This window comes from Diabrotica virgifera, chromosome 1 (assembly GCF_917563875.1).
Source record: "Diabrotica virgifera virgifera chromosome 1, PGI_DIABVI_V3a".
NCBI classification, from domain to species: Eukaryota; Metazoa; Arthropoda; class Insecta; order Coleoptera; family Chrysomelidae; genus Diabrotica; species Diabrotica virgifera.
Genome location: NC_065443.1, coordinates 174,035,503 through 174,107,591, shown reverse-complemented (window position 1 = coordinate 174,107,591; position 72,089 = coordinate 174,035,503). Strand labels below are relative to the sequence as shown.

General features: G+C 35.9%; 1 long non-coding RNA gene across 1 annotated transcript; it reads left to right on the top strand.

Annotated features, from left to right (window-relative positions):
- Positions 1-34,897: 34,897 nt before the first annotated feature.
- Positions 34,898-36,958, top strand: LOC126878886 (uncharacterized). Its single transcript, XR_007695856.1, has 2 exons — positions 34,898-35,088; positions 35,801-36,958. It is a non-coding gene; the product is annotated as an uncharacterized LOC126878886 (long non-coding RNA).
- The last annotated feature ends 35,131 nt before the right edge of the window (positions 36,959-72,089 follow it).

The following is a 72,089-nucleotide window of genomic DNA, read 5'->3' as shown; positions in this document are numbered from 1 at the left end:
TTTAATTGATACTATTTTACTTAAGCTTCGGAATGCTAGATTTATCTCGTCCATAGATTTAAAACATGCCTTCTATCAGATTCATTTAGAGGAAAGCTCTCGTGAAAAAACCGCTTTTGCTGTTCATGGAAAAGGGTTATTTCAATTTTGTGTCATGCCTTTTGGTCTCGTTTCTGCACCTCAAACAATGTGTAGACTTATGGATCTTGTTTTGGGACCTGAATTTGATGAATATGTGTTTTGTTATCTTGATTATATAGTTATTGTTACCCAAACTTTCGAGAAACATATAGAGATTTTGAGTAAAGTCGCTGATCGGTTAGAATACGCAAATCTCATGGTCAATTTTGCTAAGTGTAAATTTTGTCGTCCCTCAGTGAAATATCTTGGGTATGTTGTTGACGAATATGGACTTCGTACTGATCCCCTGAAGGTTTCCGTTATTTGTGATTTCCCGGTACCGAAAACTACGACTCAAGTTCGTAGGTTTATTGGATTGGTAGGTTATTACCGCAGGTTTATTAACCCGGCAACTGCCACGTGGGGTGCTACCAGCACCCAATAACACATTTTTATCAAATATTTGGTATTTCAAGTTTGGTAACCGAGCTGTGCGTCACAGTAGCTTTCTATAATAATAAGTATATAGCATATATGTGTTAGTGTTTGAAGTGGTTATTTAGTGTCATTCTGAACTTATAGCGCTAAAGTCGAATTGGGGTGTCATCATCTGGCACTTTAAGTTTTAAATTTTTTTTGTATTTTTGATAAACAGGTCAAATTTACATTTTTTATTGAAATAACTGATTTAAATTATTAATATAGACTCTATACTCACTAAATCTTAATTTTTTTAGATATTTTACTTGTCTTCATTTATTATGGCTTGGTACTTGCTAATTTGCTTATAACACCTTTTTCATTTTATTTTTTAACTTTTATAACATATGAGTGGCTAATGAGTTAATAAAACATGTTTATTTATATTCTTGTGTTACTCAACACATTATTTTGTTTTCTAAACAAGTAGATCACAGAAAATTTTTAAGGGGTGCTGTGAGCACCCCACGTGGCAGTTGGCGCCTTGCAAAGTCACGTGGCAGGTGACGGGTTCATCTTTAGCCGCTCCTATTACCAATCTTCTTAAGGATCGTAAAAAGGGTTAAGGCATTGTTTGGAATTCTGATGCTCAGGATGCTTTTGATCGTATTAAAGTAGTTTTAACTACTTCTCCCGTGCTTAGTGGTCCTGATTTTTCAAAACCATTCTCTCTGATGTGTAATGCTAGTGATGTAGGAACAGGTTGTGTCCTATTTCAAGTAGAAGATGGTTTGGAACACCCTATCGCATATGTAAGAAGTTTAACAAATGCGAGCGAAAATATACAACAGAAAAGGAACTACTTGCAGTACTTCATAGTGTTGAGCATTTCCGTTATTATCTAGAATGAAAACATTTCACTGTCATTACTGATCACTCTTCTCTTACCTGGTTACATAATATGAAGAATCCGTCAGCTCGATTATCTCGATGGATTGTTCGTTTAAGTCCCTTTGATTTTACTATTGTACATCGTAAGGCTACGGGTACTGTCGTCGCTGATGCTCTTTCTAGGATACGTGATTTGAATCTGTTAGACTTATCGCTAATAAAACCTGATTATTGGTACCGTAGATAAGATGATTGAGAATATTACGACAAACCCCGATAAATATCCAACTTTTAAGGTAGAAAATGGTCTTCTTTACAAACATCTCTTTAACAAATTTGATCCTCTCTCTGCGCCTTCTAATTGGAAAATTGTTGTTTCGTCTCCAAATCGTCAAGAAATTTTATGTCAGTTCTACGACGAACCTAATTCTGGTCATTTTGGAGTATATAAGACGTTAGCTAGAGTTAGTGAACGTTATTATTGACCCAAGATGAGGAAAACCGTTTATAATTATGTTAGGAAATGTAAGGTGTGTGCCGCTTGTAAGCCAAGTAACACAGTCGAGGCAGGTTTGATGGGTTCATATCGTAATATTAATCATCCGTTTCAAATGTTTTCGTGTGATTTACTAGGTCCTTATCCTCGTTTTCGGAAAGGAAATTCATATCTCTTTGTTGTAGTGGATTGGTTTACAAAATTTACTTTGGTCCAAGCTTTAGCCAAGGCTACCGCTCAATCCATTGTTAGGTTTTTAGAAAATAATGTTTTTCTAATCTTTGGGGTGCCGCAGATTATGTCCTGTGATAATGGAAAACAGTTCACTTCTAAGATTTTTAAGGATTTGATGTCTAAATATTCCGTACAGAAATTCTTCTATAACGCTAATTTCCATCCCGAAATAAACCATACTGAACGGGTAAACAAGTCTATTGTGACCGCTATTCGTTCTTACTGTCATGAAAATCATCGTACATGGGATGAAACCGTCTATCAGATTGCTCAAGCAATTCGCTTATAGAAACATTAGGTTACAGGATATTCCCCTGCGTTTTTAGCCTTTGGAAGACAAATCCCTGTTAGTGGTGATTTTTATGTAAAAATTTGCGAAAATGCAAATAATCTGTTTTCTATAGGAGATAAAATAAATCGTATAGATGATATTCAGGTGTTACCAAAAATTTTTGAAGATGTTAGAAAACGCTTTCGTAACTCTTACGTAAAGTCTAAGGGTAGATATGATCTCAGAAGCAGATCTCTTCAATTTCATGTTAGAGATTCCGTTTGGAAAAAGAATTACAAGTTGGAAAAATGAAAGAATACCCATGAACGAACATATAAAACACGCTGTATTTTCCTGTCACCGTGTCACACAAAAAATTGGCCAGCGCAAGTACATGTAATAATTATTGCTACATGTACTTGCACTGGACAATTTTCTTTGTGACACGGTGACAGGAAAATACAGCGTGTTTTATATGTTCGTTCATGGGTATTCTTTTATTTTTCCGACTGTATGTGAAGTCTGATAAAGCAAATTACCGTGCAGCTAAATTGTATCCTAAATATATCTCTTGTGTCGTTACGAAAGTTATTTCGCCTTTGGTCTATGAATTGAAGTTCCGTGATAAACAAAAATTAGGACGGTGGCATATCGGATATAAAAGGAGATGACACAATTTCTGATGATGGAAAGGAAGGGAGTCCTTCGTCAGGCGACTCTAGTGATTCGTCTGATTTAGAAGATAATTAATTTGCATTCTACTTCTATTTTTCTGTTCTTTTTAGCTCTCAAATTCTGTACTATGCACTGTTATTTGGAACCGTTTGTCTGTACCTCTAATCGGAAATTTTAGATTGAAGTACCTAACGCGATCTAAGGCAAGCCGCACACCAAAAAACATGAAACATGAAACGAAAAACAGGTTTCATGAAAAGAAAACACTGCTAAACAAATCTCAAAGTCCGCCTATCAATGAAACGAGTGTGATTCATGCTCATGACACATTTTTATTTACGGAGAGTCTCATAAATGGCCGGACGTATATTTGTTTAGCAGTGGTTTATTTCCATGAAACGTAATTTACGTTTCATGTTTCTTTGAATGTTTCTTTGCCTTATTGGGTATTATCTTATGTTCTGTTTTGCCTATTAAGTGCTAAGCTAATTGTTTCAGATTTTCGTAGATATAAATATCTATCAACGTATAAAACGTGTTTTTATTTACCTATATGATAAACAATTTTAATTTGGTAATAATTATCTTTGGTTTTTTACAAATATGGATTTTGGATATTTTATTGTTGCGAGCATCTAAATTTTTTAACACTGCTTGGAATGTTTTCGTTTATCGTTTTCTTTGATCATTAGAATAGGAATTGCTTTTATTATGAGCTCTGGGTTGTAGTCTTCAGCGTCATCCTATTTGATCATGAAAATGTTTGGAGATAATTCTATATCTTGGACCTCAGGTCTTATATATGAAGCTTTATTTATTAGCTGGGAGCCTGATCCTTGTTTAATATCAATTTCTTTTGCTAAATTGAATTGTAACTAGGTTTGATTCGTACCAATGTCGTATCTTGTTTGATTTCGGAATAATTGGTTGAAACTTTATCTTGTTCGTTTTGTTTATTACCAATCTAGGGTAGGTGTGGTATGGTTTGTCGTTGAGTGATATTTGGTCTACAGATAAATGCTGTTGTCGTTAAATGATAAAAACCTCTGTATAATGTAGATATTTCTTGAATAGTGTTGAGTTTCCTTTAAGAAAAAAAATTATTAAGGTCTCTCATGTTTTTGTTTTGTGGTTTCGCTCTGCCAAGTGAAACGATTTTGAGTATCGGCTACAAGGCACTGTGGGTTCGATGCGTTGGAAATGGATATCTAAACTTTGTTTTTTTCGTTGATAAAACCGAATCCTTTCGCTAGGTCTTAAGTGTCATGATACAACAACCCACTCTGTTATTGTATCATGCTTAAGTGTTATTGTAGTATGGAATTTTGAGGTACCTATAACGGTTGAGTTTTAAGTCATTGCCGTTGTTGTCGGACTTACGAAACTCATGTTTTTGAATGTACCTATCGTTTGAGTTTTCAGTCATTGCCATTGTTGTCGGATTTATGAGGCTCATGTTTTGGAGTGTATCGTTAAGTTATAAGTCATTGCCATTGTTGTCGGACTTATGAAACTCATGTTTTGAAGTGTATCGTTTGAGTTTTAAGTCATTTGCCGTTGTTGCCGGACTTACGAAACACATAATGTGATGTAATTTCATTATCTGTATTGCAAGGGACATTGCAGTATATATATATATATATATATATATATATATATATATATATATATATATATATATATATGTATATATACATATATATATATATATAGTGATTTTTTGAATAACGGCAATTCGGTCAGATGAAATAAAACTCTATTTGTTCTAGGTCTCAATATTTCGTCACTATTTGGTGACTTCTTCAGGAGAAAACTGTAAATTTATTAAGATTAGATATGGACAAAAGACAAAACATTTCATTACTTACAACTATAAGAGTGATAATTTAAATTCGTTTAACATATTATATTGAACATTGACTTGAGAAATGACTGATGTTGTTTTGACATATATTTGGGAGTTATGGTAACTGCAATATATTTTATGTTAATAGAATGGTGTCTAATATTGAAAAAAATTTTTAGTGAATACGTCAAAGTAAACAAGAGAAAGTATTTGCGAAATTTTAAGGTGGAAAGGTAATAGTAGACAAATCAAAAAGGACTTAAAGTATTTTAAATTGACTATAAAATGTAATTGATGGTATGTAATGAGTTAGTGTAAGACTGGTATTCAGAACTTGAATAAAAATAAGATAGCTTCATTGTTAGTAGATTAATTGAGTAATTTGTAAATATACGGTCGAAAATATTTGTACAAATATATATATATATATATATATATATATATATATATATATATATATATATATATATATATATATATATATATATATATATATATATATATATATATATATATGTATATATATATATACAGCGTGTCTACTTAAGTTGGAAACATATGGGAAACTTTTTTGTTATTCATTTTACGAAAAAAAGTTATTCTTTATAAAAAGTTCTGCATGCTCTAAAACCTAAGATTCAATCATCAGATATCAAATTTTGTCAATATTAAACGAGGTATGTCAAAAAATATGAACTTCGTTCAAGAGGAAAATACCTTTATTTCTCTCAATATCGAAAATTCTTATTAAGAAAAGTTGTTTGGAAATAAAAACTAAGATCAAATATGCAATTACATGCTTCTAATTGGAAAAAAATATTTTCCAAATTTTTCTCAAATTTATTGATACTAACTTCGTTTTTATTTATTACACATACGATAACTCTTTTATTATTACTTCTACGGAAAAAAAGGTATTCTTTATAAAAAGCTCTGTATGTCCTAAGACTAAAGATGCAACCATCAGATATCACATTTTATTAATTTTATACGAGGTATGTAAAAAAATATGAATTTCACTCAAGAGTAAAGTACCTTTATTTTTCACAATATTGAAAACGGTTATTAAAAAAGTTGTTTAGAATTAAAAACTATGTTTTTCTAAACAACTTTTTTAATAACCGTTTTCAATATTGTGAAAAATAAAGGTACTTTACTCTTGAGTGAAATTCATATTTTTTGACATACCTCGTATAAAATTAATAAAAGTTGATATCTGATGTTGCTCTTAGTCTTAGACATAGCAAGCTTTTTATAAAGAATACCTTTTTTTCCGTAAAATGAATAATAAAAGAGTTATCGTATGTGTAAATAATTAAAAACGATATTGGGTATCCATAAATTTGAGAAAAAATTTTTTTTTCAATTAGAAGCATGTAATTGCGTATTTAATCTTAGTTTTTGATTCCAAACAACTTTTTATCATAAGAATTTTCGATATTGAGAGAAATAAAGGTACTTTACCCTTGACCGAAATTCATATTTTTTGATATACCTCGTATAATATTGAGAAAATTTGATATCTGATGATTGCATCTTAGGTTTTGGGACATGCAGAACTTTTTATAAAGAATAACTTTTTTTCGTAAAATTAATAATAAAAAAGTTTCCCATATGTCTCCAACTTAAGTAGACACGCTGTATATATATATATATATATATATATATATATATATATATATATATATATATATTTGCAATAATTGCTTTCCAGGATGTTGTCCTGAAGCGTGCAGAAATATATTTTGAGTTGTGTTATCGTGGAATCGCTTTTGAATTACGTTCAACTCTTTGCATGAAGTGGAGTCGATTCCCCTTTTTGAGTATTTATGGCTTGTTGTTTTACTTGCCGGACAACAAGTTCATTTCCGTGCATCGAAGTTCTGAGTTTTTTTAATGGAAGATTTGTGTTTGAGATAAGTCATTTTTAGTTTTAGTGCATTTTTATGATTGTATTTTTTTCTTCTTCCTTTGGATCTCAGGTACTGTTTGAAATACAAATTATGCTATTCCAGAATAGACAAGTATAGTTATAGGTATGTTGGTATTCTGTTGGTTCATGCGCTGAGTGATATATTGAATAAATGGGTGAAAACTTGAGGACTTGACTGTATGCATATTTGGGAATTGAATGAAAGTGGCAACGAAAGACCCATTAAATGATTGTTAGAATGAATGTCAGATTGTTTGAGTGCTAAATTAAATCGGGGTATATGATATTTATTGTGTGTTATGGCTATGATTAAGTTATTTAGTTTTGGGTTAAATTATCGTTTATGTGGTGATTATCTATAGAGTTGATATTAAGTTTGCTGTACGTTATGCATATCAAAATGGACCTGTGCTTTACGCCTGCGTCGGTTTTATTTTTTTTACTACTTTGATTCTATTGATAACTAAGAGTCAAGTTGGGATGTACAATCAGTACATCTATAGTTCTTGTTTCTGATAGGCATATCGAGTTTGTCAGGGTTTATATAAATCTTTTTAGTTGATTAATGTACATTTGTTTTTTCGGTATTGATTTTTCTCGTGGTCTTCAAAAGGAAAAAAAATCATCACGAGTTGGGTCTTGTTTTTTTATGATGTTCTATTAGTCGGAAAGGTATAATTAATTTCATCTAATCCAAATGTCATTTCTTTGTAAGGTTTCTATTTCATTGTTTTATTTATATATATATATATATATATATATATATATATATATATATATATATATATATATATATATATATATATATATATATATATATATGTTCGGAAAGGTTTCCGCGGTTAATACAATGAAACTTAAAGCTAAAATCAATATCAACAAAAGAATTAATATTAAAATTAAACTCACCAGGCTTCCGGGTTGAACCGCGTCGTTGGTTTCTAGGCCGAGCTTTCGACGTCCTCTCTGACGTCATCTTCAGGGCTTCCGGGGTCTCAGTCTCCTGAGGCTCCAGACACTACACTCACTACTCACTACTTCACTAGTCACATCAGTCCACGGTATAAATGACCGCCCCAGCCTCAGCAACAACAGATTGCAGTGAGTAGTGAAGTAGTGAGTAGTGAGTGTAGTGTCTGGAGCCTCAGGAGACTGAGACCCCGGAAGCCCTGAAGATGACGTCAGAGAGGACGTCGAAAGCTCGGCCTAGAAACCAACGACGCGGTTCAACCCGGAAGCCTGGTGAGTTTAATTTTAATATTAATTCTTTTGTTGATATTGATTTTAGCTTTAAGTTTCATATATATATATATATATATATATATATATATATATATATATATATATATATATATATATATATATACATCCTACTATCAATTTGGCATCGATACATTATGCATTTACCATCGATTTGGCATCGTCTTGCAAAGTGGCATCTGTATATCGATGCCACTTTACACTACCTTAATAACTTTATTCCTGTACTTGCTACCAGAAGTCTAATCAGCTCGGTAGTTAGAGATTTGATTCCTTGATGTTACTTTAATATATCAGCTTTCCTTGTTTACCTCTTACTAAGTTATATAAGTTTATTCCATAAAATGTTTGAGTCCAAAATGATCGTACAGTGAAAATATTATATACATTTAGTTCAGTGTTTTACCGTTTTGTCGCTGCCGTTATATACATGAAAACGTATATCCCACTTTCATTATCAATCATTTTGGCATCAGAAATTTGGCATCACTGTTGAATACAATATTATTCACAACGAAAAATAGACAATTTGAGAATGTATATATTATTTTCATAAAGAAATCAGTCTGGCATCATGTTTTATTGTTTTCACCCAATTTTGAAAAAATGTGAAAACTTTGTATTATCCACGTCCGTCTGTCCGTCTGTCTGTAACCACAACAACTCCTCCGTCAATATACCAGCTAGAATGACAAATGAGGTATCAAATGAAAGCTGATAATCCAAGGATGGTACTAAAGGTGAGATATTTGACCTTGGCGGTCTGTCCGTCGGTCTTTACGACCGCGAATATAACTCCTCCATCATTATACCAGGTAGAATGACAAATGAGGTGTCAAATGAAAGCATATAATCCAAGGATGGTACTAACGGTGAGATATTTGACCTAGGCTGTCTTTCCGTCGGTCCCTCCGACCGCAAATATAACTCCTCCGTCATTATACCAGGTAGAATGACAAATGAGGTGTCAAAAGAAAGCTTATAATACAAGGATGGTACTAAAGGTGAGATATTTGACTTAGGCGGTCTGTGACTCGGTCCCTCCGACCGCGAATATAACTTATCCGTCATTATACCAGGTAGAATGACAAATGAGGTGTCAAATGAAAGCTGATAATCCTAGGATGGTACTAAAGGTGAGATATTTGACCTAGGCTGTCTTTCCGTCGGTCCCTCCGACCGCGAATATAACTCCTCCGTCATTATACCAGGTAGAATGACAAATGAGGTGTCAAAAGAAAGCTTATAATACAAGGATGGTACTAAAGGTGAGATATTTAACTTAGGCGATCTGTGCGCCGGTCCCTCCGACCGCCAATATAACTCCTCCATCATTATACCAGGTAGAATGACAAATGAGGTGTCAAATGAAAGCTTATATTCCAAGGATGGTAATAAAGGTGAGATATTTGACCTAGGCTGTCTTTCCGACGGTCCGTACGACCGGGAATATAACTCCTCCGTCATTATACCATGTAGAATGAGAAATGAGGTGTCAAATGAAGGCTGATATTCCAAGGATGGTGAGATAATTTGATGAGACTAAAGGTGAGATATTTGACCTACATGGTCTGTCCGTCGGTCCGTCCGACCGCGAGTATAACTCCTCAATCATTATACCAGGTAGAATGATAAATGAGGTGTCAAATGAAAGCTTATAATCCAAGGATGGTACTAAAGGTGAGATATTTGGCCTAGGCAATCTTTCTGTCGGTCCGTACGACCGCGAATATAACTTCTCCGTCATTATACCAGGTAGAATGACAAATGAGGTGTCAAATGAAAGCTTATATTCCAAGGATGGTACTAAAGGTGAGATATTTGACCCAGGCTGTCTTTCCGTCGGTCCGTACGACCGCGCATATAACCCCTCCGTCGTTATACCAGGTAGAATGACAAATGAGGTGTCAAATGAAAGCTGATAATCCAATGATAGTACTACAGGTGAGCGATTTGACCTAGGCTGTCTTTCCGCCGGTCCGTACGACCGCGACTATAACTTCTGCGTCTTTATACCAAGTAGAATGACAAATGAGGTGTCAAATGAAAGCTGATAATCCAATGATGGTACTACAGGTGAGCGATTTGACCTAAGCTGTCTTTCCGCCGGTCCGTACGACCGCGACTATAACTTCTGCGTCTTTATACCAAGTAGAATGATAAATAAGGTGTCAAATGAAAGCTTATAATCCAAGGATGGTACTAAAAGTGAGATATTTGGCCTAGACAATCTTTCTGTCGGTCCGTACGACCGCGAATATAACTTCTCCGTCATTATACCAGGTAGAACGACAAATAAGGTGTCAAATGTAAGCTGTTAATACAAGGATGGTACTAAAGGTGAGATATTTGAGCTGGGTACTCTTTCTGTCGGTCCGTACGACCGCCAATATAACTCCTCCGCCATTATACCGGGTAGAATGACAAATGAGGTATCAAATAAAAGCTTGTGGGTGAAAACCTAGGACTTACGAAGTCCAATTTAAAAATAGGGCATATCAGAGATATGCCTTAGACATCATAGAAGACAATGACACAGAAAAATCAAACAAGCAATATGTCAAAAGGGCCTTAGTTATGTATCTTCGGTCCTGTTGGTCCAATCGTGATGTATAGCACCTCAAATGATAGGATTTGACAAACAGAATACAATGAGAGAAAAATCAAATACAACCTCATGTCAAAAGGGCCTTAGTCGCGTATCTTCGGTCCTATAAGACCAATCGTGACGTACGGCATCTCAAATAATAGGACTTGACAAATAAAATACAATGACACAGAAAAATCAAATACAGCAACAAGTCAAAAGGGCCCTAGTTATGTATATCTAGTCCTATTGGTCCAATTGTGACGTACAGCAGCTCAAATGGTAGGGTTTAATGAACAGAATACAATGACATAGAAAAATCAAATACAGCAATATGTCAAAAGGGCCTTATTTACGTATCTTCGCTCCTATTGGTCCAATCGTGGCGTACAGCACCTAAAATAACTGGATTTGACTAATATAATACAATGACGTATGAAAATCAATTACAGCATCATGTCAAAAGGGCCTTAGTTTTGTATCTACGGTTCTATTGGTTCAATCGTGACGTACAGCGTCTGAAATGATGGGATTTAACTGGCAGAATAAGATGGTGTAGACAAATGAAAATGACGGCATGTAATAACACTTTAAAATTGTAGAAATAAAATGGATTAACACACATGGCATGACATAATAGGTGAGAGTATTTAACAAATAGAATACGATTACATACGTCCAGTTTTTGACAAGCGACTTCTCTACATATGATAAACGCGAAAGGGCCCCAACGTTCACTGCTCGACATAGGCCTCCCGTTCACTGCATATACCCACTGCTTTCTGACGCTGTGACTTGAGAGGATAGGATTTAACGAATAGAACGACAAAGAAGACTAAACAAGGCAGCTCACGGGAAAAACACAACTGTCCGTTTTATACTCTACAGGGAAGCATCAAATATTCAACGTAAGAATATATTAGAGTATAACGGTATGATAAATCTTTTTCTTCTTTTTTTCATTTAGTGCATTCCGTACGTTTTTTAAACATAATCAGGAGAAGTTGTTGAATTTCTGAAGTCTATAAAAGAATTTCTTAACAAACCTTTTTTTAATTGTGTTATGGATTATTTTTAAGAATGTGTTTAAAAGGCAGTTCGCAGGCTTATTGTTCAATGGTCTTATCACTTTCAAGCGCCTGTCTTTTTTGTAGGACTATTAATTGTTACTTGTGATTTCAACCATTCTAGCGGGGCAATGCCTTTTCTATAACTGAAATGAATATTGTTATCCATTTAATTTTTTTCCTCAATTAATTGAATGCCTCCTACTGGTGTTTGGTCTAAGCTTACCGCTTTTCCCCATTTAAGCTAAACTGCTCGTCAAAAGTTAGGGATATAGAAAATTATGCTCATTTTCATAGCTAATTTTTTCGAGAACAGATTAACGGATTCCACTATTTTTTTTTTTAATATTTTAGATTTTTCTTTAGTATTTACACAGTTGTGCAAAGGTTTACACAAACTTCTTTTTTGTACTTATACCGAGTGGTAGGTATAAGTACAGAAAAGAAGTTTGAGTAAACCTCTTGATAGGTATTAGTTACGTATCTTCACTCCCATTGGTCCCAACGTGTCGTACGGCGGCTCAAATCATTGGAATCAGCCAACAGAATACAATGACTAGGGAGCGGATTTATATGCGATCAATTTTGATGAAATATTCGCATATATATGCGGTAAAAAATTACGAAATATGCGCAAGATATGCACAAAAATTCAAAAAATGCGCATTTCGGGAAACCACAAATTTTCTGTCTTATTTAGTAATCTTATTTATTATTTTTCAAATAAAATCATTTTTTATATATGCAATTTATTCACAGTTTTTACAAAAACTGCTACCAATAGTTACCTATTTAAAATAAAACAACAATATCACTATAAATATATCTTCGATTATAATTCACTACAATGTGTTTTTCCAAATTCTTTACGAGGAAACATATTCTTTGATCAGACAAAATATTTTTATAACTTGAAAAACTCCTTTCAACATCGATAATTGGTGCGTATTTAAAATAACTTGTTAATTTCCGTTAGAAAATCGTAAAACTTTGGCTAAAGGTGTAAATTCTCTTAACAATAGAGGATTTAAAAAATCACCAGAATTATAGGTAGGTAACTACCCTAATAGCACAAGGACGTCCAATGGACGTCCTTCACGGACTTTAGGGCGTCCATTGGACGTCCGTTTTCGTCCGAGGAACGTCCTTTATACGTCCTATTTTGGTCCAAATGTCGCGCTACCGAACGTCCATTGGACGTCCATCTAATGTCCGAGGGGACATATATTGGATCTTAATCGGACGTAAATTGGACCTTAATCGGACGTCCTAGGGGACGTAAATTGGACCCTAATCGGACGTAAATTGGACCTTAATCGGACGTAAATTGAACCTTAATCGGACGTAAATTGGACCTTAATCGGACGTAAATTGAACCTTAATCGGACGTAAATTGGACTTTAATCGGACGTAAATTGGACCTTAATCGGACGTAAATGGGACCTTAATTTGACGTAAATTGGACCTTAATCGGAGTAAATTGGATCTTAATCGGACGTCTTAGGGGACGTGAATTGGACCTTAACAGGACGTCCAATTTTGGTTCAAATTCCACGTTGCCAAACGCCCAATGGAAGTCCACCTAACGTCCGAAGGGACGTTCGGTGGACGTCAATTGGGCCTTCATAGGACGTCCCAGTTTGGTCCAATGTATTGCTGCCGATCATCCATCTAACGTCCTGGGAGGACGTTCGGTGGACGTCTAGAGACGATATTTATACCTGTGGAGAATGTATTGTGGGAAATAAAAAATATATTTTTTAAGGAACTTATATTACATCTTATATTAATTTACAATTATTGGATATTAGATTATTTACATTAAATTATAATTACATTTCTCCAAGAAATTAACGCACCACCTTAAAAATGGGCCATTTTTGATGTCTCGAATTTCCTAAAGCCATTGTCCCATCTAAGTGATTTTTTTAATAATATTATAGCCTAGGCTATATGGGCTACCTCCATAAGCTTGTCATGCACGGGGAGCTATACTGTAATAATATTATATCACATCGCTGAGGGAACTCTACATTACATATATACTTTTCGAATCAAAACTTTTATTCTCTTAATATTATTACTTAAAAAATATATACTACATTCGTCTCGCTAAACTCGAAAAATAACTTATAAACCATAAAAATCTCCAAAAATATAAATGACATAAATGAGAATTGGCACAATTATTATTATGGTTTTAAGTTGATTTTTCGGATTTAACTACAATATTATGCAAAAAATTATGTTATATCGCAGATTTAAAATGGGTTTATCTCGAAAACAGTTATATTAAGTTTAGCGAGATGATTGTAGTACACTTTTTTTAAGTAAAAATATTAAGAGAATAAAAGTAGACTGGTACGCAGTCTGATTTTTGCATAAGAGTTTAATGAAATGGTAACAAATCAATTGGAAGTTCTGTCTGGAACGAAAATACATGGAACGTTTTCGGTAGTCTGATGTTCCACGTTTTTAACCTGTTCCACAATTAAAACTTCCCCGGTTCCAGTATTCCCGTACATCAAAGTTTGTCCGACTAGACACCGTGAAGCTATTAACAAATTTTCAGCTTGCTGTTAATCAACTTTTTTTATTACGCAGGATCCAGGTCTATAAATGAATACAATAAATAAGTAGGTAGGTACATATTATACACTTATTTATACGAGTACAATTAATAGTAGAGCTGGTTTTTGGGATGTTACAAGCAGCATTTGCATTTCCACAGACATACTTATGACAGAAATAATAAAATACCGAGACGGACTATTATTATAATAATTTACAATAGGACCCGACGGCCGACGCTATAGGGACAGGTAAAATTTATGACTGAACAATGCACCGAGCATCGATACAAGCAATATGTACCGGTCGAAGGTTATTTTTTATTGTGCCAAATGGACGTATATAGTACCTACCTTTAAAAATCGAATACACAAATTAAAAGATATTTAACAACCATAAAGATTTGTCAAACTCTATCACCGACTTCATGAAAACAAGTATTACTACATTCTTTGATGGTTTTTGCTGTAAATTTTAAAGGATTGACATGAAATTTGGCATACGCATAGCTAACATGCCAAAGAAAAAAAGTGATATTGTGCCAATGTGTGCTATTGCCCTGGGGTGAGTTTCACTCTTTCTCTGGGGTGAAAAACGTTCAAAATAAGTCCGGACTTCGATAAACTGATTAATATTAAGCAACCTTTATTCCATACTTACAAAGTATGTGTACTTACAAATTAGTATGTGAATTTGGGGGGTGAGTTTCACCCCGAGGAGGGGTGATATACAAAATATAGATAGATACACAAAAGATATACAAAAATGTTTCAAAACATCGAAAAAATGTGGTAAAATGCAAATATACATATCATATTATGATAAAATTGCGATTTTGGCGATTTGCCTTTTTGGATAGAATGATGATGATGTTGATTAGGATAAAACTGCGAAGAATTTTTTTATCGAAATATAGTAAAAAATATGAAAAATATACCAAAAAGCTTGAAAAAATATGTAAGTATGTAAGGAAAAACATAAATAATTAAATAAACTTTTGACAACACAACACAAAAGTTTGAAACACTCACTATTTGGATTGGTTGTCCTGGCTTGTGATTTTCTTCTTTGCAGATGACGCTCACGGATCGATGTCAATGTCCAACGGACGTCCGAGCACGGACGTCCAATGGACGTCCAAAGGACGTTCATATTTATTCAACACGTAAGTACGTCCAACGTCGGACGTCCGAAGGACGTTCATTTATAGTCCATCCGCATTAGGACTAAAACTGGACCTATTTTGGGTACACGTACGCTCAACTTCAAAAAGATGCTCTCAATATTCATCTGTAGTAAGGATACATTGATAAAAATTATATTTTTGCTTATTAGAATTAACCACCAAACTTCTATCATCTTGGTAACGGGAATAATAAAACATTATAAAGTCCACTTTACATCAACAATAATTGAACAAGAAATTGACGACAAGTTATTCAAGGTCAAATTTGGCTTATACAAAACACAATTCTACTTCCAATTTTGCCGTGAATAAACAGAAAATAAAGAAATTTGACAAAATAAAACATATCCAATTGTTCTATTTCATCAAATTCCTTTATTTTCTTTTACAAATCATACATTTTGTACTCGTCAAATTTGGCCTTGAATAACTTAGTCAATTTCTTGTTCAATTTATTGTTGATGTAGAGTGGACATAACGAATAATTTACCGATGAGATTTTCACACTTTACATAAAAACAAAAACATGTATTAGATATTAAACTACATATATACAGTTTTGAATTAAATATGATTTATAATCTTTTCCATTTAAACTATTTTATTAACATAATTAAGTTAATATTTTATTAAATAATTTTGCTGTTTAATCCCCTTATTGGTAGAATATGTCCAATATGGACGATTGGAAAAGGTCCGTATTTCGTCCGAGTACGGACGTCCAAAGGACGTTCATATTTATTCCACCCGAAGGACGTCCAACACCGGACGTCCGAAGGACGTACATATTTAGTCTACCCGAAGGACGTCCAACGCCGGACGTCCAAAGGACGTACATATTTAGTCCACCTGAAGGACGTCCAACGCCGGACGTCCAACGCCGGACGTCCAAAGGACGTACATATTTAGTACACCCGAAGTACGTCCAGCGTCGGACGTCCAAAGGACGTCCGTTTATGGTCCATGGACGTTAGGACCAAAAATTGACCTATTTTGGACGTCCAAAGGACGTCGTGTGCTATTAGGGTATTAAATATAACAAAAGTATATAAAATTCGGATTTCCGGGTAAAACATCCTTCGTCATTTTAACATCCTACAATCATTTCATAACGGCGGCGTATTATCCTATAAGTACTTTGTGTAGAGATCGTTTATTATCTAAGAAAAAATGAAAGGCGGTTAATGAGCTGTCTCTCTTGGTTCTCGAATTAATGCAGACCACAGCCTGTGCGTGGAAATATTTTGTCGAATTAAAAAATTTAAATTTTGTTTTGGACTAATGAAATAAAACATTTTAGTAGTTCCAAAATGACACAAAATCTAGGCATCGGATAAAAAAGTTTATTTGAAGAAAGTGTATTTTTTTGTTCTTCTTAATGGCGGTACAGGCTCGTTTTTTTAATATTGTATTTAATTACAGAATAATTTTCAAATATTACCTAATATATTTTTCAAATTGGGCTCTGTACCGCCATTCTTTATTATATTACGGATACGTGTGCCAAATATCTTGAAAAAATATTCAAAATTACAGCCGCAATCTTGGAACGCGTTTTGGCTACCTGTTGATCGCTACTGTATCACCTTAAACAATTTTTTAAACAAATTCACAAAAATAATTTTTTCATTACGAACGATTTTTTAGATAAGTTGGGTTATTCTGAGCAAAAAAGGTATCTTGAGATTTTTCTCTAAAATTGATTTTTGTCGAGTTATATGGCCATTTTCGCATTTTTCAGGTTTTAAATCGCGTATAACTCATATACGTCAAAAAAATTGTCAAAGTTAATTTAAATTTGGAAATCTCTCCGAAAAATATTAATTTTTGGCGGATTATTTGATTTATACCGTTCTAATTTAGTTTGTTTAGTTTTGTTAAACTTTTCCTTATTTAGTTTACATTTTGAAAGTGTTCATAAGTTAAACGTTACTTGAAAACTCCTCTATGGAGTCATCTAGTGGAGGCGAACCGCCTGATATTGAGAATTCGATGGATAGTAGCTGTGATTTACAAGATTTAAATGGATTTCTACCCAACCAGCCTCAAAATAAGATAAGTAGTAGTATTAATCTTAACAATATTAATGAAAAACAAAATACTTTAGTAAACTCAGATCAACCAGAAAAAACCAGGCCTGTTTATTTATACGAAAAAATTGATTTAGGACCTTTTTACATTTTCATTGAAAACTCCAGTTTAAATTTTACAGGAAAATTAAACGCTGTTAAAATAGGCGAGATCCTATTTACGTTACATCCAGAAATTGACAATTATATAAAAAAAATTGACTCAATCGGACGCAACCGAGTTAGGGTCTCATTTAAAAATTATAGTAGCGCAAATGCTTTAGTTACTTCCAAATTCCTTATTCAAAAAAATCTGACCGCATACATTCCAAAATTTCAATTGTTTAAACTAGGTGTAGTAAGGGATATAGATTCAGTTATATCGGAAGAATATCTTAAAAATAGAATAAAGGAATTTGATCACCATTGCAAATTCTCGGTTGAGTATGTGAAACGAATAACAAGAAAAATAGTAGCAGATGACAAAGTAATATTTAATCCAACAAAATCAGTTATTGTGTCTTTTAAATGCCAGAATATACCAAAGTATGTAGTAATTAATCATGTCTTACACACTGTTGAAAAATACCAGCAAAAGGTAATTATCTGTTACCACTGCTATAGGTATGGGCACATGAGTAAGCAGTGTAAAAGTAATCCTCGCTGTTTTAAGTGTCATGAATCTCACCTTTCCGATTCTTGTTCTTTATCATCGTTTAACAAAAAATGTCTATCCTGTGAAGGTGAACACTTCACTAATGAATGGGAGATATGCCCAGAATTTGATCGCCAAAAGAAAATAAAACATTATATGTCTGAAAACAGCTTATCTTTTAAGGAAACAATTAAACTCTTTCCTAAGATAACTTATGCATCTATAGCAGCCAATAATTCCTCAATAAATTCTCATCAAACTCCAAATATGAATGCACCATCCTCTTCATATTCCTTTACTCAATTGTCCACGTCTCAAACATCTTCCAATCAGTTCGCTCTACCTTCAGTTTCAAATAGATATACAATAATAAAACCACCAAAATACAAACGACCTATCTCTTCCTCACCAGACCAAGTAACAATGGAACATCAAAAAATAATAAAGTTAAACCCCATGTCCAACAGACCTGGTGGTATTATCACCTCTTCTTCGTATCAATCTACATTTAATCCAGAACAAGGATCTAAAATACATGAACCATCAAAAGAATTAACAGAATTAATATCAAATATAGTTACAAGTATTATCTCTAATATAAATCACAAAAATTTTGAAATTCCAGAAAAATCAGTTCTAGTAAATTCAATTCAATCAGTTTTAAGTTCTCTCTTATATAATAATGAATAGATTGGTAATTTGTCAATGGAATTGTAGATCGGCTAACTCTAATAGAGAAAACCTTATCCACCTATTAGAAGACCAGAAAGTTGATATCGCATTATTATCAGAAACTAGATTTAAACCAGAAAAGTATTATAACTTTCACGGGTACAATATTGTCAGAGACGACCGCTTTTCAGTAACTGTTGGCGGTGGCTCAGCAATTTTAATAAATTCAAACCTATATTACGAGGAAGTCACCATGAAAGTAGATTTAATAAACGTCAATAAAGTAGCAATAAAAATAAAGTTTAAGTCATATACTGTCACATTTATATCTATGTATGTTCCCCCAGGAACCAAGTTATTGTTACAACAATGGAACAATTTCATAACATCTATAGAAAGACCATTTATAATAGGAGGTGACCTTAATGCTCACCACATTGCCTGGGGCCTAGACAACCAAACAGATATGAAAGGTAAAATCTTGATGGACTGTATAGACGATAATAATTTAATATTCAAAAATGATGGCTCTCCTACTTTCTTTAGGAACTTCTCGAAATCGGCAATAGACCTGACCATTTGTACTCCTGACTTAAACCACCTGATCACTTGGAAAACACTTCAAGACCTATTTGGTTCAGACCATACACCTATAAGAGTAGAGTTAGAGGATCAACCAACTCATACATATAATCCATATTCACAAAAGTGGAATTTAAAGAATGCCGACTGGAAATTATATGAACAGTATTCGGAAGATGTATTCTCTCAATTTAAAGATATAAATTCTTATGAACAAATTTTGCACAATATAAATACAACTGCATCCTACTGCATCCCCAAATTTAAAATAAAAAAACCGACTTCCAGAGGAAAATACTGGTGGGATTTAGAATGTGAAGAAGCAGTCAGAAGAAGACAGGAAAGTTTTTGTATATTCAAAGAAAATCCAAACCATGAAAACCTACTTAAGTATAAAAAAGATGATGCACATGTCAAGAAGATCACTAAACAAACTAAAAGAAATAGCTGGAGAGATTATGTCGGATCCCTAAATAGGTCAGTCCCTATTAAAGATGTATGGTCAAAAGTTAACCGAATAAAAAATAGAAAAACAAAGAACAAAGTCCCTGTTATTCTGTCGGAAGCTTCGTGGATAGAAGAGTTCCATCAAAATATCACACCGCCGTCTGCAGAATTAGTAATTCCTGATTTACAACTAAATGCTCTGTACGACTATCCAGAACCAATCCGTTTCCTAGTCAAACCATTTTCTGCCACTGAACTAAACTTTGCGTTGAAGAAAAACTCAAATTCAGCACCAGGTGCCGATAATATCCATTACTCGATGCTATCAAATCTTTCAAGAATTGGTAAGGCTGCACTACTAAATATATATAATGAAATTTGGATGCGCCGCATAAAGATTCCTGACGATTGGCACGTTTACACTATTATCCCGGTTTTAAAACCAGGAAAATCATCAAAGAATTGGGATTCTTACCGTCCAATCGGTCTGGCTTCCTGTATACTAAAAACATATGAGAGACTTATTAAAAACCGTCTGGAATTTTGGCTAGAAAAGAACGACCTATTACCAAGAAGTCAGTTTGGTTTTAGAAAAGGTAAATCCACACAAGATAGCCTCTGCCACTTTTTAATAGACATTTATAGTTCCTTTACTTATAAGAAAGCAGTTAGTGCTTTGTTCTTAGATATAAAAGGGGCTTACGACAACGTTAATCTTCACATACTATACGCGAAAATGTTGGAAATAGGAATACCCGAGATAGTAACATGGAACATCATTAACTTATACATTAATCGAGCAGTTCACGTTAGATTAAATGGAGATCAATCTAACTCCCGATACACATCTTTGGGACTACCTCAGGGTAGCATTCTAAGTCCTATATTATATATACTGTATACTGCTGACTTAGAAACTAAACTTCCTCAACACATAAAAATCCTACAGTACGCTGATGATGTTGCGATATATGCAGAAAATAAGTCAATAGATAGATGTAATAACTACCTTAAATCGACATTGAATATTATAAAAAAATGGGCTACCGATAATAACTTAACAATATCAGAGAGTAAATCAACCATTGTTACCTTCACTAAAAAACGATATGTTCCTCAAAGCCATCTACAATTTGATAATACTAGTATTCCTTATAAAACTTCAATAAAATTTCTTGGCGTATTTTTAGACTCCAAATTAAATTGGAAAGAACACACAAATTACATATTACGAAGAATGGAAAATGCAATGAATATCATGAAGACTGTAAGTGTCAGTAACTGGGGAGCTGATCCAAACATATCAATATTACTATACAGAAATTTGATAAGATCAATCTTAGACTATGGATCTATTTTTTATGGCTCAGCATCAAACTCTGTACTCCAAAAAATCGAGAGGATCAAAAATAAGGCACTTAGGTTATGCACTGGTTATCTTCGTAGCACACCTATATTGGTCATGGAATGTGAGCTTAATGAACCTCCACTTTCATTACGCAGGGAATACCTAAGTGAGAAATTTATAGTTAAAACAGCGGTTAACGATAAACTGCTATTAAATAAAATTGTTCATTTAACCACCTCATACCTAACTCATTATTACTGGGAAAAAAAGAAACTGCTTTTAGTTGTGGAAAGCTTCCTCAACGTTTCTAATTCCATTGGCGACATACACCAAATTGAACAAAGCTCGTCTCGAAAGCTAAATTATGAAGATTATTTATCTCCAGTTAACTGTCATTTAAGTAATATTCGTGCGACAGACTTCCTTACTAAAATAGACCACCTTCAGTGTGTACAAAAAAACTGGGGGAGTTATCAGAAATTATATACGGATGGTTCAAAAATGGAAGGAAAAGTTGGATATGCTATATATTACCCACAAAAAAGTATAAAAATAAACAACAGATTACCTGATAAAATGACAATTTTCACAGCTGAACTCATTGCAATCAAAGAAGCATACAAAATATGTATTAATCAAAAAGAACTCAATTATGTTATATTTACAGACTGCCAAAGCATTGTAAAGACATTGAAATACAATGTACATAATTTTGCAGAAAATTATATCATCAGTGACATCATAGCAATGAACAGTGAAGCTTTGAAATCGGGCAAAAATATAATATTGTGTTGGATAAAAGCACACATTGGTATAAAAAACAACGAAATAGTAGATGATCTGGCTAAAAAAGCAACAACGAAGGAATCCACTCTGCATACTTATCAACTTCCTATGGGAGACATAATTTCTATTATGAGATCTATCAAACGGACGAAATGGCAGGAACAATACAATAATTCAGACAAAGGAAATTATTACAAAAAAATCCAGCCTACACTTCCCATCAAGACATGGTTTAATCAAGTTTCCAACAAAGGCTTTATCAAAACTATTTGTCGAATAAGAAGTAATCACTGTCTGACTCCAGTCTACAAAAGAGAAATAGGACTTGTAGATAATGATGAATGTTTATGTGGAGAGCTAGCTGATCTACAACATATGCTATTAGAATGTTCTTTACATTTTATTGAAATATCAAACTTTTTTGCCAATCTAGTTCAAATTAATGTACAATTTCCTTTTAATCTTATATACCTTTTACAATCAAACAATCTAGATGTTTATAAAATTTTGTACAACCATGTTAATTGTTTAAAATTAAAGCTCTGAGAAAAAAAGAAAAAAAAATTAAAAAAAAAAAAAATAATTAAATAAAATAAAAAGTTACTAAGATCTAAACCTCCGCGAGGTTGAATCGGGTTTAGGTCTTAGCGCGATAAAAAAATAAAAAAAAAAAAAAAAAAAAAAAAAAAAAAAAAAAAAAAAAAAAAAAAAACTAAAAAAAAAAAAATAAAAAATGTAATAAAAAAAATGTTAAAAAATATAATAAAAAAAATAATAAAAAAAACAGAGTAAAAAAAAAAACAGTAGTACTAATAGTTTTAAATTTAGATACTAAGCATATATTTTGTAAAAGAGAGAATTCAAAACACATTGACTGGCCAGTTGGTTGCTTAAACCAGTGCCAATAAAACATAAACACACACACACAATCGCGTATAACTCGACAACAATTAATTTTAGAGAAAATTGACAAGAGACCTTTTTTGTTCAGAATGTCCAAAATTATCTAAAAAAAAATTGTTCAAAGTGAAAAAATTATTTTTGTGGATTTGTTTAAAAAATTGTTTAAACAATTTTTCGACCACGGCACCTTGTGAATATGTTATAAGGACCTCTTTTTGAGTAAGTTTGTGCAAAAAAATCGAATCGGAATAATTTCACTAACAGGGGCGACGATAAATCCGGGACTATAGCGCTAATTATTAATAATTAAAAATAACAGCTTTGTAATAAAATAATGACAAAAATCTCTTAAGAACCTTGAAGCAAGGGTTTGAAACTTGATCTGCTCACTTTTTAATTTCACAATAATAACTTTTAATCGAGTTATTAAGACTTAAAAATGGCCATTTTCGCATTTTTCAAATTTTTAATCGCATATAACTCGACAACAATCAATTTTAAACAAAAATGGCAAGACACCTTTTTTGCCCAGAATGACACAAGTTATCTAAAAAAAATTGTTCGAAATGAAAAAATTGTTTTTGTGAATTTGTTTCAAAAAAATTTTTTAAACAATTTTTCGACCAATGCACCGCCCGGCACCCTTTGGATATGTTATAAGGACCTCTTTTTGAGTAAGTTTGTGCAACAAAATCGAATCGGAATAATTTCGCTAGCGGGGGCGACGATACTGCCCGGTCTACTTTTGATGCTGATGGTGATAGAATAGATACTTTTTATATAACAAAAATAAAACTTTTTTTAAACTCTTTAAAAAATTTGTGGCGGGTTTTCCCCGAAAAGTGCGTTATTTTTTGGACATTTTACGTTGAACTAGTCGATTTGGAATTTGACGAATAAGAACCAACTTTTGATTAGCTCCAACTCTGTTTTTATTGTGTGTCCAGACTTCATACATACATCATTTTTTTTACTGTTTTATAAGCTTTATATTTGCTAGGAATAGTTTTTCGATCAAATACTTACTTTTTGATTTATTTGCGAAAAACCATCTAAAAACAAAAGTTACAAGGAATTTAATTAGTTTATCCACTTACGGACTTATTTGGACCTATATTTTTTCACACTCGAGAAGGGGGTGGTACTCATCCCCAGAAAAAAAGCACACACTGGCACTCTGATGTTCATTTCGCGAAATATCGCAGGGTTCGTATTTAAAATTTTTAATTTACTCCTCACCCCTTTCCGTGGGGATTCGTTTTTGGTATCATTCGATAGACTTTTGAAAAATATTGAACACGCATTTTTTAGTTTTTCGATCTGACGTTCATTTCGCGAAATATTCGCTTTTTTGTGAAACTTTGTGACTCGCCCATCATTTCTTCAGATTTGGGAACACTTAATAATCGGAGGGGGCCAAGTCAGGAGAGTAAGCCGCATGAGAAAGTAATTAGAACCCCAACTCGAATTTTTGCTACTGTCACAACGCTCTTGTGAGTCGATGTATTGTCTTAGGTCTTGAGAACACTTTTTTCTTCTGCTTATGGAGTCGTTTTTCATTTATCACATACCGGAACTCACCACATAAATTTTGAAGACCCTGACATCAAAACTGTATTAAATTATATGTGATCTAAGTAAGTTAATGAAAAGTCAGAATAGATAGAGTAGAACACTTATAAAAAAAATTGTAACAAGCAATTGGACATCGTAAGTTCTAATTTTTCACAAAAAGTGACCGGAAGTTGAACCGGCAGTCGATATTTGAACCCTTCGTGTAACTTTTTGTCAGCTGATATGACGGATGAATTTTGTTCACCTACAGATATGGACGAACAGACAGGCATGAAACCGGAAGTATGTATTTGTTCTGGTCTTTCTTAGTCGTGTTGACCAATAGTTTGTACTATTTCGACGAATTTAAAACAGTACTTTCGGTTGCAACTCTGGAACAGGCAGTCCGAGGTCAAACTTCTCACATGTAATATCATATTTTGGTTATAGGCTTTCATTTGACACCTTATTTGTCATTCTTTCTGTCCTACTAATAGACGAGTTGTGTTTATTGACGGACAGACATGGATAATTCTAGGTTTTCACATTTAATGATAAAAACAATAATTATACAATTCAGTTAACCTGACTATATCATTGTGATAATGACTTCTTATCTAAAAGTGACAACGGCAATAATTGCCGTTGTAATAATTATTATTCCATTCACTCACGATAAAATATCGCAAAACCTCCAGATTTTAAAGAACCGCTTGGATTGACATAAAATTTGGCACACACGTAGCTAAAATGCCAAAGAAAAAAGTGAGATTATGCCGATATGTTCTCTTGTCCTGGATGTGACTTTCACCCCTTCTTGGAGGTGAAAAACATACGTGCAAAATAAGTCCGGAAGTGGATAAACTGACTAATTCTAATTCTAAGCAAATTTTGTTCTATAAAAGTTTTAGGTCAATACTTTTCGAGGTATGTGCGAGTGAATATGTTTATTTTTCATAGAAAAACACGTTTTGGACGGATTTTCGCAAATAACTCAAAAAGTAAGTATGTACATATTTTATCGAAGAAAATATTCCTAGCAATAATATAGCTTATGAAAAAGAGGTGTCAGTATAAGGTCTGTAGACCCAGTAGAAGCAGGGTTGCAGCTAATGAAAAATAGGTTCTTATTCGTCAAATACCAAATCGAATATTTCAACGTAAAATAACCAAAAAAATAAAGCACTTTTCGGGAAACACTCATCATAACTCTTTTAAAGTGTTTAAAAAAAATTTTTTTTGGTGTTTTTAAAACAGTTTCTAGCGTGAAAAGTAAGCAAGTTATGCTGAAAATAAAATCGTTCCCTTTTTTTTGGCAAAAGAAAGTCATGAAAATTAATTGTTACCGCTTCACACGTTACTTTAGATAAATGTATTGTTTATACAGGGTGTCTCCGAAAATAGTGCGTTCCTTTAAGGTGTGGATATAATACACAATTTAGAACAAAAAGGTGTTGTAACATTTTTTCCTAAAGTTAACCGTTTCAACAAAAATTACGTTGTTCTCCATAAGAGTAAATTTTTATTTTCATAAATTTATATGACCTGGCAACATGGCGTAGAAGAACCTGTGACTGTGAAATTTAATCTAATGGGACCCCTTGTTTATTTACTAATTGAGTATCAATTTGCATATCAAAATGTATTTTCGTTTTTTGGTCAAACGGCTGAATTTAGAATAAAATGTTATAAGACTTTTTTGCTCTACATTGTGCTTTCTATCTATACCTTTAAGGAACGCACTATTTTCGGGGAAACCCTGTATATGATCTGTAAGTTGCATTGGTTCAAAATGCTTATTTTTGAAAGGGGTTTTGTTGAAAGGCCTCGAACGAATCACTAGTCACGAGTATGTATATGCAAATTTTGAACAGCCATATCTTAACCAATTTTTGTCTTCCAGAAAATCAAAAAATTCCAAATATTTAAAAAAGCAACACCTACATTTTTTACTCTTTAAGATATTTGGTATCACTAATAATTTTTAAGTTATTTTGACAAAAGTCTTTTTTTCAAAATTGAAGATTTAAAAAAATTTACTTTAAAACCAAATTTTTCCACAAATAAGCACTTTGAACTGATGAAACTTACAAACACAAACAATACATAAAGTTACTTGTGAAGTGGTAACGATTAATTCCATTTGGGCTGTTAATTAGAGGGAGTTTTTAGAATATTTTTAACCAAAAAAAAAGGAACAACTGTATTTTGAGCGTAACCTGCTTACTCTTGCTGCTGGAAACTTAAAAAAAAATAAAAATAAACGTTTTCTTAAACACTTTAAGAAAGTTGTAATAAGTTTTCCCAGAAAAGTGTTTCATTTTTTTTTATTTCACGTTAAAATATTCGATTTGGAATTTGAGATATAAGAGCTTATTTTTCACTATAGTCTGTTTTTAAACAAGAGGAGTCATTCAAATTTCCCGCGCCGTACACCTTGTTTGTAATTGGTACAACCTCAGGCAATTTTACTCATATCAAATTTTGACACTATTGGCATTTCATAGGTCAGTTTATTTATTTTATCAGCAATTTTTGTATTTTCTGCGTTCTTCCTTTTATTTTTAGATTTTTAGTCAAGATTACCGTCAAAGGCCGATATGATCAACCAAAAAAGAAGATTTATCTGATGATATTTCTAGTGACTTTCTTGGGTGTGAATCTGCCATTTAGTTTACCTACTCCTCTTGGTTTTAAAACAAAGCTTAGCAATAACTCTGCTACCATTTTTCCACTTTTTTATAAGCTATATTTACTATTTGCTAATTTTTTTTCAATAAAGTACCTACTTTTTGAGTTATTTGCGAAAAACCGTATAATAACGTTTTTTTTTTTTTTTGTTGAAAAATGAACATATTCACTCGCAAATATCTCTAAAAGTATTGACTTAGTGAAAAACGCTATAAAATAGAAGTTGCTTAGAATTAGTCAGTTTATCCAATTCCGGACTTATTTGAACGTATTTGTTTTCATACCCTATAACCGACGAAACTCACCTCCAGATCAAAAGCACATATCGGCACAATATCACTTTTTTTCTTTAACATATTAGCTATAGGTACGTGTCCCAAATTGTATGTCAAACCAAGCGTTTCTTCAAAATTCTGACCAAAAACCCTAAGTAAATTAAACGAAAATATAAAATGAATTTTTCAAACAAATATTTTAAGTCGGTATGAGAAATTTTAATTTAACAGATGAAATCAAATAAACACAATTCAACTCGTAAAATATTTAGACCCTTGCTTGGTAATCCAGCTGAACAGGTAAAGAACCTACCTTTTATGTAGTTTATAATCTGAGAGGATGGAATATTTTACCAAAATATTCCATCCTCTAAGTTTACAATAGACCTTTTCTACCTGTCCTCAAAAGATCGGTATTTTTAACTCGTGGCAACGTCGAAAAGCGGCAAAATGATGGGAAATACACATTTTTATGTGGTGGAAGTCAAAATGGTTATGAAGTGTAAAAATTTTTGTATATAATTTAAATTTTTAAAATTAAAATTTTAGAAAACTGAGAACGATACAGGGCGTTAAAAAATGCGCTCAACAAACATACACGAATTAAAATTCGAAAATGATAGTATTTCTTGGTGATGCCAAATGACTGCAACATGAAAAGATGACATAATGATAGCGGGATGTATATATATATTTATATATATATATATATATATATATATATATATATATATATATATATATATATATATATATATATATATATATATATATATATACAGTGCTGTTTTTGTGACGGTACGCGCCGGTACGCCGTACCGGCACCTCTTGGTACAAAAAATTTAAAAAATCAACAAAATTATAGACAAATTCCTGAATTCTTCCCTTGCTCCCAAATAGCTTTAAAACGCCCTTATTGATGATAAATTTAAAAAGTTTTCCCGGGGGTGAACCCCCTATGAACACTCCCCAGACCCCCAGGAACATTGCGTACCGGAACCTAAGCTTACCGGAACCATTGCGTACCGGAACCTAAGCTTACCGGAACCATTGCGTACCGGAACCTTATATTGTTACAAAAACAGCACTGTATATATATATATATATATATATATATATATATATATATATATATATATATATGTAAAATATTATACGGGAAATAAATATTCTACCTTCGTCTGTGCTGCCATCTTGGGAACGTTTTCGCTGTCTACAGCTCATCAGCCAAACTCTCAGAACAGACGAAGATGTAGAATATTTCCTCCGTATACCCGAGGCCGTAAGACAGCCATGCAGTCCTTATGGGACTAGCGCAATCTGAGTTAGTTAGAAGCAACCTACCTTGCTCGTTTCGGTACGAAACCGATCTGTGCCTCTACTTTGAGGCCACGAGATGTCACCTGGTATTTATTGAAAAATACCTACGGCGTCAAACAAGCAGGAAATAATCGCAACTTTCTACTTTTTAAAAAGTATGAAAATAATATGTAAAATATTATACGGGAAATAAATATTCTACCTTCGTCTGTGCTGCCATCTTGGGAACGTTTTCGCTGTCTACAGCTCATCAGCCAAGCTCTCAGAACAGACGAAGATGTAGAATATTTCCTCCGTATACCCGAGGCCGTAAGACAGCCATGCAGTCCTTATGGGACTAGCGCAATCTGAGTTAGTTAGAAGCAACCTACCTTGCTCGTTTCGGTACGAAACCGATCTGTGCCTCTACTTTGAGGCCACGAGATGTCACCTGGTATTTATTGAAAAATACCTACGGCGTCAAACAAGCAGGAAATAATAATAAAAATTTTTAAAAAGTAGAAAGTTGCGATTATTTCCTGCTTGTTTGACGCCGTAGGTATTTTTCAATAAATACCAGGTGACATCTCGTGGCCTCAAAGTAGAGGCACAGATCGGTTTCGTACCGAAACGAGCAAGGTAGGTTGCTTCTAACTAACTCAGATTGCGCTAGTCCCATAAGGACTGCATGGCTGTCTTACGGCCTCGGGTATACGGAGGAAATATTCTACATCTTCGTCTGTTCTGAGAGCTTGGCTGATGAGCTGTAGACAGCGAAAACGTTCCCAAGATGGCAGCACAGACGAAGGTAGAATATTTATTTCCCGTATAATATTTTACATATTATTTTCATACTTTTTAAAAAGTAGAAAGTTGCGATTATTTCCTGCTTGTTTGACGCCGTAGGTATTTTTCAATAAATACCAGGTGACATCTCGTGGCCTCAAAGTAGAGGCACAGATCGGTTTCGTACCGAAACGAGCAAGGTAGGTTGCTTCTAACTAACTCATATATATATATATATATATATATATATATATATATATATATATATATATATATATATATATATATATATATATATATATATATATATATATATATATATATATATATATATATATATTTATGAAAAAACAAAAGATGTAGATCTTTGAAACACACTCAGTGATCAAAAGATCCACAGGTACTGGTTTGGACGACCACTCGTACGAAAACAAACAAATGAAATAGAGAATGCGGAAAAATCCCCTTACGAACAATTCACACATCCACTACTTCGGGCTGGGAAAAATTTTTTGAATAGAATCGAAGATCCAAACACCAGCTCTTAGAAATGTGTTTCGCCCTCTTCAACCTCTATGGGCTCATCGGTGAAGATGAGAGGTTGAATATCTTCAGACACATTCCAATCAAAAAACAACGTTCGAGACCTAGACATAGCAGGAACGTAAATCTACGCCCAACCTGACAATGCCATTCTCAAGTTTTAATTCCCTAATTACTTTAGAGTAAGTAAGATAATGTTTATGAAAAAACAAAAGATGTAGATCTTTGAAACACACTCAGTGATCAAAAGATCCACAGGTACTGGTTTGGACGACCACTCGTACGAAAACAAACAAATGAAATAGAGAATGCGGAAAAATCCCCTTACGAACAATTCACACATCCACTACTTCGGGCTGGGAAAAATTTTTTGAATAGAATCGAAGATCCAAACACCAGCTCTTAGAAATGTGTTTCGCCCTCTTCAACCTCTATGGGCTCATCGGTGAAGATGAGAGGTTGAATATCTTCAGACACATTCCAAGATTGAAGAGGGCGAAACACATTTCTAAGAGCTGGTGTTTGGATCTTCGATTCTATTCAAAAAATTTTTCCCAGCCCGAAGTAGTGGATGTGTGAATTGTTCGTAAGGGGATTTTTCCGCATTCTCTATTTCATTTGTTTGTTTTCGTACGAGTGGTCGTCCAAACCAGTACCTGTGGATCTTTTGATCACTGAGTGTGTTTCAAAGATTTACATCTTTTGTTTTTCATAAACATTATCTTACTTACTCTAAAGTAATTAGGGAATTAAAACTTGAGAATGGCATTGTCAGGTTGGGCGTAGATTTACGTTCCTGCTATGTCTAGGTCTCGAATGTTGTTTTTTGATTGGAATGTGTCTGAAGATATTCAACCTCTCATCTTCACCGATGAGCCCATAGAGGTTGAAGAGGGCGAAACACATTTCTAAGAGCTGGTGTTTGGATCTTCGATTCTATTCAAAAAATTTTTCCCAGCCCGAAGTAGTGGATGTGTGAATTGTTCGTAAGGGGATTTTTCCGCATTCTCTATTTCATTTGTTTATATATATATATATATATATATATATATATATATATATATATATATATATATATATATATAAATCAAATAGATGAAAAGGGGATTTTTCCACATTCTCTATTTCATCTATTTGATTTGGTACGAGTGGTCGTTAAACCAATAACCTTGGATCTTTGGTTCACTGAGTGTGTTTCAAAGATCTACATCTTATGTTTTTAAACATATATATATATATATATATATATATATATATATATATATATATATATATATATATTGCTTTCTTTCATATATTTCATTTTCTTTCTAGTATGTAAGTAAATTCTAGAGATGAATGTCAAACCTAGTTTGGTTTCGTAGAAAAAAAAAAGAAAAAATCCTTTTTGGGATTCTTCTTCTTTTTTGTGGGCTTTTGGGGAGTTGTTACAGTTACAAAGGCTCTATAAAAATATATCCGTTCCTTCCCACCTCTATACGTCGTTAGTTTTTGTCAAGTTCGTTTTTCTACGGCCGTGCTAAAAGAGCCACTTTCACGCACGCACTTTGTTTCCGAAAGTTGCACTTTCCCGCACGGCGTGCGGGAAAGTAATACATAGTTATTACATACCTAGCGGGAAAGTACTCTATTTCAGCCGAGCGGCAAGCTAGTTTACCGAGGTGCAAAGCACCGAGGTAAACTACAGACGCGAGGCTAGAATGAGTTCCCGTGAGGTTTGTATACTATTTTACTCACAATCGGTTAGTAGTTTATGGATTTCTAATACTCACAATCTACCAATAATAATTTCGTTTCAAATATCTGCATCCATTTTCATTATGTGATTAAATGAGAATTCATTACATGGACAAATAAAAATTGCTAATATGTTGTCTCATGTAGAAAATCCAGAAACGTCGGCGTCATCATCTATTTCTGAAACTCATAATTTTGAGCAACACGGTCTTACTTTAACCGTTAATTGTAATCATAATTCCAATGTAACTATTAATATTTATAATTCCAAATAGTTTTCTTTTTGTTATAGTTGTTGTTGTTGTTTCTTAATTAAATAAATGTTGAGTGGATTCTATTCATTCTAAACCATCTTTTAATCAAAAATGACATTGACATTTGCAGGTAGAAAAGTGACAGATGCTAGCCGGGAAAGTACTTTTCCGGCTAGCTGGGAAAATAAAGTAAGTAATAAGTCGCTTCCTGATTACTTAGTAATCAGGATAATCAGGATAATAAGTGCTCAGTAACTGAGGCAAGTTATAAATTTCAGCTTCCAAATAAATCCAATTTTGGAGTACTTGTTTCTTCAAATTTCACTTAATGTGAAACAAATTGTGGTTGGTGCGTTCTATAGACCGCGTAACTCAAATCCTAACTCTTTTATATCTGATTTTGATAATATGTTTTCATATATTTGTCCTATCTTTGATCAAATCGTTATTCTGGGAGATTTAAACATAATTTTTTTTAATTTAAACTCTCCTATTTTAGACTGTTTTGAGTCTTATGGTCTACTGCAAATTCTTAATGAACCCACCCGCATAACAAGGACAACGAGCACACTTATTGATCCTGTTTTTGTAAATTGTCCGGACGTTGTTGTTAACCAAGGCACTCCTCCTACAGATAATATTTCTGATCACAATCTTGTGTATCTAACGCTTAATCTTAAATCACATAAACCACCACCTAAATTTATAGAATATCGCTGCTTCAAAAATCTTAATTATCAACAATTTTATAATGATTTAATCGAACTTAACTGGAATAACATTCTTAGAATATCAAATATTGACAAAAAGATCGAATACTTTAACACATTATTAATTGAACTTTTTGATGTTCATGCCCCTTATAAAAGATGTCGAGTAACAAAAAATAAAGCACCTTGGTTGACGGATGATATTAGACTTTTGCAGAAACAGAGATCAAAGGCGTTGCAAAAATTTAAAAAAAGTAAGGATCAGAAGACAGAGATAGTTATACACTACTAAGAAATAGAGTTGTAAACTTAACTAGAACTGCCAAAAAGAACTACTTAGAGAATATATGTTATGAAAAAAACTCAAATAAAACTTGGAATGCAATAAAAAATTTAAATGTTCGAACTAATAAAAACTACGGTCTTCCCCCTAAATTAGCTGATCCCGAAGCTATTAATAAGTATTTTGAACAATATTTGTCCAATGTTTCTAATAAGGGTAAAAATAAAGTACAATTTTACAACAGTATCAAATTTAATAATAATCTAAATTTCGCTTTTTCGCTCACCTCACTGAATAGCATCAACTTGGCATTGCATTCCATTAAAACAAACTCTTGCGGAGTAGATAGCATATCAGCTAAAATGCTTCAACTTTGTAGCCCCTTCATAGATATTTATAATCTCCATATAGTAAATTCTTGTATAGAAAAAACATATTTTCCCTATTTATGGAGAATGGCTATTGGTAAACCATTAGCCAAAAACAACAATCCTCAGACGTTCTCTGATTTAAGAATTATAAGTGTACTTCCAGCCCTTTCCAAGGTATTGGAAAGGATTCTATATGATCAAATATATCTTTACTTTACAAACAATAAAATACTGTCTGATAAACAATGTGGATTCCGGAAAAATTATAGCACAGCTACTGTTTTGGTAACGGTTATGGATGAGATCCTAAGAGCATCTGATAAAGGTCAAATAAGTCTGCTCGTTCTTTTAGATTTCTCCAAAGCATTCGATACCGTAGATCATGAGTTGTTGTGTTCAAAATTGCGATACTATGGGTTTGAGGCAGAGTCTGTAAACCTAATACAATCTTTTTTATTAAATAGAACACAAAAAATATCTGCAGATAACAAACAATCTACCCCAATAAATATTCTTTCAGGTGTACCCAAGGGTCAATTATTTCTCCATTATTGTTTTTAATTTACACTACTGATATTATTAACTCTTTACAATACTGCAGCATAGTTGCTTACGCTGACGACACTCAATTGTACCTTAGTTTCGATAAAGAAGATTTATTTAATGCTTTGGATAAAATTAATTCTGATCTTGAAATAATAAAAGAACTCTCTGACGAACACAACTTAAAACTTAATTCCACCAAATCAAAACTATTATGTATCGCAAATGAAGTCCAACGTCAACTTGTAAAAAACAATTCAAACATAAAAATCGATCATGTTGTTTACCATTCACAGCCTCAGCTAGAAACCTTGGAATTATATTTGACGAAAATCTAAGATTTCAGGAACATGTCAAAAACGTTAACAAAAAATCTTTATCATTGAAACTCATTTTTATGAATCGTCACATTTTAAGTAAAGACTTAAAAAGCTTCTTTGTGAGAGCCTGGTCCTGTCTCATTACTCTTATGGTGATTTTATTTTTATGCCATGTCTACTGGAGGCGGAGAAGAATAGGATACAGAAAATGCAAAACTCCTGTTGTAGATTGATTTACGGGATTAGAAAATATGACCACATTTCACATAAAATAAAAGAATGCGGTTGGCTTAATATGAAAAATAGAAGCACATATCATCTAGGTAACTTTATTCACAAGTTACTTCTGATGCCAAACACCTCCACTATCCTTAAACAAAAGCTCGTCCGAAGAAAGGATATTCATATGCGAGACGTGAGATTGAAAGACACTTTCACAATGCCACAACATAGATTGTGACGTTCCATCACTTATTTAATTAATTATTAATGGGAACACCTTATTCAATTATTGTCAAAAGTATTTTCTTAGAATATTAAAAACCAGTTCGTACAAAATTCCCTTGGTGACGTCATACTGGGTGTATGGTGGTCACATTGATATTTCTTGAGGTTGGTACTGAACACCGGCCGCTAGCTGTCACGAAGCCGGAACGGTGAAGAGGGAAGCATTGGTCTTGGGAGTGTCAATAAGAATGGCGGCGTGAGTTTTCTAATTATATAACTAAAATAAGTTATTTCCAGTTGCATAGTTCCATTATTGTTGTTGCAAGTTATAGAAAGTTGAGTGAATTAAAGTGACGGAATAATGAAACTGTAAGAAAAAGGATCTCACACCGGTATGTTTTTTATAATAGTTTTTTCAATATGGTGTCATAATTGTGGCAATTATAATATTATTCTCATTATGGATTGAATTTAAATTAAGTCATCGATTGGCTTTTATGTAGAATGTTGCAGTGTCTATCATGTATCCAGAAAAGATCTTTAATAACATTCTTAATATGGGGTTATGTTCATAAAAAAATTTCCAGTTATGAAAACCTATTGCCAATTATATCATTACTTCTTGAAACCTACTAAATTTTACTTCATAGACTTCATAATTCTTTTCCCATATCTAATATGTTCATATATTTTCACAGTGCCTATTTCTTTATACCATACATGTACAACTTCTTTTGAAAAAAACCTATTATTGTAAGTTTTCTTGTCTATTCGAATCAAGGCCATAGTTGTTAAAAGTCTGATCACAACCTATGGTTAAAATGTCAATGTAGATAGGTTTTTTTGGGTCAGTGAAAGGTCGGTTTTTTGTAGTTCTTTTCTAAAAACCTTTCCTCATTAACTTCTCTCTTTTACTTCTTTTTCTGACATGTTTTATTAGGAATAAACTGGGAATATTTTGTTTTTAGCCATTCGGGAGAAATCTATTATTACCGCTGGTAAACCCTCTCTAACACCGAGAGCAGACACTTCCAAGATTCAGTCAACCAGGGAACAAGTCTAAGGATACAGTCCCATTTGTTTTGTTTTGGTTCATCATCCTGCATCCTCCGAGGGACAGGTTCATTAGCTATTGGGCAGTTGCACCACTTCGGTGTTAACTTCGTACCACGGATTTGGTACCACACACCAAGGATCAGTGTTGGAACGCGTGAAAAGGGGTTTGTTTTGGGGGACAATTATTCATACTAGTTAAAGACTTATACTGTTTTTTTTTTGTAATATTCAGGACATTTAAGTTAGATACACATAAGTTCATAATTTAATTACACATAAATATTTTTTTCTTTCTCTACAAATTTAAGTACATTTTAGTTATAATAACCATGCCTAACAGTTAGTACTGTTCCCCCAAATTTATATAATTCTTGGTAGAAATTTCGAGCTCGAAGATTCTCCCCATACATATTCTTTCCCCTTGGTTCGTATTAATTTTAGACTTGTTTTCTCAGTTAATTTAAAAATAATATTAGTTCAATTCACCTAAATTTAAAATCATTCAACTTATTTCATAATTTTTCAATTTGTATTAGATTTTTGTAAATATTATTTAACGTTAACTATTAATTTTTTTATATTATATTTGAATAAATCCCTAGTACCCATCCCCTCAGGAAGGTACTAGTTTTACTTGCGATTATTATTTAGAACCACTAGTCAGAAAAGGATCTTTTGTATCCAGTACTAAGTTGGTTCATTTAGGGACTTGTTACCCGTCAACACATTGAGAGTTGTAAAATATATATTATTTACATTAGGTATTTTCCTTATTCTATTATCAGGTAGTATTCAATTAGGGTCTACGTATTAAAATCGTACAAGTGTTATTTGGTGAAGGGTTCATACTAATCTAGGTGTAAGTTGTACTTTCTGTATTAGAGGTACCCTTATTCAGATTTTCTAACCTTATTAAGATTATTCTTAGATCACATTTGTGTGATAATTTTTTAATTGACTTTCACTAGTATCATTTTTTTGTCATGTTAGAGTCACAGACTAGTTACTTGTCTTAACTCGGAGATTGTGAACATCTAGTAGTTAAATTTAATAAATATATATTTATTGTGCATATTTTTTTTCTCATATTACTCCTCTATATTTGTACATTTAATATACTTTTATTACAAATTTAATATACTCTATAGCAGCGTAGAATACCTGGAAGAGGGTTAACCCAGTTATCCTTCTTCTGGCGCCCAAAAATTTATTCTATTTTCATTATATTATTATATTTACTCTATCTATTTTGTGAAAATTGTCTTAATATCTTCTTTTCTAGCCATCATTGTCATTTCCTTTAATTTATTGTCCAGCCAGAAATAGCCGTGCAAATTGGCCGAATCCTTCCTTGAGTGTAAAGTGGCCATTCTCTTGCATATTGAGCTAGCTATTCAAGTTACATCTATCTATTCATAATTTTCATCTTCAGTCCTATATCAATTCTATACTCTTCGTCTTGGCATCTTTCCATACAAGTACTACTGCAAAGTAGTATTTTAGACTTCAGCTTCTTCAACGCAGAACCCACATTGTTGTTCCTTTGGCTACATTAAGTAGATCTTCTTATTCCTACTTCTGTTGGAGTTTATCACTCTCTGTGCATTCACTCCAACAGAAAATCTCCTTCTATCTGGTTACATCGGCTTCCCAACGTGGTGGCCTTATTTTTGGTCTGAGACAGTATTTATTTAGGTCAATTCTTCTCTTTTTATCTCAAGTTTCTTTGTTATTTCCGTTTGGTATCTCTATACACATCTTGTTACTTATTTATTTTATTTTTAATTTCTGATACATATCAGGTATTCTTATACGCTGTTTTGATTTTTGTTTATATTTTGGGACCTCATTATAGTATAGGTTTGTGCAACTTACATTCTGGGTTAAATTTGAATTTTTTATTGGGAACTTATATTTAATATTGCTATTAATAATATAATTCATATAAGGTAATTTTTATTCCTTCAGCCAATAGTGGTATAGTTGGAGGTACAACTAAGCATTGATTATTATTATATATATTTTTTCCAAAGTGGTGGTAAGTTACATATAAATAAAAATTTACTTCCAGTATTTAGGTAGTAGGTTTACTTGAGTATACATTATTTATTGGATTATTTATCCATTTATTTGATCTTATATATTTATTTGATCTTATTTATTTGATTATATACTTCATTATATATATATATATATATATATATATATATATATATATATATATATATTTGCTGGCCATTTTGATTTTGTTGGTGTGTTGCGAATATTTTCTCGGTATATATATTTTGCGTGCAAACTTAGGTATCCTTCATACTTCTGTTCTTTGGACTACTTGTCAATAATTTTGCTCTCATCATGTGTGCTTTTAAAGCTGAACATCTTCTGGTGGGTGAACTGGATTATGAATTAAAGATTAGGGACATAATGCCAGAGGAGTCGACAACTGTCGATAAAAAACGCAATCTTCTGAGAGGTGCTTTGAAACAAGAAGCTGGCAATAGGAGTTTTCTCCAAATATCAGCTGTATCCATCCCTTTTGAGGAACAACAGAAAGGAATCTCTGAAACATTGGACAGCTTGTCTAAAAAAATCGAAAAATTTAGGGGAACTGTAAAGGATACAGAGTATGCGCGATTAACATCTCGTCTAGGCCATATTTCTGCCCGTGTACACTTGTTACACTGTCCTACCGAAGAACAGGAACCTTTCAAGAAATCTGTTTCTCTTAGAATATTAACACTAGAGGGTGAACTTGATTCTAGAGTTAACCCCATAGCTACCTCTACTCCTAATGCTCCAGTCAATGTATCTAGTTTCACTTACTCCAAACCTGTGCAAGTACACAAATGGGGTATTTCATTTTCAGGTGAAAAACAGCACACTGATGTGATGTCATTTTTGGAAAGGGTTGAATGTCTTCGAGTATCTAGAGGTGTTTCTGAAGAGGATTTGTTTGCTGCATCTGCTGAACTGTTCACCGGGACAGCTTTTACCTGGTTTAGGAATAATAGGGGTAATTTTTCTTGTTGGTCTGATCTGATTAAAAAGTTGAAGTCAGATTTTCTTCCATACTCGTTCCAGGACGACCTACTAGATCAAATTAAGAATCATAAGCAGAAACCTGGGGAATCTGTTACTATGTTTATTAATACTATATTAGGTATGTGTAGTCGTTTAGACACTCCTTTGTCAGATTTAGCTAAAATTAAAATCATCCTTTAATGTCTATTACCCTTTTATCATCAACAATTAGCTCTTATGGACATTCAGAACATTGATGACCTTACTGTAAAGTGCAAACGTTTGGAGGAAACTTTATCCTGGTCTTCTCAACCTCCATGCACATCTCGATCCTATTCTAACTCTTCTTCTCAGCCAACTTCCTTTAGGCAACGTTCTTGGCCAAATAAGGGCCATGATCATAATGTTTCGGTTGTTAGTTCTCTTTTCTGTTGGAATTGTGATCAGCCAGGTCATCCGTTTTACAATTGTGGGATTCCTCAAAGTCGTATTTTCTGCCATGGTTGTGGCCGAGAGAACACCCTTAAAAGGAATTGTTCTAAGTGTTCGGGAAACGAGACGTCGGAGGTCCGTCCCCTGAACGTTTCTCCGTCCAACACCCAATCAGGGAATCCAACCCCATCGTCAAACGAAACTGCTGGACCAAGCACATCCAGCAACCCAAACCCATCTTCACGAAAAGGGAAAGGGGTGTCGTTCAAGAAAACAGCACACACCACAAAACAAAATTAAACCAGAAATTAATTTCTATAGATGATACGTTAGATTCGCTTGATTCAAATGATCACAGATGTTCATTTACAAATTCTTCTTTGATTGGTAGTGTTCAACGTAACAATAATAATTGTGATAGTGATGTAGTCCCATTATCTATATTAGATTCTAGTTTTGTTAATGATGATGATACGTCTAGGTTAGTTCCCTATAACGGTTCTAGACAACCAAATACTTTATATCTAGATATTAATTCTTTATTAGTTAGGAAACAAAATGATAATAGGCCATATCTCCCTATTCAAATTCTAGGACAATCGTGTTTAGCTTTGATAGATAGTGGCTCTAATATTTCCTTGATAGGGGCACATTCATTAAATTTATTGAAAAATTCTAGTATTCCCATTATGCCCATTTCATCTTTGCAAGTATCTACTGCAGATGGTACAGTTCAGTCCATTACGGGCAAACTCCAAATTGAAATCACAGTGGCCGATTTATGTAGAGAAATTACATTCTATGTTATTCCTTCCGTGCAGAATTCTATAATTCTAGGTATGGACTTTTTCAATGCTTTCAATAGCACCTTAAGTTGTTCTGATTTTTCTTTTTCCATATCTGAATTTAATTTATCTACCCTTAGTGCTATTCATGATTTTGCTAGTTTATCAAGCTCCGAACAAAGGCAATTAGAGAGTATGATCTCTAAATTCACTACTCTTTCTTCAAAAGACAAACTAGGTCGTACGTCGTTAATATCTCACACTATCGAAGTGGGAAATCCCACTCCTTTTAGGTTGTATCAGTATCCCATACCTCAAGCCTGGCAGGCAGATTTAGAAAAAGAAGTAGATTCGATGCTTGCTTTAAATATCATAGAACATTCAACGTCGTCCTATTGTTCCCCACTCTGGTTAACGAAGAAGAAGGATGGATCCTTCAGGATCTGCTTTGACGGTCGAAAACTAAACAGTATCACAACGAACAGGGATGCTTATCCTATCCCCAGAATATATGTGATTTTGAGCAAACTTCAGAATGCCAAATGCATCTCTTCTATTGATTTGTCTAAGGCCTTCTTACAGATCCCACTGAGTGAAGAGAGCAAGAAGTATACTGCTTTTGCTGTCAGTGGTAAAGGATTATTCCAGTTTGTCACCATGCCTTTCGGTCTTGTTTCTGCTCCTCAGACAATGTGTCGTCTGATGGATTTAGTCATTGGTCCACAGTTAGAGCCCTATGTTTTCTATTATTTGGACGATATTTTGGTTGTCACTCCCGATTTTTCCCTTCATATGGAAATTTTAGATAAGTTATTTTTACGTCTTAAGGAAGCTAATCTGACGCTCAATTTGGATAAATGTCAGTTTTGTCGTCCTAGTCTTAAGTTCTTGGGTTATGTTGTTGATAACCAGGGGCTAAGGACTGATCCTGAGAAAATAGTAGCTATTAAAAATTTTCCCATACCTAAGACCACCACCCAAGTCCGTAGGATATTGGGAATGTGTGGCTATTATCGTCGGTTTGTACCGTCATACTCTACCTTGTTGTCTCCTCTTACTGATCTTTTGAAGAACAGGAAAAAGGGACAGACCATTACTTGGACTCCTGAGGCCGATGAAGCTTTTAGGCGCGTTAAAGATGCTTTAACGAGCGCTCCGGTCATGATGTCACCTAATTTTGATGAGCATTTTTATCTGATGACAGATTGCTCTAATACTGCTTCTGGTGGCGTATTATTTCAGTTGAAGGATGGCTCTGAACACCCAATAGCTTACACTAGTAAGAAGTTGAATAAGGCCCAGAAAAACTATTCAACCACAGAGAAAGAACTCTTAGCTATCATCCATGGGTTAGAAGCGTTTCGTTATTATTTGGAAGGTCGTAATTTCACTATAATTACGGACCATAGTTCCTTGGTATGGCTTCATAGTATGAAAAACCCTTCTCAGAGACTTTCTCGATGGATATGTAAACTGGCTGCCTATTCATATAAGATTGTCCATAGAAAGGCAAACGGGGTCGTGGTTGCAGATGCTCTTTCACGTGTCCACGATATTAATGTCCTAGATCTGTCTTCTTTAACCCCTGATGTGTGGTATCAGAATATGATTGATAGGGTTACTCAAGACCCACAAAAATATCCTGATTTTAAGGTAGAGAATAATGTTCTGTACAAACACACCTTTAGTCCGATAGAGTCCTTATCCAACATGTCGGAGTGGAAAATAGTTGTGCCTACGCCAAATAGGGAAAATATTCTGCATATGTTTCATGATGAAGTTACAGCTGGTCATTTTGGGTTTTATAAGACATATCACCGCATTGCTGAATTATATTATTGGCCTGGCATGCGGAAGTCTATTAAAAGGTACATTTCTAAATGCATGGTTTGTGCTACTTGTAAACCAAGTAACCTACCACAAGCTGGACTTATGGGTTCCTTCAGAAACATCAATTTTCCTTGGCAGATGATCTCAATGGATCTCATTGGACCGTACCCTCGGAGCTACAAGGGTAATACCTATTGCCTGGTAGTTGTGGATTATTTCACTAAATTTCCTTTGGTTTGTCCTCTTCGTCAGGCCACAACTCCAGCAATTTTAAAATATTTGGAGGAACAAGTCTTTCTGGTGTATGGTGTTCCCCAAATTGTGTCGTGTGACAATGGTCCTCAGTTTGTATCAAAGGCCTTTAAAGATCTTTTAGCTAAATATAAGGTTCAAAAGACCTTTTACAATGCTGCCTACCATCCACAAGCAAATCATACTGAGAGAGTAAATCGCAGTATTGTCACAGCTCTAAGGTCGTATACCTACCCGGATCACCGAGCTTGGGATCAATATATCCATTCCATAGCTCAGGCCATAAGGACTTCTGTCCATGAAGTGACCCAGTGCTCCCCAGCATATCTGAATTTTGGTAGGAATGTTGCGTTATCAGGTGATTATTTTGGATTAATTTCAGACAATTCCGAAAACCTTCCTCAAATATCTGAGAAACTTCATCGCTTAGATGATCTCCAGACGTTACCTCATATTTTCTCAGACATTAGGAAGAAGTTAAAATCTTCTTACCTAAGGAACCAGCAGCACTATAATTTGAGGAAACGAGATCTGCGATTCTTTGTTGGTGATCGAGTCTTAAAGCGCAATTTTGTCAAATCCAGTAAGGGTGATGCCATTTCTGCAAAGTTGTGCCAGAAATATGTTCCGTGTACTGTATTAAGGGTAGTATCTCCTTTGATTTATGAATTAAAGGACAATTCGACTAATAAACGAATTGGTCAATTTCATGTAAAGGATTTACTGCCTGACAATACCATGGACGATGCTGATTCAACTTCATCGGAAGAAGATTAGCCTAACAGGGTTGTTGAGCTAATCCCTTCCTGTGGTTGCCTTTAGCTCGTTTTAATTATGGATTAGAATTAGGTTTAATTTTTTAATCACTCGATAGTGCAAGTCCATAGTTCAATTTTCATCCTTCGGCATGGTTTAATGACTTCTCACTTCTTAAGTACTAGGTACCGAAGAATTATTCTGTAATACCGCTTATACGAGTTTATCATTTTTTTTGTATTATGAATTGCAGTTTAATCATTAGGGATCAATACTCTTCAGTATTAATCCAGGCAGTAGTATTACCAAGTTTGATAACCTCCACTTGTATTTTCGGTTTGCTTACTCAACCTCTTACAATAAAAGAGCTGTTGATTATTATATATTTAGATATTTGGATATGTAGGCTCATATTAGTACTCTCGCTGAATATAGATGGAACTATGTTACACTACCATATCTTAGATTATGTGTTATATGTTGGATATTTGATTACCTACTTATTATTTTTTTTATATATTATTTTTATATAATGTTATTGGATTTGCCATATTGGAAAGATGTGGTTTTTAATTTGTTATTGGGTTACGCTATTGACATTTGTCACGGATATGTTAGATACTTTACAATAATTCAGGTCTTTATTTTCTCCACAGTATAATTTTGGAATGAGTTTGGAATTTTGGTTTATAGATGAATGCTTGAGTCTTTCATATTTCTTCTTATGAACTAGTCTGTTAATGCTCAAAGTGGGTGAATACGTGGGTTCGAAATTCAGCAACTGATCACTGCTATCCGATTTCGTAATCCATGTCTTTCATGATTGAGTTTGCGGATGTTTATGCATGATAATATTTCCGGTCGGGAAATGGTGCGCAACATTTCCTAGCCGTTCTTGTGTAATTAGTCCAAATATTCCAGACATATTTTCACACGATAATAGGGAAGTTTAGTTTGCTTATTTTATGTCTCTTATTTCATAGTATATTGATGCTTTGACTATCCATATACGTAGAGTCGTAATGTTAGTGATTAACCCATCGGGACAAATTATTGATTTTCTTTTTAGTAGATTCCCCTTCTTTCCTTAGGCATTAGTTGTTGCTTAGATTCAGGAATATCTCCTGGATAATCCTATGTATGTTCAAATGAATATACAGTCTTATAAAAAAAATTGGGAGTTTGTTCCCGTCATATTTTGTAGTTGCCATAGAGTCATAGAACTTATAAGTTCATCCTTTATTTCTATTATTTAGTTCAGATAGGCTCACATTACCGGATGAAGGTAGATGTAGAGCTAATTTAGTTTATTTACTTAGTATTAGTGAGAATTGGTCCATAAACCTTCCTGATCGTTCTTCTTTGGATATGCTTTTGTGAATCTGGTGTCCTTTGATAGTCCGATTTTGGATGAAGTGTCCGATTCTTCACTTATTTATTTATATGATTTAGTATTGATGTGAATTGGTCCATAAATCTTCCTGGTCGTTCTTCATTGGATATGATTTTGCGAATCTGGTGTCCATTGATAGTCTGACTTTGGATTGAGTGTCCGATTCCCCATTTATTTTGGTTATTGTGTTTTGGATTCCTTTGGTATGTTTACTATTTGTATTATTCGGTATTGGTGAGAATTGTTCCATAAATCTTCCTGATTGTTCTTCTCTGGATATGCCATTACGAATCTGGTGTCCATTGTTGGTCCAATTTTGGATTGAGTGTTCGATTCTTCACTAATTTTCTTGATTTATTTGGTAACTTTAGTATATTTACTTGCGTTATTGTACGATTTGGCTCACACCTTTGCCTGGTTGTTCGTCCTTGGATATACCCATTATAAATCTGATGTCCATGGATAGTTCAACTTTGGATTTGCTGCCAATTCGACACTTATTTGTCATTATAAATTTAGTCTCATATTTAGTTTGTGTGTCTTTTACGGCAAAACCTCAGTCGCTTTTAATAGGACTTCGGGTGATCTTCTGCAATTCAGGTTATTTGCTGCAGTGCTTTCCCTTGATCCTTAGTTGTGGTTATTTGTAATCTTGCGAATCAACGATAAATAATACACTACTACTACTTTAGTTTAATATTTAGAGCATAAAAAAAATTTGGATTAAATTTTTTTTTTCTCCCAGTAGGAGGGGAATGTGACGTTCCATCACTTATTTAATTAATTATTAATGGGAACACCTTATTTAATTATTGTCAAAAGTATTTTCTTAGAATATTAAAAACTAGTTCGTACAAAATTCCCTTGGTGACGTCATACTGGGTGTATGGTAGTCACATTGATATTTCTTGAGGTTGGTACTGAACACCGGCCGCTAGCTGTCACGAAGCCGGAACGGTGAAGAGGGAAGCATTGGTCTTGGGAGTGTCAATAAGAATGGCGGCGTGAGTTTTCTAATTATATAATTAAAATAAGTTATTTCCAGTTGCATAGTTCCATTATTGTTGTTGCAAGTTATAGAAAGTTGAGTGAATTAAAGTGACGGAATAATGAAACTGTAAGAAAAAGGATCTCACACCGGTATGTTTTTTATAATAGTTTTTTCAATATGGTGTCATAATTGTGGCAATTATAATATTATTCTCATTATGGATTGAATTTAAATTAAGTCATCGATTGGCTTTTATGTAGAATGTTGCAGTGTCTATCATGTATCCAGAAAAGATCTTTAATAACATTCTTAATATGGGGTTATGTTCATAAAAAAATTTCCAGTTATGAAAACCTATTGCCAATTATATCATTACTTCTTGAAACCTACTAAATTTTACTTCATAGACTTCATAATTCTTTTCCCATATCTAATATGTTCATATATTTTCACAGTACCTATTTCTTTATACCATACATGTACAACTTCTTTTGAAAAAAACCTATTATTGTAAGTTTTCTTGTCTATTCGAATCAAGGCCATAGTTGTTAAAAGTCTGATCACAACCTATGGTTAAAATGTCAAGGTAGATAGGTTTTTTTGGGTCAGTGAAAGGTCGGTTTTTTGTAGTTCTTTTCTAAAAACCTTTCCTCATTAACTTCTCTCTTTTACTTCTTTTTCTGACATGTTTTATTAGGGATAAACTGGGAATATTTTGTTTTTAGCCATTCGGGAGAAATCTATTATTACCGCTGGTAAACCCTCTCTAACACCGAGAGCAGACACTTCCAAGATTCAGTCAACCAGGAAACAAGTCTAAGGATACAGTCCCATTTGTTTTGTTTTGGTTCATCATCCTGCATCCTCCGAGGGACAGGTTCATTAGCTATTGGGCAGTTGCACCACTTCGGTGTTAACTTCGTACCACGGATTTGGTACCACACACCAAGGATCAGTGTTGGAACGCGTGAAAAGGTGTTTGTTTTGGGGGACAATTATTCATACTAGTTAAAGACTTATACTGTTTTTTTTTGTAATATTCAGGACATTTAAGTTAGATACACATAAGTTCATAATTTAATTACACATAAATATTTTTTTCTTTCTCTACAAATTTAAGTACATTTTAGTTATAATAACCATGCCTAACAGTTAGTACTGTTCCCCCAAATTTATATAATTCTTGGTAGAAATTTCGAGCTCGAAGATTCTCCCCATACATATTCTTTCCCCTTGGTTCGTATTAATTTTAGACTTGTTTTCTCAGTTAATTTAAAAATAATATTAGTTCAATTCACCTAAATTTAAAATCATTCAACTTATTTCATAATTTTTCAATTTGTATTAGATTTTTGTAAATATTATTTAACGTTAACTATTAATTTTTTTATATTATATTTGAATAAATCCCTAGTACCCATCCCCTCAGGAAGGTACTAGTTTTACTTGCGATTATTATTTAGAACCACTAGTCAGAAAAGGATCTTTTGTATCCAGTACTAAGTTGGTTCATTTAGGGACTTGTTACCCGTCAACACATTGAGAGTTGTAAAATATATATTATTTACATTAGGTATTTTCCTTATTCTATTATCAGGTAGTATTCAATTAGGGTGTACGTATTAAAATCGTACAAGTGTTATTTGGTGAAGGGTTCATACTAATCTAGGTGTAAGTTGTACTTTTTGTATTAGAGGTACCCTTATTCAGATTTTCTAACCTTATTAAGATTATTCTTAGATCACATTTGTGTGATAATTTTTTAATTGACTTTCACTAGTATCATTTTTATGTCATGTTAGAGTCACAGACTAGTTACTTGTCTTAACTCGGAGATTGTGAACATCTAGTAGTTAAATTTAATAAATATATATTTATTGTGCATATTTTTTTTCTCATATTACTCCTCTATATTTGTACATTTAATATACTTTTATTACAAATTTAATATACTCTATAGCAGCGTAGAATACCTGGAAGAGGGTTAACCCAGTTATCCTTCTTCTGGCGCCCAAAAATTTATTCTATTTTCATTATATTATTATATTTACTCTATCTATTTTGTGAACATTGTCTTAATATCTTCTTTTCTAGCCATCATTGTCATTTCCTTTAATTTATTGTCCAGCCAGAAATAGCCGTGCAAATTGGCCGAATCCTTCCTTGAGTGTAAAGTGGCCATTCTCTTGCATATTGAGCTAGCTATTCAAGTTACATCTATCTATTCATAATTTTCATCTTCAGTTCTATATCAATTCTATACTCTTCGTCTTGGCATCTTTCCATACAAGTACTACTGCAAAGTAGTATTTTAGACTTCAGCTTCTTCAACGCAGAAGCCACATTGTTGTTCCTTTGGCTACATTAAGTAGATCTTCTTATTCCTACTTCTGTTGGAGTTTATCACTCTCTGTGCATTCACTCCAACAGAAAATCTCCTTCTATCTGGTTACAAGATCAGCTTGGTTCCAAAGGAGTTTTACCTAAAACGCAGTAAAGCTGTACAATTCAATTCCTCATAATATTAAACTATATTCAATTAATCAATTCAAGTATAAATTTCGTTTATATCTTTTTGATAAGCAATAACATTGCTTAACAATTATGTTGTGCATTGAGCTGCATGGACATATTTTTGGTTGGGCTGTTTTGAAAGAATTTTTTTTCTCAATGATGAGTTTGAAAAAAATATTTTTTTTAGTACTTGGTTAATATTCAGTTTTTCCCCACCTTTTTTTTAAGTTAGGTTTCTTTTTAATTAGTCAGTTTAGGTTTATTTTTAGATTAATTAGAAGCGTCCGGGATTAACATTTGGTTAAGTAAGAGTAGCTTTAGCTAGACTTCGCCAGATGTTATCCCAATAGGGTTTTACTTTTTTGCTTTTGTTCTATATTCTTCAATGTGCTGTAACTATATGCTTACTTGTTTTACATACCAAATGAATAAAAAGTCTTATCCCAGATTTAGCCATACGGCTCACACTCCCTCTGAGGGGAAAATTTACTCATCACAGATACCTACGGTATCAAAAGGATTGAGCTCTGGTGGGCCTTTATTATTATCCCAGATTTAGCCATACGGCTCACACTCCCTCTAAGGGGAAAATTGACTCATCCCAGATACCTACGGTATCAAAAGGATTGAGCTCTGGTGGGACCCTTTCCGTGTTATCGAGCCCTAGGTGACTTGGAATGCAGGTGTATCTCCCAGAAATTTTCGTACGCATCTGGCCGTCGCGAGTAGTACAGCTTTCTGCATGGTCTTATAAAGATGTTCATTCAGACCCAGCTTTTTTATGCTTACGAGGAGGGTCTTCGGAATGAATCCAGTAGTAGACATAATAATCGGTATCGTCTGGGTACTTTCCATTCTCCATTGCCTTCGTATTTGAATTTCTAGATCTCTGTACTTGGCGATCTTTTCAGTAAATTTACTACGTAGATTATTGTTGTTAGGTACCGCCACATCAATTAGTGTTGTTTGTCTTGTTAATTTATTAACTAGTACGAGATCTGGTCTATTATGTGCCACTGTTTGGTCTGTGAGCACAGTGCGGTCCCAGTATAGCTTGTAGTTGCCATCCTCAAGCATACTCTCAGGGACGTATTGATAATACGGGAGATGGTCTGTTTGGAGAAGTCCCAGCTTGATAGCTATCTCTTGATGAAGGATTTTTCCCACTGCGTCATGCCGTTCCTTGTATTCAGTTGCAGCAAATGCCTGGCAGCCCCCTGTAAGATGTTGGATGGTTTCTTGGGCTTGACATCCATATCGGCATCTGTCGTTTTGAACCTGAGGGTCTTTGATGATATATTTCAGGTAATTTCTTGTTGGTATAACCTGATCCTGAATGGCCAGTAATGAACCCTCCGTCTCAGGGAACATCTTTCCTGATGTCAACCAATAGTTCGACGCTGTATTGTCGACATAGTCTTGGCTGACCTCATTGGGATGTCGCCCGTGCAGAGGTTTACCCATCCAGGCGCGCACTTTTTCGTCCTTAGTAAGGTGGTTTATGCGTAGTTCTGGTTCCCTCAGTTTGATCGGTGTTGTGTCATCTACTGCGCAGATAGCGCGATGTAGAGTAGATGTCTCAGCATGCATCTGAAAATAAGTTCTTAAATTAGCAATTTGTTTATCTAATTGCTCACCTATATCCATAAGTCCTCTTCCTCCTAGATTCCGTGGTAATGTTGTTCTTTCTACTGCACTTTTAGGATGGTGTTTTTGTGCCTTTGTGAGGTGTGTTCGTACTTTTCGCTGAAGAGCTTCTATATCTGTTTTTGTCCACTTAACAATACCAAATGAGTAGCTAAGCGCGGAACATGCGTAGGTGTTTAGTGCCTTAAACAAATTTCTACTGTTAAGGTGTGAGCGAAGCAGCTGTTTTACCCTTCGTATAAACTCAATAGTTATCTCTGTTTTCATTTGTTTATGGTCAATTTTCCGCGCTTGCTTTACTCCAAGATATTTATACATATCGTTTTCACCCATGGCCTCGATGTTCTGGCCATTTTGCATATCGAATCCTCCGGGCTGTACTTTTCCTCTGACTATATTTAAAATACGGCACTTATCTAGTCCGAAGTGCATACTAATATCATTAGAAAAAGTTTCTACAGTTTTTAGCATCTCGTCGAGTTGGTTTCGAGTGGAAGCCATTAATTTCAAATCATCCATGTACAATAAATGATTAAGCTTCGCCACCACATTGTTGTTATTTTTGATGCTAAAACCTGCATCTGTGGAGTTCAATAGCTGAGATAGTGGGTTCATAGCTAGACAGAACCACAGAGGACTCAACGAATCTCCTTGAAACAGGCCCCAGCTGATTACGATATTTTCAGTTTCGATGTTACTTTCACCAGGTATTTGAAGATGAATTCTAGTTTTCCACTCTGTCATTATATGTTGTAAAAAGGTCACTATATTATCGTCGACTTTATATATTCTCAGTATATCTATAAGCCATTCATGCGGGACTGAATCAAAGGCCTTCTTGTAATCAATAAAAGCAGTAAATAGATTCCTCTTTTTGGAATATGCTTGATTAGAAATGACTGAGTCGATGACAAGTTGTTCTTTGCAACCCATGGAACCCTTAGCGCATCCTTTCTGTTGAGGCTCTATGATATTGTTCAGAGCACAGTGTTGGTAGATACGCCGGGCTACACAGGATGTGACCAATGTATGCAAAGTTGGAAGACAAGTAATTGGGCGGTATTTTGCTTGATCTTGGTGTTATTTTGATCCTTCGGTATTAAATAAGTGGTTCCCTGAGTTAGGAATGATGGTATATCCTGCGGATTAGAAATAACATGATTAATTAGTGTTGATAAGCATTCATGAGCACTCCAAAACTTCTTGAGCCAAAAGTTTTGAACTCCGTCTGGTCCAGGAGATTTCCAGTTATGAAGCTCTTTGATGATAGTTGAGATTTCTTCAGTGGTGAAGGGTTCGTAGAGAGTAGTAGTGTAGTGTTGGCAGTTCTGTGCCGTATCTTCTATCCATCCAGCATTGTTGTTAAGAGCAGCTGGTGTGGAAAGTTGATTTCCCCAAAACTCATGAATTTCTTCTTGGCTTGGGTAAGACTTATCGAGATTTTCTACGGTGGAATTGAGTTTTCGATAGAACGCCTTCTCAGCAGTCTCAAAAAGGGCATTGTCGGATTTTCGGTTGTTACTCACTTTGTACCTTCTTAGTCGTCCTGAATAAACTGAGAGTCTTTGTTTTAATGTATCCAGGCACTGTTGGACTGTGTTGTTTTCTGGATCGTATCTTGAGTGTCTTGCAGTATTCCGTATTATTTCTTCAGCTCTCCTGATGACTCTTGTACTTCTTACACCTCGTATATATTCTGTGAATTGACCAATATCCCTACGCAGCAATTCAATCTTTCCGAGCAGTCTTTTTTCCCAGGGTGCAGTTCTGCTACCAGTCCTTCCATTATTAGTACCCCGTCGTGTTCTTATCTTAATGCCCATTACATTAGCAATTGCTGTTGCTGCACAGTAGATTAGCATGTGCAGATACTCTAATGTGTGGGCTTCTACGACATAATTGGGTAGGACTTCAGTGTTCACAATTTGTAACAGCACACCTAGTCTCTTACAAGAGTTTATTCGTGGTAGCGGTGGTCTGCTAAGTGGGTTTGTTCCATTAAACTCTTGTACAGCACGTGCCATTTCGCTTACTAGGTTATCATGTAGCTCGTTGTTTTCCTGCTCTGTATTGTCAGGTTTGTATTGGTTCTACGCCAAAATAGGTACCAAGGAAGACCCCTCTGAAATAATATTGGGAAATTTTGGAAGCGAAGGCAGAAATGATAGAGGCAAACAACTGTTAACTTTTCTTTTGGAAAACAATCTCTATCAAATGAACAGCTTCTTTAAAAATAAAAAACACAGAAGATGGACCTGGGAAAGTCCAGATGGAAAAACAAGGAACGAAATCGACTATTTCTTAACAAATAAAAAAGAATTATTTAAAGACGTAAATGTGTTAAACCAGTTCAGCACAAGCAGTGACCACAGGTTAGTAAGAGCTAAAATAACGATATCGATCGAAAAGGAAAGACTCAAAATGATAAATAAGAAACACCCAAAGAAATGGGTAAAACCAACTAATATTCAGGAGTTCGAAAAATATATTAATGATACATTGAAAGATCCAACAACAACAGACATTAATATACTGAACAAGCAAATAATCACCACAAACAACAGGCTCAAACTAAATACTGTCCAACAAACCAAAAAGATGAAAAACTAAGTCAACCTACTAAAACCCTTATAGAACTAAGACGACAGATGAAAGGAGATACAAGTTCCAGCAAAGAAGCGCTAAATCAAATAAATAAGACTATCACAAAGTCAATAAGAAAAGACATAAGAAACTACAATGTAGAAAAAACAAAACAAGCAATAGAGCAAAATAAGAACATGAAAGTTTTGAAGAACGTAAGCGTACAAAAAGGAAAAATAGAAATCAACAAACTAAGAAACAGAACTGGAAAAGAAACTACAAACAGAGATGAAATATTAACAATAGTCGAAGAGTTCTACACAGAGTTATACAAATCAAGAAAAAAAGATGACAATGCGCAACCTCCAATTACAGTAAAAACTGGAGTATTAAATCAAGGATCGGATTTAATGCCCGATATAACAAAATCAGAAATCAAAGAGGCTCTGAAGAAAATGAAAAATAATCGAACCCCAGGTGAAGATGGAATAGTATCAGAAGCACTAAAAATTGGAGGAAATATACTACTTGAAAAAATTAAACAACTTTTCAATATCTGCCTTCACAACGCCAATATTCCAACAGACTGGAACAACGCTACTATGATTCTATTACACAAAGCAGGAGACAAAGCCAATTTAGAGAATTACAGACCGATTAGCCTCCTCAGCCATTTATATAAGTTATTTACGCGAATAATAGTTAAGAGAATGGAAAGAAAGTTAGAGACTTATCAACCAAGAGAACAGGCAGGATTCCGAAAAAATTACGGAACAAATGACCATCTACAAAGTATAAAAACCCTGATAGAGAAAGTAGTGGAATACAATAAACCCCTAGTTCTAGTCTTTATCGATTTTCATAAAGCCTTTGATACAGTTGAACTTAGCAAAATATTACAGGCGCTTAAAGAATGCAGGCTAGATTATAGGTATACAAAATTATTACACAAAATATACTTACAGGCAACAACCACTGTCAAATTACATACTAACAGTAATCGCATAAAAATAGAACGGGGGGTTAGACAAGGAGACCCAATGTCACCTAAACTTTTTAATACGGTCTTAGAACATGCTTTCAAGAGTTTGGATTGGATGACAAAGGGAATAAAAATAGATGGAGAATACCTAAACAACTTACGTTTCGCCGATGATATAGTCATGGTAGCTGAGGATCTAGGTATGGCAAGAGAGATGGTACAAGAACTCGTTGTAGCTACAGAAAATGTTGGTTTAAATATAAACATCTCGAAAACAAAAATAATGACAAATTTGGTACCCAACCAGAACATCAGTATTGGTGGGAAGGAAATAGAACTCGTAGATAGATATAAATACCTGGGACATGAAATTACGATTGGCAGGGATAACCAGACTCATGAGCTGAAGAGAAGAATCGGTCTTGGGTGGGCAGCATTTGGAAAACTGAGAGAAACTTTTAAAAGTGAGTTACCCACATGTCTAAAGAGAAAGGTATTCGATCAGTGCGTCCTCCCAGTCTTGACGTACGGATCAGAAACACTTATCTTAACTAAAGCCTCAGCTACCAAACTAAGAGTCACGCAGAGAAGAATGGAGCGGTCAATGTTAGGAATAACTCTGCGAGACAAAATCAGAAACGAAGAAATAAGGAGAAGAACAAAGGTGACTGACGTCATCGAGAGGATAGCCAGGTTGAAGTGGAGATGGGTAGGACACGTAGCCAGAATGACAGATGGGCGATGGACGAAGAGGTTATTGGAATGGAGGCCAAGAGAAGACAAGAGAAGCGTCGGTCGACCGCCTACAAGATGGACTGACGACTTAAGAAAGGTAAATAAAAACTGGATGAGGGCGGCGCAGGATAGATGGGGTTGGAAACGAGGGGAGGAGGCCTATGTTCAGCAGTGGACTTTTGAGGCTGGATGATGATGATGATTGTCAGGTTGAGTTTCTTGTATGGCAAGCTCAGGAATCTGCTCATGAACTTCATTGGGGACTTGATCTTCAATTACAATATCGTTATGAATCTCCCGTTTGACTTCGCTTCTGATGATATTGCGTCTAGTCTCTGGGATAAGGTTGTTTCTTATAATTACCCGGTATTGGTCTGATACTCGTTGCTCCGATACTTGAATATCTGGGTACGTCCTGCAAAATTCGGCATACAGCTATTGTCGGTAGCCGATTGTTTCTTGACCGAGGTTTGTCACCTTGTAGTAGAAGCGCAAAATGTGTTCATTAATGGACACAGCCCATTTCATGCGCTGCCTCGGTCGTCCCACTTGAGTGAGCGCCGGCTGATGATCCAGCGCATCACCTTCGGCGGGTGGAGCTCTTGTTGTTGTTTGACTCGCTTGTGGTTGTGGTTGTGGTTGTGGTTATTATTATTATCCAGATTTAGCCATACGGCTCACACTCCCTCTAAGGGGAAAATTGACTCATCCCAGATACCTACCGTATCAAAAGGATTGAGCTCTGGTGGGACTCTTTCCGTGTTTTCGAGCCCTAGGTGACTTGGTATGCTGGAGTTTCTCCCAGAAATTTTCGTACGCATCTGGCCGTCGCAAGTAGTACAGCTTTCTGCATGGTCTTATAAAGGTGTTCATTTAGACCCAGCTTTTTTATGCTTTCGAAGAGGGTCTTCGGAATGACTCCAGTAGTAGAGATAATAATTGGTATCGTCTGGGTACTTTGCATTCTCCATTGCCTTCGTATTTGAATTTCCAGATCTCTGTACTTGGCGATCTTTTCAGTAAATTTACTACGTAGATTATTGTTGTTAGGTATCGCCACATCAATTAGTGTTGTCTGTCTTGTTAATTTATTAACTAGTACGAGATCTGGTCTATTATGTGCCACTGTTTGGTCTGTGAGAACAGTGCGGTCCCAGTATAGCTTGTAGTTGCCATCCTCAAGCATACTCTCAGGGACGTATTGATAATACGGGAGATGATCCGTTTGGAGAAGTCCCAGCTTGATAGCTATCTCTTGATGAAGGATTTTTCCCACTGCGTCATGCCGTTCCTTGTATTCAGTTGCAGCAAATGCCTGGCAGCCTCCCTGTAAGATGTTGGATGGTTTCTTGGGCTTGACATCCATATCGGCATCTGTCGTTTTGAACCTGAGGGTCTTTGATGATTTATTTCAGGTAATTTCTGGTTGGTATAACCTGATCCTGAATAGCCAGTAATGAACCCTCCGTTTCAGGGAACATCTTTCCTGATGTCCACCAATAGTTCGACGCTGTATTGTCGACATAGTCTTGGCTGACCTCATTGGGATGTCGCCCGTGCAGAGGTTTACCCATCCAGGTGCGCAGTTTTTCGTCTTTAGTGAGGTGGTTTATGCGCATTTCTGGTTCCCTCAGTTTGATCGGTGTTGTGTCATCTAATGCGCATAGCTTGATGTAGAGTAGATGTCTCAGCTTGCATCTGAAAATAAGTTCTTAAATTAGCAATTTGTTTATCTAATTGCTCACCTATATCCATAAGTCCTCTTCCTCCCAAATTCCGTGGTAATGTTGTTCTTTCTATTGCACTTTTAGGATGGTGTTTTTGTGCCTTTGTGAGGTGTGTTCGTACTTTTCGCTGAAGATTTTCTATATCTGTTTTTGTCCACTTAACAATACCAAATGAATAGCTAAGTGCGGAACAAGCGTAGATGTTTAGTGCCTTAAACAAATTTTTACTGTTAAGCTGTGAACGAAGCAGCTGTTTTATCCTTCGTATAAACTCAGTAGTTATTTCAGTTTTCATTTGCTTATGGTCAATTTTCCGCGCCTGCTTTACTCCAAGATATTTGTATATATCGTTTTCACCCATGGCCTCGATGTTCTGGCCATTTTGCATATCGAATCCACCGGGCTGTACCTTTCCTCTGACTATATTCTATTCAAAACACGGCACTTGTCTAGGCCGAACTGCATATTAATATCATTAGAGAATGTTTCTACTGTTTTTAGCATCTGCTCTAGATTGTCTCGAGTAGAAGCCATTAATTTCAAATCATCCATATACAACAGATGATTAAGCTTCGCTAGTACAGTATTGTTGTTTTTAATGCTAAAACCTGAGTCAGTGGAGTTTAATAGCTGTGATAGAGGGTTCATAGCCAAACAGAACCACAATGGACTCAGCGAGTCTCCTTGAAACAGGCCCCGGTTGATTTCGATATTTTCCGTTTCGATATTGTTTTGACCAGGTATGTGGAGGTGAATTTTAGTCTTCCAACTTGTCATTATATGCCTTAAAAAAGTCACTATGTTATCATCGACTTTGTATATTCTTAATATATCTATAAGCCATTCATGCGGCACTGAATCAAAGGCCTTTTTGTAGTCAATAAAGGCAGTAAAGAGGTTCCTTTTTTTGGTGAATGCCTGGTTAGAAATGACTGAGTCGATGATAAGTTGTTCTTTACAACCCATAGAACCCTTAGCGCATCCTTTCTGTTGAGGCTCTATGATATTGTTTAGAGCACAGTGTTGGTAGATACGCCGGGTTATACAGGATGTGACCAATTTATACAAAGTTGGAAGACAAGTAATTGGGCGGTACTTGGCTCATAGGCGTAACCAGGATGATCCTAAGGGAGGGGGGGTTACAACTACCTGAAAGGGGGGGTTACAACTAGTGGAAGGTCTCTGAGGGCTATGGTGTTAAGCGTATAGAGCTCAAAGTACATCCCAATGGGGGGGGGTTACAACCCCCAAAACCGCCCCCTGGTTACGCCTATGACTTGACTGGATCTTGGGTGTTATTTTGATCCTTCGGTATTAAATAAGTGGTTCCCTGAGTTAGAAATGATGGTATTTCATGCGGGTTAGAAATAACATGATTAATTAATGTTGATAAGCAATCATGAATGCTCCAAAACTTCTTAAGCTTCTTCTTATTATTATTACTATTATCTTATTAATATTATCTTATTATTATTATCAGATTTAGCCATATGGCTCACACTCCCTCTAAGGGGAAAATTGACTCATCCCAGATACCTACGGTATCAAAAGGATTGAGCTCTGGTGGGACTATTTCCGTGTTATCGAGCCCTAGGTGACTTGGAATGCAGGTGTATCTCCCAGAAATTTTCGTACGCATCTGGCCGTCGCGAGTAGTACAGCTTTCTGCATGGTCTTATAAAGATGTTCATTCAGACCCAGCTTTTTTATGCTTTCGAGGAGGGTCTTCGGAATGACTCCAGTAGTAGAAATAATAATCGGTATCGTCTGGGTACTTTGCATTCTCCATTGCCTTCGTATTTGAATTTCTAGATCTCTGTATTTGGCGATCTTTTCAGTAAATTTACTACGTAGATTATTGTTGTTAGGTATCGCCACATCAATTAGTGTTGTTTGTCTTGTTAATTTATTAACTAGTACGAGATCTGGTCTATTATGTGCCACTGTTTGGTCTGTGAGCACAGTGCGGTCCCAGTATAGCTTGTAGTTGCCATCCTCAAGCTTACTCTCAGGGACGTATTGATAATACGGGAGATGGTCTGTTTGGAGAAGTCCCAGCTTGATAGCTATCTCTTGATGAAGGATTTTTGCTACTGCATCATGCCGTTCCTTGTATTCAGTTGCAGCAAATGCCTGGCAGCCCCCTGTAAGATGTTGGATGGATTATTATTATTATTATTATATACATTTTTTTCTCCTGTTGCTGATATTTTTCTATTATTTGCTTGATTGTAAATATATGATCCTGGGTGCTTCTCCCCTTTCTAAAACCGCTTTGTGATTCCTCTAGTGTGCTGTCAATTTTTCCGATTATTCTTTTGTTCAGTATTTTTTCGTATATTTTCATGGCAGTGCTTAACAGTGTTATTGCTCTGTAATTGTTGCAATCTGTTTTATTGACCTTTTTATAAATCGGCACTGCCCAGGCCCGGACTGGCCCGTCGGCCCGCCGGCCCACCGGCCCTCGGGCCGGTGCGCCTTTTGCCTTCGTTAGTGCCTATCTGTCCATAAAAAAAATTAAACTGGAAAAAATGTTTTTGAACCTTTATACAAAGATGATGCAGTTACCATTCCCCTAAAAAATGTTTTTACATGCCTCAGTAATCAGAATCCTACATAATGAAGCCAGTCGGTACAACAAAAGACAACTTGTATCAGGCATCAGAGAATCAAATAGCTTAGCTACGACGGACGGCGCCCTCGAAGACCATTTTTACGATTCGGGCGCCTTTCATATGTATCAATATCCGCTGTTTCTTTTATAATAGATTGGATGCAACTAGCGGCGCCCTCGAAGACAATTTTTACGATTCGGGCGCCCTTCGTAGGTAATTTCCGCTGTGTGTATTATAATAAATAGCTTAGATGCGGCGCCCTCGAAGACGATTTTTTACAATTCGGGCACCTTTCGTAGGTATCAATATCCGCTGTTTTTTATAATAAATAGCTTAGATGCAACGAGCGGCGCCCTCGAAGACAATTTTTACGATTCGGGCGCCTTTCGTAGATATCAATTTCCGCTGTTTCCATTATAATAAAAAGCTTAGACTCGGCGCCCTCGAAGACGATTTTTTACAATTCGGGCACCTTTCGTAGGTATCAATATCCGCTGTTTTTTTATAATAAATAACTTGGATGCAACGAGCGGCGCCCTCGAAGACAATTTTTTCGATTCAGGCGCCTTTGGTAGCTATCAATCTCCGCTGATTCTATTTTAATAAATAGCTAGGATGCAACGAGCGGCGACCTCAAAAAAATTTTTATCGTCGCCCTCGAAGACATATAGGTATCAATTTCCGCTGTTTCTAATATAATAGAAATAACGGATATTTATACCTACGAAAAGCGCCCAAATTGTAAAAATGGTCTTCGAGCGCACTACGCCTCGCATCTAAGCTATTTGATTATCTGATATCTAATATAAAGAGTGTTACATGTTACATCCCACAATTGGCCGAAATTATACAGGTGTATTTTTCTGCGCTCCATAACTACGGTACACATACTGGATTGTTGCGCCCCAGAATCCTAAATAATGAAGCCAGACAATGAACAAAATACAACTTGTCAACATGTATCAGGTATCAGATAATCAAATAGCTTAGATGCGATGCGCGCCGCCCTCGAAGACCATTTTTGCGATTCAGGCGCCTTTGGTATGTATCAATCCCCGCTGATTCTATTTTAATAAATAGCTTAGATGCAACTAGCGGCGCCCTCGAAGACAATTTTTACTTCTACATTATACATATAAGATTGTTGCGCCCTAGAGTGCTACATAATAAGGCCAGTGGGTACAGCAAAATTCAACTCGTTCAACTCATATCAGGCATTCTTTATCTAATCTGCTACCTTTAAAGCTTATCTGATACCTAATACGAGTTGAATTTTGTTGTACCCTTCTTACTCTAATACAATTTGTCCTCAGATATTTATGCCGCTCAGTCCACCAGTATGGTTGTTTCCTTTCATACCTCCCATTTGACTTCACATAAGCCAACTGTGATGTCGCATTTAGACCCTCGATCAACTTACTTACATCCTCGCATCTCGGACCAATCAAGCCAAAAGCATCCATAAAAACCTCCTCATTTAAAAGTCTCTTTCGATCGATATCTATCTTCCTGTTTCTTCCTTTTGTTCGTTATTTCAAAACTCACATATTTATGTAAGCTGAGCGATTCTTCTTCCAAAACAGTCTAGCTTATGACCCTGTTTAAAGGTGACGTTGAAACCAGTGAGATGTTCAGAAAGGATTCACTATTATCTCTCACAAACGTAGGTGCCTTACCGTCATTTAGCAAAGTAATCCCTGTGGCGTGGATCCATTCTGATAGGTTTTTCCCTGTCCCATCAGATCTCCTATGCTTAATGATTCTTTGTCGAGAGACCAACTTTACATTGAACTCCTGAAAGAGGATCACGTCACAACTTTCTCTTCGTGGAATTGTTTCTGCAACACCGTGAGCGGTCCTCGCCCTTCCCACATTTATTTGAAGGAACTTCGTATTAGATGGTTTTTGTCTGATTCCTGGTCCTAGGTGCTTTCATCTACCCTTTCTTCGTCCCTTGTGGCAGGGTCTTTCTTGAGGCCCCGCTTTTCCAGGATCAGTTTTTTATACTCCGAGAATTGTAAGCTGTCGGCTCTGTGACCGGACTTTACACGTAAGGCAGAAAGTCGCCTCACTACTTTAATCTCGTGCCTAGTGCCCCCTTGCTTTGTCGGTAGCAGGAGTCCGATTTGTTTTTTCCCTTGCAGTCGGTTTTACTATGTCCGAATTGCAGGCATCTGAGGCACCGCTGAGGCACATATGCAGACTCTCTCGTATCTTGCACGACTTCCGGCCAATGGATATATGTTCTCTTTCCAGCGCCTTTTTGGCTGCTGCGATTCGGACTGTAACGGTTGTATTGCCTTCTCCATTTTCCCATAGAGACGTCGTTAGGCTGCCTGCTGCCGGAATACCTCCAAACCATTTTCAGGATTTCTTCCTTTGTGACATCTCCGTATATATCAAATATTTTCACCTGGTCTTGATAGCTCCGGACATCTTCTTCTGTGTTTCCCTCCGTGCGGGCCACGATAGTCTTCTTCAGATGCTCGGCTTGTTCTTTTTCTGCCACTTCGGGGTTGAGGTCCCCGCCCCTAGTCTTCTTAGCGTTTTTGACGCTAATCCCCTCCTTCCTTGTGTCTGCGCTACCCTTAATTGGCAACTCGGCGTAGGATTTTCCACCTCCCTTTACAATTAACTTCTGCGTCCCCGCGTTCGTACTCCTCAGTGAGAGGTGGATGTCCATACCCATGAAGATTACTTTCAGGATTTGCCTGATGTTCCTACTTCTATAGCCCCCATTATTAAGAGTAATGGGGGGCTATGATAATATAATTACTCTGATATCCAGTGTCTCCATGTCTTCCCTCAATTTCAAAAGAATTGCCAGTAGTCTCTTATCCCTGTCACCCATTTCTCTACAGGAACCATGAAAATAGTCTGACGATTTCCCCTGTTCTCTTCCTCCTGACCCTTTCTTGTAATTGTGGTCATAGTATTAAGTTAAAGGTACTTAACCTCTCCTGGGCTGTATGTACCTTCTGCACATACTACCGGTTTTTCCCTTATTAGATCATGGTACCTTTTCCCCTCACCGGAAAGTCCTTGTTTCATGACCACTACTAAGTCGTCTGCAGATTTATTCCCTCTTCCCGGTTTGGCGACCGCATATAGAAATTTTCTTCCCATTCGACTTTATTATAATGTCGTTTTTTTTAAAGCCTCTTTCACCTGAGTTCGGGACCGTTGCGATCATTTCTATCTCTCTTTCACTCAGTTTTACGGGGAAGAACTTTCGAAGTCCATCGGTGTGGACACACTTGCCGTCTCCTTAGTCCTTCCTTCCTCTCCGGTTTTCTCCACTTTCTATCTCGTTTCTCAATGCTACCGAGGGTGACTTGTCTGAAAGTGCTCTCCACGTCTTCGGTGACACTGTTAAGGTTTATAGATCATTCTTGATCTCGACCTTCGTGTTTGTATGGTCAGACATTAGTCTCACTAAATTATTTGTAACTCTCGTTTCTCCATAGTCTTATGTCGGAGTTCTTTTCCTTCTCTCTAGTTCTTTTTCCCCAAGTGAGGAGCTCCTTTGCAAGGTTGCCTCCCCTGGAACATCCGTCTTGGTCAGGTCCCTACCCCTGACCGAATATCTTCTCTTCTTCCGAAGATTATAGTATCCTCCTTCTTATTTTCCTACTTGCCTTTTGTTTCCTTAACTACTGATGTTGGTGTAGTTGATGATGTTCCATATCATCTCATTCATCCATAGTTTGTTCCAGCTGCACCACCACTGATAACTCACTCCAATGTCTCCGGACTAAAAGGGATACTGAAGCTATATTTTTGTGGCATCTTAATATAATTTACTATTCTCAATAAAAATAGTAAATTACTTCATGGAGTTAAATTAAAATTAAACTTAAAAAAATTCACGAGTAATATTGATTTACTTTGCATAAAAAGTTTGATGTAAAATCTTAGGAGGGAGGTCTGGCGCCTTTGTTTAGATATTAGGTTGGCGCCTTTTTTAGAATTTGGATTGGCGCCTTTTTCATGAGCCAGTCCGGCCCTGGCACTACCTGTGCCTTCTGCCAGTCTATCGGTATCTGTTTTTCTCTCCAAACTGCATTAAATATTATTAATAATAGCTCTGTTGCATTTTGTCCCATTTTTTTATCATTTCACTGGCTATTCTGTCATAACTTTGTGCTTTATCATTTTTCATTTCTGCAATAGCTTATTGCAGTTCATTTATGGTTACAGGGTCTACATTGTCTACTCCTATTCTTTGGTTCGCTACATTGTTTTCTTCTTGATACCAGTGAGTTTGTATCATCTCTTGGAAATATTCTCTCCATCTGTTCCATTATTTTATTTTCTTCTGTAAGAATTTCGCCAGTTTTATTCTTTATGTTTTCTATTTCTTGAATTTTTTTTCTTTCTCATTGATTTTAATACTCCATAGAACAGTTTTTGATTCTCTTTACTGTTTGTTTCCATATTTTCTCCAAATTCTGTCCATATCTAGAAAAGCGATAAAGAAAATCTTGGATTTATTCCTGTCTTACAACTTATATTTTTTGACATGAATAAAGACACAAAATTGTATGAAAAAGCTTATTTTATTTTAAGTAATTTATGAAAAACAAACAAATATGAAAAAAAAATCATTTCCATAAACTACTATTCTTCCTCAATCATGCAGTAGTTGCCCATGTAAGGATGTTTTCGTAAAATTCTTTTTTATCTTCTTGAATATATGGAATTATTTTTCGAACGTCTTCCACCTTTTTCTCATTTATTGGTGTGTTTGCCCTGTATGTTCTGGTACTAGGGAATGAAGGATTTACCCCATTTTTTTGAAGTAGAAACCTCTGTTTCAGAAAACCATCTATTTGTTCTGAAACTGTTACGTAGCATTTATGGGAAGAATTCTCTAAATATCTCTATTTAGATATCATAAATGTAGACGTTTTGTCCACCGACTTACAAGTTTTTTTGTAATAATTTTTCCAGGTATTTTTAAAGTCGAATATGACGTCTGAGATGATTGTTGTTACCGAAAATCCTCTTGTTTTGGCAGTAAAGATCATTAGATTGTATTCCTCTGGTACGTAGTTTCGATCGCACTTTTTTTTTATTTTTTGTTTGGGGGGTGAGAATCTTCAAAAGACCGTCTGGGAAGGTGTCCCAGGTGTGTCGGATTCAGTCCGGCACGCTTCACCGCGTGCCGAGGCCGCTTATCGACTAAACTCACCCCCTCTTTCTCCAGCCGACGAGTCTGGAACCGCACTTAGCGTGCATGTCTGACTCGTCGACCTTCCTCTTAACTCCCCTCTGGCAGTCTCCGCGTGCATTCCATGGGTTGGGCGGCCACCTAGCCCTCCCCACCCGCACGAGCATTGCACCAGACTGGTCGGTGAAGCGACCGTCCGGCGCAACCCATGCGCGGGCGAGACGACCGGGTGCCCCCCCCCCCCTCACAATGGAACTAGCAAAACAGAACTAGTTGGTAATTACGAGTAACGCCAATCATTCCTACTCTCATCAATTCATACACACTCTCGTATCCACTTAGTTTTAGTTAAAAAAAAAGAAAAGAAAGAAAAAAAGGAAAAAAAGGGGCAGTTGGCAAGATTGGATGTAAAAAGTCCTCCCCCGCCAACTACACCAGGACGTAGCGAACAAAGTATTTACAAAAGAAACACGAATATAACATAACGGAGACAATACACAAAGCATATGGTCTCCTACTGATTATGTCCTAAGTGTGCACCACATTTAATACATAAAATTGGTGCAAAAAAACGATAGACTTGGAAAATAAAATTAAATAAATAAGTACGCGATAAATTATAAAAATAAATAAAAATAATTTAATTTAAAATAAAATAAAATAAAATAAAATAAAAATAAAAAGGCAGTCAGCGTGGTTTGGGTGTAAAAGGTCCTCCCCTCGCTGACTGCCTACCACAGCCGAAACATAAATAAATAAATAAATCAGCGACGGTCATTCCGCTGCAGCCGCCTCTCCTTTTCCTCCTTAGGCTTTATTGTCTTGTGACAAAAGCAATGAGATCGTAGTCTCGCTTGCTGTCGATAGCTCTGTCGATTAGCTCGCGAGGCTCGCCCAGAGGAGCTCCCAGGCCCAGCTGCAGCTCGGTACGCCCCGCGTGGTATGCGGGGCATACGAACACGACATGCCGCGCGTCATCCACAACCCCACACTCGGGACATAGATCGTCCTCGGATTTACCAATACGGTGGGTATATTTCCTGAACGATCCATGCTCCGTCAAGAACTGTGTGAAATAGTAATTGACGCGCCGATGCCGACACCCGTACCACCTCACTACATCCGGAATCAGGGATCTCGTCCAGGCCGCCTTTCCGACTTCAGCTGCCCATTCCCTCTGCCACATCTCTAGACTTCTGACTCTTTCCTGTGGTCCTGAACCTATTGCTCCGTTGCCCCTATTGTACATCCGGACCCTTTCCCCGGCCAGGATGTGCACCGGTACAGAACCAGCCACCACCTGTAAGGCAATGGTAGATACAGTTCTGTAGGCACTGCACACCCTGATCAGGGGTTTTATTTGAGCCCTAAGAAGCATGTCCTTATACTTCTTCATCCAGAGGACCTCATACCACACTGGGGCCCCGTATAATAGAATGGATATTATAGATTGTAGCATAACTGCCCTCCTTTGCGATCCGGGCCCTCCGATATTTGGCATTAGCTTATTTAGTATTGAGGTCCTCCCCTCCGCCTTCCGACATACTTCTTGTATGTGTTGCCCGAAGCTAAGTCTATTGTCGAAGGTAATTCCTAGGTACCTGACTGTCCTTTGGGGTCTTATTTCGGAGCCTTGATATTCGAATACCATGTCTTCTCTTTTTCTTGGTCCCCTGAAGATAATTATTTCTGTCTTCTCTACTGCTAATTTTAAATCATTTTTCCCAATCCACGCCGCGGTCGTCCTGATTGCTCTATTTACTCTATCTTTTATACCCCAGTTCATATCATCTTCGACCAGTAAGGCTAGATCGTCCGCATATGCAATCGCTCTTACTCCTCTGTTCTTGTGAATTTCTAGTACCCCGTTGTATAATATATTCCAAAGTAAGGGTCCCAGGACTGACGCCTGAGGTACTCCCGCGGTCATTTCTTTCTATTTCTTCTTCGATATGCATACGGATCGTTCGGATAGGTAGTCCTTTGTTATGTTGGACATGTATTCTGGAGCCCCAAATTAGACGATTCGGTCTATTATGAGGCCCCAATTTTGCTGAGTTGAAAGCATTTTTTATGTTCAACAAAACAAGGACCACCCATCTTTTCTTACTTGCCTTAGCCGCGTCCCTTATCCAGGTTGCGGCATCGACAGTCGATCTACCTTTTCTAAACCCGTATTGTTGATTTGACAGAACTGTCTCATCTTTCAAAATGCCTTCCAGTCTCTTCTTGATAAGTCTCTCATAAAACTTACCAAGGCAGTCCAGGAGGCATATTGGCCGATAAGAAGTTGGTGAATCTGGGGGTTTCCCAGGCTTTAGGAGTAGAACCAAGTTCGCTTCCTTTAAGTCCCTGGGAAACTCTTGCCTGTGCAGTAGATAATTACATATTCTTCTGATCAAACCTGGTTTCTCTGTCGCTATAATCTTTATCGCCTCTGGTGGCAGCCCGTCAGGGCCGGGAGCTTTCCCTGTGTTCATTTCCTGACCAGCGGTTTTTATTTCTTCTTCTGTGAACTCCTCGACCATCGTTTGAAATAGCTTGGTGAAATTTTGCATTTCCTTGGTGGGGAAGAGGAGTTCAGCTGATTTCATCCGCTGGTCTTCATCCAGTCTATATGGGGCGAGTATCTTCAACGCCTTTTTTGTGATCTTATACGCATCGCCCCATATATCTTTATCTAGTGCTTTTATAAGGGTCTGTCACTTTTCTTTTTTCTCTTGTTTTATTTTCTTATTCAGTGTTCTCTTCAAATCTTTGTATATTTCTTTGGGCTCGACGTTGCCCTGGCTTCTGGTGTAATTCCTTCGAGCTCTGAGACATCTCTCCGGAGACCTTCTATCTCATCCGTCCACCAGTAGGGGGATTTTTTATTATTTTTCTTCTTCACGGTGTCCAAACTTGTTTTGGAGAGCTCTTCTCAGTTGGCAAAGGTCAGGAATCTCTTCTTTGTTTATTTTCCTAACCTCCGATAGTTACATGTTTTTATTAAAGTATGATTCTGTATGACCTATCGGCCGCTTTATTGCCCCTTTTGTTATTACTCCATACTGTATGTAGCGGTGGTAGGTAAATAATTGATCGTTGAGGACATCCCACCCCTGTACTTTCCTGGATAGCCCTTCGCTTGCGAAAGTAACGTCGATCTGTAATTGGCTGACCCCCCTTATGAATGTTGGTTTATCATTATTTAGTACTTGGAGGCCAGCCTGGGCTATCCATTCGTTCCAGAGTTCCCCCTTTTTGTCGTTTATAGGGGAACCCCATAATCTTGATTTCGCGTTGATATCCCCGGCGATCAATATCTCTTTTTAATTTATGGCGGCACTCATTATTTCGTCAACGATAGCTTCGTATCTAATCATAGGGATGTTCGGAGTTACATAGCATGCCAGGAGGCTGAAATCCCTCAGCTTAATGAGGATATGATTTCCTCCCCTAACAATGCCCTGCAGTCCCACATCCCTATTTCTAATGAGTACCGCCACGTTCTTTCCATTATCTTGGACCCATTCATCGCCTGTCGTGATCTTAATATTTGGTTCGGGGACGATGAGCAGGTCCGTTTCTAGCTTGCAGGCTTTTGCGTGGACAAGATCGTGCGCTCGGCGCGCTCTGCCCACGTTAACCTGCAATATCCTTATACCAGGTTGATCCTTGGGGTACAATTAGGTTCAGTTTCCTTAGGTCGTGTCTGCAGCGGAGTCGCGTCTATCTTCTATGTTAAAATTCCTACAAACTAAGATAAATAAATAAATAAATAAATAAGTATATATAAAATAGATAAAATTAATAAAAATACAATTATTTGTTTCGATCGCACTGTAAAAACGACTGTCCATGCACAGGAAAGTATCAACCGTAAGTTTAAAGAAATAAATAATTCCCTGATTTATTTCCTTCTTAAAACTGTCGCACATTCCGTGTTGGAATATCTCCGTAACTTATACGGTGTTTATTCCCTACTTAGCGCGGATACATGGGTCTTGTCTTAAAAGGTATACTTTTGTTAAAAAAAACGTTTTGACATATTTTGACGTTTATTCCTTTCTTCTAACTGGTGGTTCAATTATTATTACAATCAATTGTGATTTTTTTTTATTATTTAATTTAGCGTGCTTGAGACAGCTTTGGCCATTAGCACGAGGTACAGTACACAGTGAATTCATTTATATACATACAATAATTACATTATAACATGTATACAATAGTTAAATTTTATTTAATAAATTTTCAAGCTTCAGGAACTGGATCGCTGTGTTGACTTGACTCTGATTCGATAAAATGTCTTTGATGCCGTTCTTCATTCTGAGGTCTTGACGTCGTTTATCATAATAATGGCAGTCCACAAGGATGTGTTGAATACTTAGTGGGGATTGGCAATAGTGGCAGGTTAGCTGAGGTGAAGAATCCATTAAGTGACCATGTGTAAGTCTGGTATGACCGATACGTAATCGTCTAGCAACGACCATCTCATTTCTGGGTAAACCAGGGATATCAAACTGTTCAATCGTCTGGTCTATTTTGGATAAAAATGTTGTCGATTGGTTCCAATGATTTTGCCAATAATTACGTATTAGCTTCTTCATATTTGTTTTTAGGTCACTGGCGATTTGTATATTATGTGGTGTGCTATTGGACACAGCAGCTTCTTTGGAAAAGCGATCGGCGATTTCGTTACCAGTTATCCCGATGCGAGAGGGAATCCATATGATCGTGATATGTATGTCGTGGATAATAAGGTTACGGTATGTGTCATGATTTTTTTGTACCAGAGGGTGATTAGTAAACAAATTATTGATGGATTGGACAAAGGCGAGGGAGTCTGTACAAATGGCAATATGTTGATGGGGTACTGTGCAGAGTGTAAAGGCCTGATAGATAGCATACAGTTCACCTGTATGAACACTGCAAGTGGCAAGGATTTGGCATGATATAACAAGCGCTTCCTTAGTGGTAACGGCACAACCAACCCCCGTTTCGCTCTTCAATGCATCAGTGTAGAGGGCCCGATCGAATTGTTTAAAATTAAGAATTTCCAAAAATGATTTCTTGATGAAATCACGGCTGGTATAAGCCTTACTGTATTCCGTGAGGGAAACGTTAAATTTAGGAAGAGTTTTGCTCCAAGGTGAATTCTGTGGGATCGGGAGAGGGTTAGTTTGGGATAATTGTATGTGTGGTATTAAGGATGGAAGTATGATGGGGATGGTATGTATGCGTGGGGTAGAAGGATGAGTACATATTAAGTCAGGTAATATCAGCAGTGTGTGAACTGGATTAGAAAGGTTAGATGAAGTAGAGGCAGCATAAGAAAGGAGCAGATATTGGCGGCTGAGCCAAAGAGGGGGTTCATTGGCTTCGCGGTAGAGACTCTTAGCTGGACTGCTACGGAAAGCACCTAAACTGAGTCGGATAGCAGTATTGTGTACTGAATTAAGGATTTCTAAGGATGATTTGGATGCTGACATATATATAAAGCTACCATAATCAAGTTTAGAGCGAATAAGAGACCTATATACTTTTAGTAGGGTACATTCACTAGCGCCCCATTGGTAGTGGGAAAGTCTTTTGATAATATTTAAACGTTTTAGACACTCAGCTCTAGTTTGCTGAATATGCTGTTTCCAAGAAAGTCCGGAGTCGAATAATAGTCCTAGAATTTTGCGGTGGTCGACAATTGGGAGAGGATGATTATTTAGTAAGACCTTAGGGGCAGTTCAGGGTGTTTTTCTGGTGAATTTGATTAGTTGTGATTTTGTAGATGAAAGAGAGAGGCCGAGGGCAGTTAATCTATTTTGTAATAGGTCCACGGCTGTTTGGAGAAGTTTGCAAGTAGTAGTAGTTGCAACACCATGGCAATAAATTACAAGATCATCAGCATATGTAGTAAATTTAACAGGGGAGGGAAAATATTGACATATATGGCTAATCGACAAAATGAACAATGTGGTGCTTAATACAGAGCCCTGAGGAACTCCGTCTTTTTGTACATGGGGCGGTGATAAACAACCATTTGCGGAGACTCTGAAGGATCTAGAGCTAAGAAAGTGATTAATGAATTTAAAAATATTTCGAGTAGTTAAGGCAGTAGAATAATAGTTTATCAAGAATAATCTGTCTAGGTATATTATCGAATGCAGCTTCAATATCAAAGATGCAGGCAATCACCTCTTGATTGTTATTAATGGCGTCGGCAATGTGGGTATGAAGGAGGACGAGGTTATCGCTTGTAGAATGGTGTCGGCGGAAACCAGATTGTTCTTTAGGTAGAATTTGGTGTTTTTCAATAAACCAAAAAAGACGCCTATTTGTCATCTTCTCCATTAGTGTAAGTGAGTGAAATCGGTCTGTAGGACTGTGGCAGGGATGGTGTTTGACCTTGTTTTAGAACAGATATAATTACGGATGTGTTCCATTGAGTAGGAAATATTTGAGAAGACCAAGATAAGCGTAAACCATAAATAATGGGTTGAAATTTTTGCTCGAATTTATCAGCCAGGGTGTTACAAATAATGTGACTGTTGCTAGAAGAAGTGCTGTTAGGAATTAAATGGATAATTTTGGTGTTAGTTTTTTGTCCCTGGACTTGTCGAATTTTTTTCCACATTTGAGAGGGATTTACATTATCGTTCAAAGACGACACATAGTTATGCCAGGATTGTTTCTTGCTAAGCTTGACAACGTATTTGGCTTTGGCTTTAAGCTTTTTATACTTAATGAGATTTTCAGGCCTTTAATGTTTGCGGTAATGATTAAGCGCGGTTTTTGATTGTCGGATTGCGAGTTCACATTGAGAGTTCTACCAAGGTACAACTTTATGTCGGGATCTAATTGTGGTTTTGCCAATATGAGTTAATGCTGCTTTAATTATAGCATCTGAGAATAGTTTTATGGAATCTTCAATATTATTAGAGTTAGTTAATTCGCATATAAGTGATTCAGCTTTTTTGGAGAACTCTGGCCTATTAGCCTTGTTGAAGCGCCAATAACTTCGCTCTGAAACTTGGTCTTTAGTGTTGTCGCTAATAATTATAGGGAAATGGTTGCTATCGTGTAGGTCGTCCGCTGTTTGCCAGGATAAGTAGGGAGCCGACTTAGGATCACATATGCTTAGGTCGATGGCAGAAAAGGTACCAGAAGCAATATTAAGGTGGGTGTATGACCCTGTATTGAGGACACATGAGCTAGTGCAGTCAAGAATATTGTCAACAACTTTACCACGTCCAACTCTACGCGAGGAGCCCCACATAGTGTTGTGGGCATTGAATTCTCCTACAATTATGAAAGGTTGAGGGAGTTTGTAAACTAAAGCAAGCAGTTCTTCTTCTTTTAGAGCGTAGTCAGAAGCAATGTAAATAGAGCATATGGTAAGTTTGTTAGGGCAGTATGTTGTAATGGCGATAGCTTCGAGATTGGTAGTCAGAGGGAGAAGAGTGGAATAATAGTCTCTAGATGCAAATATGGATGCACCACCACTAGCTCTGGAGCAGACAGATCTGATGTAATGATACCCTTCAAAATTTTTAAGAGTGTGGAGTTTAGTTGACGTGAAATTAGTTTCATGTAAACAAATGAAGGTTGGATTGTGGAGAGTTATAAGTAGCTGCAGACGTTCTAAGCGCGGATAAAATCCGTCGCAATTTCATTGAATTATAGTGAATGTAAAAATGTTTAAATTAGGCCATGTCGGTTTTGTCTAAGGTGGAAACACTGTCATTGGAGCTAACAGATGAGAGACTAACAGTGTCAATAACATCGTTCGGATTCATCGTAGTCTTAATTTTCTTTTGTAGGCGAGTTATACGATTTTTAAGTGACCTATCTGAGATATTAAGGTAGATTTGCTTAAGGTCTTCAAAGAGGGCGTTAATATTCGTGGTAAATTGGTATGCTTCCGCTAAGGGGTCATGACTATCGAAAGAATTTTCCAGAAAAGCAATTAGGTAGTTGTAGCGAGTTAAGTGAAAAGGATGATGGGTTTGCTGCCTGTAAGATTTTCTATGATTGAGCGGGCAGTTGGGCTGATAGCGGCTAATGGTTTTGTATCTTTTGTTTTCGATTTTTTTTTTTGGTTGGGACTTGGGGGCCTGGAAGGAGTTGTCGTGGACTGAATGTGCGTCAATTTGACTATGAGTGGTAGGATCTGATGTGGTAATTACAGGGGGAGAATCTAGGCTTGAATCAGTTGAATGGGCTCTTTTGAGGAGGGCAATATTAGAAGGTATAGGTTAGGATTGGTCTAAAGGTAGGGATGTGATGTTAGATAAATTATCGGAAGGAGAATTTGGGACAGAAGTTGAAAAGTTTCCGGAAGGTGCAGTAGGGCAATTATTGGTGGATTCGTTGGGTACGTGAGCGAAATTGGGGTGGGTGGTGGTATCTGGTGGGTTTTTGCAGGTTTCAGCCGTGTGTCCGGCTTGTTGGCAAAGGAAACATTCGAGTCTGTCTGATGTAATAAAGATTCGGGAGTACGTGTTCTCAAAATGTATCAATACGGAGGTTTGTATTTCGAAGTTTTCTTTATCTGGTATTACGGAAATGGACCGTCGAAAACTTAATATGTGAGCATAATCATCGTCGGGTGAGCCAGAACGAATTTGAGATACAGGTGAGGCTAGTCTAAGACCAAGTTCGTTTTTTAATGCTTGCTCGATAACTTGGTTTGGAATCGATAGACACACAATTACTTAAAATTCATAATAATAGTGCATTGTGTACCTAGTAGGAAAAGCTTAACATTCCCGGATGATGTAAAGATTGCC